The sequence below is a fragment of the Hermetia illucens genome, chromosome 3 (assembly GCF_905115235.1).
Source record: "Hermetia illucens chromosome 3, iHerIll2.2.curated.20191125, whole genome shotgun sequence".
NCBI classification, from domain to species: Eukaryota; Metazoa; Arthropoda; class Insecta; order Diptera; family Stratiomyidae; genus Hermetia; species Hermetia illucens.
The window spans coordinates 16,529,337-16,599,788 of record NC_051851.1 but is presented as its reverse complement, the minus strand read 5'-3'; the positions used below and the strand labels follow the sequence as shown (position 1 = coordinate 16,599,788).

The following is a 70,452-nucleotide window of genomic DNA, read 5'->3' as shown; positions in this document are numbered from 1 at the left end:
TCCTATTATTTTTTTCTTTACTTAGTACAGATTAAGACAATAGACACTAATTAGCCTATACATAATGTAATATCGCCAAGCATTAATTTCTTCCCTAAATTAAGGTCCCTCCTTCTACCAATTTAGCCCCACAATACATACCCCGCAATCCCACAGCCCTTTTCATCCCTCCCCCCTTGGGTCACTGTCCTCGCACAGGCCCAAAACGAGTAAAAAGTAGCCCTTCCTCAGAATACTAACACCATTGAGAAAGGACTACGCTTTACTCCAATTCCGTTAATCAATCATGTCCACTGGTGCCTAAAAACTCCCTTTCTCCCGTTTCCCAGTACGGAGTACTATTTTGTGTTATGTTTGTTTAGTTTGTTTAGTCGTAAGTTATAAATTATTACTAGATTTAAGCACATGCTATGTCAAATGAGCACTGACATGCACCACCTTCTCACTTTATAACATGTAACCGGCTAGGCCGGATATCTCCGTAGGTTAGCGTTACATACTTAATTAGTCACGCTTGAGCTTTTAAGTTATTATTCCTTTGTACAGCACATGTATTTCTTTTCTTTGCTCAATAAATAAATCTGAAATCTGAAATCTGAAGCCAGGATTTGGGGACTCTCAATCCCTTTGTCATTTCATTTAATTTGATATCCAACATGGCCATATTAGGCAAAAAAAATTGCACCCTTTTTCGCGTGTATGTGGAGCCCCTCTTTAAAGGGGATTCACAAGCTGCACTTTCTCAACAGATTTCGTGAAAATAGCTATTTCCGAGTAAATCGGGTGTAACGAACAGACAGACAGAAGCATGCTTGGTGGATGGGACTTTTCCTGAGATGTGGAAATGACAAAAGATTAGTGTTGCTTACTATTTTGTTTGTTTACTGTGCAGTATTGGGAAATTACTGGAGGAAATAATCTGTAACAGATTGTTCTCGGTTGTAGAGAGTCTGGGAGGCTTATCAGACCAACAATTCGGCTTCCGTACGGCCAAATTAATCGTCGACGCGGTTACTAGCTTAGCTGAAAATTTGGTGTTCCCAGATATTTAACTGCACTTATCGACAGCTATTTAATAGGTAAAAAGCTCTGGTATGACACAGATAATGGGTCTGAAAATGTATTATTCTCTACGGGTGTTCCACCGGGCTTTATGCTGGGGTCGCTATTGTGGCCCATTATTTATAGTGATATCTTCAACATCCCAGCTGCTACCGAGGCTGGACTTGTGGATTATCACATGCAATGCCCAAAAGATGAATTCGCTTTATAGAAAGACTCCTTTGAGAGTGCGCTGTTTTTTAGAACTATCTCAGATAAAGCGGTCTACGCGATAACCAAAAGGGTTGTTGGAAATACCCATTGAGGAGTAGATCATTTAATGATTTTCCATTAGTACTCTTTTGTGACGCATTGAACACTACGCGTAGTTTAACACATCGTTCAATAAGTCCCGGGACTAGCGTAGAAATGGCGCTAATAATGCCATTTATATACCAAGGTTCAGAAGTACCAACCTTCAGATAAGATGTGTCAAAATTTGATGTAATTCGAAACATAACCAAGAAAGCTATAGTGGTTAAACTGACGCTACCATTGCAATCGTGAAAAAATGGACCAAAACGAGTTTCGTGTGTTGATAAAACATTCGTTTTCTAATATGGAAAAAACACTGTTCAAGCTCAGCAATGGCTTGAAAAACGTTATCCGGACTCTACTCCGTCGAAAACAAACATTTGTCGGTGGTTTTCGACGTGAAACGCGGTCGTGCTGATACAAATGATGCGGAACGTTCGGGTCGGCCAAATGTGGGAGTAACTCCCGAAAACACCAAGCAAGTATTGAAAATCGTGATGGGTGACCGCAAAATGAAAGTGCGCGAGATAGCTAAGATGGTGAACATATCAACTGGTAGTGCATTTACTGTTTAGCACCAAAAAAAAAAATTGCCTATGGAACTCCGCCATGCTATTAACATAGTATGCTGGTCCCACGCCCAGGTAAAGGAGGAGGGTTTGAGGCAACGTACTTTGTACTATCCTCAGTAAAACAAAAATAAAATGCTGAGATCAGGGAAAAAGATAAATAGAGTATAGTTGGAGTTATTCTACTATGCTAAATCCTACCTGATCTCTCTTGATGACAGGCCCCGCGACAGGTCGACCAAGAAAATGCATAGAATGTCGTTACAAACATGATGATCGGATTGAGTCACAGGCCTCGGAGAAATGCTAGGGCGTCCACCTCAGTCGACGTGGCAGGACGGGCCCCGGTCCTGTCGAGAAATGGGCAAGGGTTCTTGACGCATGGATGGCGTCAGGACGTAAGCAAGTTAGTCCGCACACAACGAACAAAACAAATACGTGTCTGCACGCTAAATGTTGGTACCCTAACTGGAAAGACGGAGGAACTCGCAAGAGCCCTTCGGAAAAGGCGCATTGATATCTGCGCTTCTGCAAGAAACCCGATGGTCTGGTGCCAAAAGTTGCGACATTGAACGCGAACACGGTAAAAATGGCTACAAACTTCTCTATTTTGGTAACCCACACACTCAATATGGTGTTGGCATTGCCATCTCATAGGGTTTCCGTGATGCCATTAAAGAAGTCGAACGATTTGATGATCGGCTGATGAAGCTCACCATTATATCAGCTGATCGCACTATTCACTTCTTCACCGCGTATGCACCACAGACAGGTCGACCTGATGCCGAGAAAGATGCCTTCTGGCAACTTCTCGATGAAAAGACTTGTCACGTGCCTGCTGACGATTACATAATCATTGCCGGCGACCTTAATGGTCATGTGGGTGAAAAGGCAGACGATAACAAGTGCCATGGGTGAAAGGGGTTCGGAGCGCGCAATGAAGATGGCGAGCGTATAATCGATTTTGCGGACACCCATGACCTTGTACTTATGAATACATGGTTCATCAAACGATTGTCTCATCTTCCCACATTTTATAGTGGGAAAAATAAAACCCAAATCGACTATATTCTCATAAGACGTCAACATTTTACCACTGTCACTGATTGCAAAGTCGTTCCCTATGAGACCATCGCACCTCAACATCGGCCGTTGATTACCGTCCTGCGAATTAAGCCACCGATAAAACAGCGTGAGGAACGCACTGGCCCGCCGCGCATTAAATGGTGGCGATTTGGTGAGAAGGAAGAAGAAACGGTCTCACTCATACAATTGCCAACCATTACGACTGTGGAAGAATCATAGAACCAAATGAAAGGCGCGATCCACAAAGCGGGGTCTGCAACCCTCGGGGTCACCAAGCCGGGTAAGCGGTACATCAATGAAGGTCCGTGAAAAGAAACGCCTCTACCACAAATTTCTCGACGATAAAACACCTACTAATTGGCAAATTTATAAGAATGCCAACCGGGAAGCAAAGAAAGCGGTCGCTGTCACCCGAGCGAACCATTTCAAAAATCTTTACGATAAACTGGAAACTCGGGATGGCGAGAGAGATCTTTATCGACTTGCTAAAAGCCGTGATGAACGCACACAGGATATCGAACATTTCTGTTGTGTTAATGATAAGAACGGTACTTTGCTTACCAACCGTCGAGCCGCAACGGATAGATGGCGAGAATACTTCGAGCAGATTTCAACTGAAGAATTTGCTCATCCTCCACTTCCACAATCATTGCCGACATTTGGAGCAGTTCCACCAGTCAGCGGAACTGAAGTCGAGGAGGCAATAAAACAAATGAAATCGGGGAAAGCTACAGGACCTGACGACGTCGCATCTGAGCTCTGGAAAGCGAAGAGCTGGGACCCAACACTGTGGCTCAGTGAATTCTTTAACCGGGCTATTCAGGAAGGAAGAACACCATCTGACTGGCAAGAAAGTACCACTGTTCCAATATAGAAAAAGAAAGGTAGCCCAGCAGAATGTTCAAATTACCGTCCCATCCGGTTACTTTCCCATACCATGAAGATTTTTGAACGCATTCTTGACAACCGTATTCGCGAAATCGTTGAAATAACCGTGAATCAAGCTGGATTTGTCAAGAACTGCGGAACTACTGACGCAATACACGCTGCGCGGTTACTCATGGAGAAACACCGTGAGAAGCATCGCCCTCTTTACATTGCCTTTCTGGATCTAGAGAAAGCGTTTGACCGTGTACCACACGAACTCATCTGGTATGCTTTACGACAACACTTCGTGCCAGAAGAACTCGTGCGCTGGGTTCAATTGCTCTACCACGATCCGAAAAGTAAAGTTCGAAGTATGGCGGGTGTATCAAAACCGCTTCGTGTCTCTGTTGGTGTTCATCAAGGAAGTGCCCTCTCACCACTCCTCTTTGTCCTTGTTATGGATTTCGTCACACGGGATATCCAACGTCCAGCGCCCTACACACTGCTTTATGCAGATGATGTTTTCCTAGCATCTGATAGCAAAAATGATCTCGAGCAACTTGTTCAAAAATGGAATGATCGCCTCATGCAACACGGTCTCTGATTGAATTTAAACAAAACTGAATTTTTGACGACCGATCCCCATGAAACAGGCACAATCACTGTCAGCGGCAGTGATCTGCCCAGAACTGAGCGATTTAAATACCTCGGGTTAACGCAACCTGGATGAAGTGGCGTTCCACAACTGGTGTCCTTTGTGATCGACGTATCAACGAACGTCTCAAATCTAAAATTTACCGCAATGTCGTCCGTCCAGTCGCTCTCTATGGTTCTGAGTGTTGGCCGACCATAAAAGACAATGAACGGCGTCTTGCGGTAATGGAGACGAAGATGCTACGTTGGACTAGTGGCGTCACACGTTTAGATTACATCCGAAATGAGGATATCTGCGATCGTTATGGGGTTGCACCGATTGTGGAAAAGTTGCGAGAGAGGCGTCTTCGATGGTATGGTCACGCAATTCGTGCAAACGAGAATTCACTTGCCAAGATTGGTCTGAACATCGAAGTCGATGGTAAACGACCAAAAGGCAGACCTAAGCAACGGTGGCTTGATACGCTGGATGGCGATTTGAAAGCCTCGAAATTGCACCCAGATCAGGCATTCGATAGAGCCAAATGGCGAAGCCGATCACGACGAGCCGACCCCGCTTGTGAACGGGACAAAGGCTGAAGAAAAAGAAGACCAAAAATTGCCTATGGAAAAGGTTTTTTTCCAAATGGCTGCCGCGTTTGCTCACAATGGAACAAAAGCAACAACGTATCAATGATGAGCTGTTTGGCACTGTTTACTCGCAATAAACAGGATTTTTTGCGTCGATATGTGACAGTGGACGAAACATGGATTCATCATTTCACTCCGGAGTCAAGTCGGCAGTTAGCTGAATGGCGTACGACCGGTAAAAGCCGCCCGAAGCGTCCAAAAACACAACAGTCGGCCGGCAAAGTGATGGCGTCCGTATTCTGGGATGCGAATGGTATAATTTTCATTGACTACCTCGAAAAAGGAAAAATCATCAAAGCGACTACTACATGGTGTTATTGAATCGTTTGAAGGCCGAAATAGCGAAAAAAACGCCCACACATGAAGAAGAAGAAAATCATCTTTCATCAAGACAACGCACCGTGCCACAAGTCAATCAAAACGATGACCAAATTCAACGAATTAGGCTTCCAACTGCTTCCTCATCCTCCGTACTCGCCGGATCTGGCCCCCAGCGACTGCTGGCTCTTTGCGGATCTCAAAAAGATGCTCAAAGAGTGGTCAAAGGGTAGTATAGGTCCCGGGGCGAAACGTGGATTGGTACCCACGATGGAGCATAAAACCTGGGAAATGCCTGCTGAACCAACACCAACAGCTCTACTACCAAACCCTATCTCCACCTCCACGTGGTGACCGCTGGGAGCTCTTTCTTGACGAAAAGCTGCAGACGGAGAAGGATGAAGGCGAGTCTCCCGCGCCTAAAAATGGGACAAATTGTACCAACTGGTCCTCCAGGTTGGGGGTTGGGTAGGGCTGACAACCCTACACGGAAAACAACTTGTTACGAAACCACAACAGGAGCCTCGGACAGGACGAATTTTAAAACGACAGACCCGGCAACAACAACGGGACAACGATTTGCGCATTTTCTCATGGAACGTGCGCTCCCTGTACAGAGATGAAGCTGATGAGCAGCTAGCCGATACCCTGTCCCAATATAGGGCTGATATAACAGCGTTGCAAGAGATGCGATGGACAGGGACCGGTTTCCTGGAGAAGAGCCACTACACCATATACTATAGCGGTCATCCAGTAAACCATGTGCTCGGAGTAGGTTTCTTAGTCAGCCAAAAAATGAAACCTACTGATGTCGGCTTTGAAAACATAAGCGAACGGCTATGCACTCTGCGCTTGCAAGGCAAGTTTAGAAATATAAGCCTCATTAACGTTCACGCCCCTACAGAGGAGACTGCAGAGTCGGAGAAGGATACCTTCTACGAGGCAGTAGAACGAACCCTCCAAGCCTGTCCCAGATATGATATCAAAATCATACTTGGGGATTTTAACAGCCAAGTAGGGAAGGAGCCAGTATTCAGGCGATACGTTGGCTCCCATAGCTTACACGAAAAAACAAATGATAACGGACTGCGGACTATTCAATTAGCAGGGTCACACGAAATGGTTGTTGGAAGTACCTGGTTTGCGCGGAAAGCGGTCCACAAACATACGTGGGCTTCTCCAGACGGGACCACTTTCAACCAAATTGACCACGTGTTGATCGAACGCCGCCACCTCTCAGCCTTGATGAATGTCAGAACATATAGGGGGGCCAATATAGACTCGGATCACTATCTCGTTGGCACGGTGCTCCCAGCTCGAATAACATCACCACCTAGAATCCCCTCTGACAATCAGGTGACAATCACTGAAGCCATCCACAACACAACCCTCCGCGACACCTATAAGAGGGAAATGGATGCCGCAATAACCGCAGTCAACAGAGCAACAAATGATCTTCACAATCACCTGAAGAACGTTATCATGGATACGGCCACAAACATACTTGGCCCCAGCCGCAAAAGAAGTCGGAACGGCTGGTTTGACGATGAATGTAAGCTAGCAACGGAACGGAAGAATGCTGCATACCGAGTAATGTTGCATTCTCAAAGAACGCGGGCACGCGCAGAGACTTATCACGAACTCCGTCGAGCGGAGAAGCGACTTCACAGACGGAAAAAGGAAGCCTGGGAGAACCAACAAGTCTGTGAACTAGAAAAGTACAGGGAGCAACCGCACCAGGCGCGCAAGTTTTACCAACAAGTCAGCAGGATGAAGCCTTATACACCTCGATGCTCATCCTGCCGAGACAAAGAGGGAAATCTGATTTCCGACAGAATGGGCATATTAGAGCGATGGGTTGAGTACTTTGATGAGCTACTGAACAACCAGAACATCGGCGAGTTGGAGGTCCCGCCAACTAAAGACGACGGACAAATACTGCCACCACCAAGTTTAGGAGAAACAGTCCGTGCAATTCATCGGCTAAAAAATCATAAGTCGCCAGGAGCCGATGGAATTACAGCCGAATTGGTTAAATATGGAGGCGACCAGTTACACCAAGTGGTTCATCAACTTGTGCTCAAGGTATGGGACAGCGAATCAATGCCTGACGATTGGCAACGAGGCATTATCTGTCTCATACATAAAAAGGGAGATATCACACAGTGCAGCAATTATAGAGGTATCACGTTGCTGAGTACCATCTATAAGATATTCTCCACTATCTTGCTAGGCCGGATAGCCCCATACGCCCAGAACATCATTGGCCCATACCAAAGAGGCTTCACTTCAGGCAAATCAGCAACAGATCAGATTTTCTCTCTGCGGCAAGCGATGGAAAAACTGTTGGAATATGGGCAACAGTTGCACCATCTGTTCATCGACTTTAAAGCCGCCTATGATAGCATAGCCAGGGTAAAACTGTACACGGCCATGGGAGAATTCGATATCCCGACGAAATTAATAAGACTGACTAGGCTGACCCTGACCAATGTGCGAGGCCAGATAAAAGCAGCAGGATCACTCTCAAGACCATTCGACATCAACAACGGTCTACGACAAGGGGATGCCCTATCATGCGTCCTCTTTAACCTGGCCCTCGAGAAAGTGATCCGTGACGCTGAGGTAAATGCAAGAGGTACGACCCTCTTCAAGTCCACCCAACTACTGGCCTATGCTGACGATATTGACATCATGGGAAGAACCACCCGAGACGTACAAACTGCCTTCGTCCAGATCGAGCAGGCGGCGCGAGATCTTGGGCTACACATCAATGAAGGCAAGACAAAATATTATATATGGTGGCAACGTCAGCAACGAAGACGAACCAACCAACAACATCAAACCGCACTGGTCAAACAGGAAGAGTAAGGATAGGAGAATACAACTTTGAGACCGTTGACAATTTCTCCTATCTAGGGTCGAAAATCACAACCGATAACAACTACGATGATGAAATCCGCGCACGGTTGTTGTCAGCCAACAGAGCCTATTTCAGCTTACAAAGACTGTTCCGCTCGAAACGTCTTACCATAGGGTCAAAGCTCTTACTGTACAAGACTATGATCTTGCCAGTCCTCATGTATTCCTCGGAAACTTGGGTTCTTAGCAAGAAAAATTGCGAGCTCTTGGCCGCGTTCGAGAGAAGAATCCTCCGAAGAATTTTTGGCCCCCTACATGAGGATGGACGATTCCGTAGCCTACACAATGACGAAATCTATGAACGATACCATGACCGTCCGGTTGTGGATAAAATCCGGCTCAATAGGTTACGGTGGGCGGGTCACTTAATCCGTATGGATGAGGATGATCCCACCCGGAAAGTCTATAAGGGCAATATCTATGGTAGGAAAAGAAGACGAGGCAGACCCTGCCTAAGATGGAGCGATGGCGTGGGCCAGGACGCCAGACAGCTTTTAGGGATATCGAATTGGTGGACCTCGGCGCAAAACCGGGATGTCTGGAGTTCCTTATTAAGGCAGGCCTAGACCGGATACCGGTTGTTGCGCCGTTGATGATGAAAAAGATGCTCCAGGGAAAAGATTTGGCTCAAATGAGAAGGTGATCGCTGCTACTGAGGCTCATTTTGAGTCAAAAGACAAATCGTTCTACAAACATGGCATTGAAAAGTTAGAGAAGCGTTGGAATGATTGTATAACCCTTGAAGGAGATTATGTTGATGAATAATAAAGAATTTTGCCGATAAAATGTTGTTTTCATAGTTAGTCCCGGGACTTATTGAACGATGTGTTATTTGTAGAACTGCTTTCTTTTAGGATCGCATGATGCAGTAGATAAGAGGCTGGTTTTTTGTCAATATGACGTGTTGGCACTTTCTGCATGTGCTGACATATCCCTTGATGAAAGCTTCATATTGTTCATCAAGACCATCATTCGTCATCGAGTATTCGCCTGTTGAAAATCGATTTGTTGTCTGAATGTAAGAGGTTTCAGCTTCCTGGTCCTGAACTGTCCATGGACTAGTTGACGGTAGTTTTCAGTCTCCCAGAATTTCCATAATGTCTCTTGTAACTCTACGTATGACAGCATTAGCTAGATAGCCTGCCCATGAATTGATTTGTTGAATTGGCCCGAATAGCACCCAGCCGAGTTTGGTAGGCTATGCACATGGATTTCCAAGCTGAAATCCAAGTAGTAGCATTTCCCCATGTACATCTGCTCCGATCAAAATGTCTACTTTAGATGGTACACAATATCTAGGATCTGCTAGATCTGCTTTAGTGAGTCCATTTGATACTATCATCAGAGTGTACACCGATGGTAACGGTGTCGTAACAGACTTCAGAATTAGAGGATTGAAGGCCAATTGTTCAGTCTGTCAACTTTGATTTTTTACAATTGCCGTGCGAGCATGGTCAATGAGAACACTAGCCTCAACGCATTTCAAAAAATGCAGTATCTTCGGAACTCAGTGTGTGATGAAGCAGAGCAGCTTTTTAATCACCTTAGCATAACAGAGGCAAACTACAAGCCTGGAAGCTGCTTTGCGAGCGCTATGACGATCACCGCATAATCTCTCAGGAAAACTTACAGCGATTTTTTTCAGATTTTTCAGTTATGTAGTTCCTGTAGTCCTTAAAATAATTGTCCCTTTTCGGACCCCCGCGCTCCTCCCCTTTGCAACTATCGTCAGTTATCAATTGAAACCCGCTTAAAAATAATGTATAGCCTAGACGCTATCGCTCTCTTGCTACATTTCTAAATAGTAGTATCATCTAGAACCTCTCAACACGTCTCTCTAATTGATTGATAGCATTATACAACACCCTTGATAGTGGTGTTTCTAAACTGGCTTTAGGCACACTCCCTATCGAGTTAGGGTGATACCCAGTTCTTGGCAATCAAAACAAACCTTATCAAATGGCCAAGATAAGTCACGTATCTGATAAGTTTCAGTTGAAGTTCAGTTTTCAGCCAAATGTGAAAGATCTAAATCCAACGTAAAATGTTTTTATTTAAGTGCTTTTTTCCTGACTGGCTACTAATCCTTTTAGTTGTTTGTTACGGTCTATATTGGTGGGCAGTTGCCAAACATGATCACTTTCTCAAACTAGGGGTTGATCATGATAAGCCATTGGCGTTCTTTGGAACTTTTAAGAATGTATACTTCCGAACAGAAAGTCATTTCGGCGTTGTAATGAAGCAGTATGAAAAGTATAAACACAAAAGGTGATTGTGGTTAATTATCAGATATTAGATACTATGTGCTCTAATAGATGCAGTACGGTTAACTCAGTTTAATTCATTTTCGTAGTTATTTCGGAATATATGAGCATCGGAAGCCTGTACTGGTAGTAACTGACCCAGGACTTATTCGACAGATCACGGTCACAGACTTTGATCACTTCAAGGACCGTGGAGACATGTTCAATTGCACTAGACTCCAAGAACTAGCCTTCTGCATGTTCAAAAATAATAAATGGGAAAGCCTGAGGACTACGCTGTTGCCGTGCTTTCAGTCGGAGAATCTGCGGTTTGCCTTTTATTTGATCGAAGAGTGCTCCCTGTTAGCTATCCACAATCTGAAAAAGGAGTCAGGATTCAGTTCAACTATTGAAATCAATATCTTCACCTATTTTGCCCGATTCTTCATAGATGCACTAGCTACCACCACGTTTGGGATGAGACCGAATTCTGTTTCATTCAAGGAGAATATGTTTTTCAACCATATCCTTAGAGTAAAACATATAAACCCAATGCTTTACATTGTCCACTTTCTGCATGGGAATTTCCCAGGATGCCTGAAGGTAAATATGGAAAATCGTTGTCTCTTTTTGTGAATTTTATGAATTCTATATATTTTTAGCTCCTGACAGTACCCTTAATTGGCAATAGCGTCATCTGGTATTTCAAATCACTTGTCAAAGAAATCATAGAGTATCGACGCAAAAATAACATTAAACACTTTGATATTGTACATATGCTGATTGAGGGAGAAGACAAGGATAAACTAGCGGAAGACAAAAAACCAGAGCAAAATGATTCGTTGACCGATGATGAGATAGTAAGACAATGTCTGACAATCTTAATGGATGGTCTCTTCAAATCTTCCGTTATAGCGACTTGCGCTGTTCTCGAAATTGCAAATAATCCCCGAATTCAAGACAAATTACAGAAGGAAATTGATACAGTCAGTGGGAGAGTCAGAGACAAATCAATATCTTACGATACACTTAAGGAGATGGACTATCTAGATATGATCATCTATGAAACACTTCGAAAGTGGTCAGTAGAACACATTATCGACAGGGTATGTACGAAACCATACACCCTCTTCGATAAAACCACCGGGCATTCGGTGAACCTCGAACCAGGCGAAACAATATGCATACCCATTGCTGCCTTCCATAGGGATGCAAACTACTTCTCTGATCCGGAAAAATTCTATCCTGAGCGCTTCAGTGAAGACAAACGCGGTTTTATTCGACCTTATACCTTTCTGCCTTTTGGAATTGGGCCAAGGAATTGTATTGGTAAGTACCCTTAAAAGTGTCTTTTATGGAGAAGCTAATTGACAATAATAATTTGTTCATTTCTAGGTGCAAAGTTTGCCTTAATGCAAATCAAAGCAGCAATGGTTAGCCTTTTTTCAGAGTTCCATGTGGAATCTTTATCGCCGAAGGCTGTCGAACTAACTGCTGATAATAAAGCATTTTTTCTACTGCCCCAAAGTAATCCTACTGTCCGTCTACTGTGTAGAAAATCATCATAAAATAAAATATAATTTTACGTTAGTAAAGTTAATTTATTGAATTACGTCTGTACATATGGTCATTCTGAACCCTTACATAGAGTATGGCATGTCTGTCAAGCTTGCGTATCATCGTTGCTGTTTCTGCCAATAAGCTCCAACTCTCCCTTGAAATCTCCTAGAAACTTCAATACATTTACATACAAAGTGTTGGACTCCCGGTTCGGTTCGACGTCGGACTACCAACTAAACACCTCCCTATCGCCAGAGAGCTAGCCTGGTACCATTTGTCACATTACGGGCTAGTCTCCGAACTCTCCCGCCTTGCGGAGCCTTCAAATCAGGGAATTCCTTTCACTGACGGGAGGGGAGAAGAGGAAGAGAACTGTCAGCTCAAGGAACCCCCTGCCATCCGGCTCTTCTCACCTCACCGGTCGAGCACTATTTTCTTAGCAACGAGAAGGACCCGAACGTTGTCTTTTGTCTGGAGAGAGATCCCCTGTGCCTAAATAGAGCTGCTGACGAACTCTATCCCACCTTTCACAAGAAAAAAAAGTGTGGTGGACGTCGCCCACAACTCCATTGAAAAACACACAATCCGGAGATCGCGCCTTTCCAATCTTGTGCAGGTAACACTGAAAGTCTCCATGCCCACATTGGGTAAGGAAATAGTCAGTCTCACCATACTTCCGATTCAGCCACACACCTAAGTTGCCGATGAACCGCGCAGTCCATGTGCCTTCAGTTTCATTTTGCCAAGAGAGTGCGTTTCCGTTCTTCACGAGCAACCCCCTCCCTTGGCTCATCTCCCTTGTATATGGCTTGACACTCCTTAGCAAGAAGAGCAATGGGGATCACTCCCACGATCACCATCATGACCGGTTCAGACACAGTGCGGTACGCAGACGCCACCCGCAAAGTTCCCTATCTCTGTACTTCCGCGAGACGTCTACAATATACCTCCTTGCTAAGAGCGTCAGCTCATACCTCTGCGTTGAACCCATCAGGAAACGTCGCTTGCTAGACGTAGGACCCCCAATGTTTGCCATTAGCCTAGTTAACGCCGGAACTCCAGTTGCAGCCTTGTTCGCTGCTGCTTTGATTTGCTCAAAAAAGCTCATCTTTGACTCAAGAGTCAACCCCAGGTAATTTACCGCTGGTTTGGACTCGATTATCGACTCGCCGAACGATATGGGACGCAGGGTCGGAATTCTCTTTTTAGTCAGGATGACTATTTCGGTTTTTTCCATTGCAAGATAGAAACCATGAGTAGTCATCCATCCGCTTACGCGTCGCATCAATATGCCAAGTCTGTTTTGCACCTGTTCGACAGTGCGTCCAGCAACAAGTGCGGCGACGTCATCTACATAGCCGACCAGGCGCGACTCTTCTGGCATGTCGAGTTTAAGTAGACTATCATAGGTAGCGTTCCAGAGGTCCGGCCCTAGGATGGATCCCTGTGCTACCCCCGACGTTTATCCTGTCGAAAAGAAGGAAGACTTACAAGAGTATTGTGGGCATTCTGACAAACCATAATTCACTAGCTGGGCATATGTTCAAAATTGGAATTATTCAACATAATACGTGTCCCTCCTGTAATGAGGAAGCGGAATCCAAGGAGCATTTCCTATATGAATGTCCCGCCTATGGACACATCAGGCATCAGCTCTTTGGTTCCGATGTTCTCCAGCTGCGACGGGTAGCATCACATCCACTAACGGAAATCCTGCAATACGTTAACGAATCCGGAATATTCCGTTAAATGGGGTTGGCGAGTATAATGGGCCAACACGGCCTGAGTGCTGAGAAGCTGTAGCCTCTCCCCCACGACACACAGACAAACCATGGGAACTAACGTATCGCCTGAATACAGGGTCAGTCGCTACTTGGCTGTTAAAATCCCCAGGGACAGGCTTCGAGGGTTCGTTCTACTACTTCATAGAAGGTATCCTTCTTCGACTCTGCAGTCTCCTCGGCGTACACGTTAGTGAGGTTTATGTTTCTAAGTTTGCCTCACAAACGCAGAGTGCATAGCCATTCGCTTATGTTTTCAAAGCCGATAACAGCAGGTTTCATTTTTTGGCTGACTAAGAAACCTGCTCCGAGCAAATGATTTACAGGATGGCGGCTATAATATGTGGTGTAGCGACTCTTCTCCAGGAAACCGGCTCCTGTCCAACGCATCTCCTGCAACGCTGCTACATCAGCCCTATATTGAGACAGGGTATCGGCTGCTGGGCAGCTCCCTCTCTGTACAGGGAGCGCAAGTTCCATGAGAAAATGCGCAAATCGTTATTCCGTTTTCGTTGCCGGATTTGCCGTTGTGTTGTCAGTCCAGTCCGAGGCTCCTTTTGTGGCTTCGTAACAAGTCGTTTTCCATGTCGGGTTGTCAGCTATACTCAACCCTCAACTTGGAGGACCAGTTGATACAATTTGTCCCGTTTTTAGGCGCGGGAGATTCGCCTTCATCCTTCTCCGTCTGCAGCTTTTCATTCAAAAATAGCTCCCAGCAGTCACCACACGGAGGTGGAGATAGGGTTTAGTAGTAGAGCCGTTGCTGGTGGTTCAGCCAGCGTTTCCCAGATTTTATGCTCCATCGTGGATACCATATTAATGAAGGGCGACCAGTCCATTGCTGGCTTTACCATACACTATTATTATTATTCTGTTAAGGGAAAGTCGCACCGCGTCCTTGAAGAACTATTGTGCCCCTTTTACTGGTTATAGTGTACCTGTTGATCATAGTATGTTTCCCACTTCCAGATGTTTCAGCTTTGCATCTGGTATTAAGTGTTCTCCCAGATGTATCGACCTACTTTGCACAAGTGCCGGACACTGTCCCAGGACGTGCATAGAGGTTTCGTCCTCCTCCTCACAGAACCTGCAAGCAGTGTCCGTAGATATACCTAGCTTCCCTAGGTGATAGTTCAGCCAACAATGACCAGTGAGAATTCCCACTATGATTCGGAGGTTCTTTTTGGTGAGGTTTAAGCAATCCTTTGTGCGCATGGGTTCGTATCCGCCAATAAGCACCCTGGACTGCTCCATCCCTGGTAGGTCCGCCCAATATAGTTCCCTCAACCGTTTCTCTTCGTTTCTTAGATTCATAGCCATGAAACCGTTTCCGATTCCACAGAAGGGTTCTGGCCCGTGTAAAGGCATCCCTGCTCCCTTCTTGGCTAGTTCATCCGCTGCCTCATTGCCTTCCAACCCAGCATGGCCTGGATGGAACCCAAAGTATCCAGACCTTGTTGGACGAGCCGAGTGTATTCAGTCTCTCAAGGCATGCCCATACCAGTTTAGAGTTCACCTGGTTGGACCTAAGTGGCTTGATCGCTGCTTGGCTATCGGTGAGAATAGCTATGTTCTGCCCTCTGTAGTTCCTTTGCAGATTAAAGGAGGCACATTTGTCTATAGTGTAAATTTCCGCCTGGAATATGCTAGTGTACCTGCCCATTGGCTCAAAGTACATTTTCCTTGGACCATGACACCGGCACCCGCTCCCTCTGCTGTGAGGGATCCGTCAGTGTACCAAGTAATCAGTTGCTGGTTTAAGCCGTATGTTGCAGCCACGCTCTCCCAGTTTGCCTTGTTACTCCAACGTGTTTCAAACTTCTTATTGAAGTGAAACCTCGTTGTCATGTTGTCCCTCGGTATCAGTAATTCGGGATACCGCCTAGAAAGGATATCAATCTTCCTTCGATTTAGGCAGCTCCCCGCCTCACTCATACTACCGGCCATCCTGAATATTGATCTCCTTGCCTGCATCTGTATGTGCAGATGGAGAGGGGTTAATCCCAGAAGGACCTCCAGAGATGCCGTTGGGCATATCCTCATTGCCCCACTGATACACACGCAAGCCAGCCTTTGGAGCTTATGTGATTCCCTGGCTTGTGTGCTGAGTTGGGTTCTTTCTGCCCAGATTACCGCTCCATAGGTAGTCATTGGCCTTACTATTGCAGTATATATCCAAAGTAGTATCTTCGGGCTGTAACCCCATTTTTTTCCTGCTATGGATCTGCAAATCATCAGAGCCCTCGTGGCTTTTCGACAAGTGTTTCCGACATGTGTCTTCCAGAGTAATTTTTGGTCTAGCGTGATTCCCAAATATTTGACCTCTGTTTCTCGTTTCACCTCCATATCATGTACTGTTATGGCTTTCAGGTGATCCAGCTTACGCCTCCTAGTGAATGGTACTATGGTGGTTTTGGTTGGGTTGATCCGCAGTCCCACCTTCCTGCACCAGGCACTAGTAACCCTTAATCCAGTTTGTATTCTATCACATAGGGTATCTTCATATTTGCCCCTACAGATTAGAACAATGTCATCCGCGTAGCCCTGGACTTGTATTCCAGTATTAGTTAACACGTCCAGGAGTTCATCCACTACCATACTCCACATCAGCGGCGATAGTACTCCACCCTGTGGACAGCCTGGAGTGGTGTTCATGATAATAGAATTTGTACCTGTTTGTACCTCTATTTGTCTGCTTTCTAGCATTTTGCGCATCCAGAGTGCCAGGGTGTTTCCCACTCCTTTGCGGCTCAGGGCATCCTGTATCTCTGTGTGCGATGTGTTATCGAATGCTCCTTCGATATCCAAAAACGCGCACAGTGCAATTTCTTTTGTTTCTATGGCGTCCCGTAGTACCTCTGTCAGCTGATACAGAGCAGTTTCAGTTGACCGTCCTGCCCGGTAAGCATGTTGACAGTGATGTAGGGGATTACGCTTTAGAACGTTAGTTCTAATATAGTTGTCTATGACCTTCTCCACCGTTTTGAGTACGAACGATGTTAGGCAAATTGGTCTGAAAGATTTAGGGTGAAAAGGATCCTTTTTACCCGCTTTCGGAATAAAGACCACTTTTGCCCGTCTCCATGCCCTTGGTATGTAATCCAGTGCTATGCTCCCCCTTACCACCCTCAGAAGATACTCTAAGATAATTCTTAGGCCTCTCTGGATAAGTGCTGGGAAAATGCCATCTACTCCGGGAGATTTCATTGGTTGAAAAGTTCTCACTGCCCATCTTAGCCTAGCTTCTGAGCATACCTCTTTTGCTAGTTTCCAGCTCTCTTTCCTTCCCCTTTTATTCGTTGTTGAGGTGTCAGGTAGATTGTTGTCGCCTGCCGCCGAGAGGTAGGACCCCGCGAAATGAGTTCTGAGAAGCAGGTGTACCCTGTCCTCCTCATTCTCGGTGAATGTCCCATTTTCCTGTTTCAAGCAGACAGAAGATATTGCTTCTGTGATCTGTTCAATCCCAATCCCCAATCACAATGACGATTGTGTTGAGGTCTTCCACCACCGTTTCTAATTCCAATTCGCTCCTGATGTCACCGCCCCCTTGAAGGTGGGCAATGTTGTTGCTCAGGTGCGTTGTGTAGGATTCCCAATCCGTTCTCTTGGTATTCCTTATTATTCTTTTTATTTCGAAGTCACCCTCAATGTCGAATCTGACTATCCTGTGATCAAACATTGAGGGTTCATCCGACACCCTCCAATTCCTGACCATCCCGTTCATTAGGGTATTTCCTAGAGTTATATCTAGTACCTCTTGTCTGGTGCTGGTCACAAATGTTGGAGTGTTCTCTACGTTGTATATTTCTAACTTATTACTAAGAATAAATTCGAGAAGGTACTCACCTCTACGATTAGTGTCGCTGCTTCCCCACACTTCGTGGTGGGCGTTGGCATCGCAGCCGAGAAGAAGTGGTAACGCCCTCTCCTCGCAATACTCCGTCAGCTTTGCGACTTGTTCCGGTGGAGCCCGGCTCTCGTCTCCTGGGAAGTATCCCGATGCTACAACTGCCTCTCGAGTGCTCCTCCCGGCTTCCAATGAGACTTGGATAGCCACAAGGTCCCCGGTTAAGAACTCTGAAAGACATATGTATTTTAAATTACGTTTGGGAATTATGCAAGCTCTTGGTTTTTCACAAGAGGAGTCCCAAATTATCTGCACGTCTCCTCCTTGCAGACCGCGAATCTGCCCCCGGTACACCCAGGGCTCCTGAGCCAGCACTATTCCAATGTTCTACTTGGAATTTGCCTTTAACTAAAATAGTCCAATTCTTTGCAAACCACAATTTTTAAGTACACCGGAACATAGACTAGGTTTTTACAATCAATACTCGATAGATTTAATCATTAGACTTTATTAATTAATTTATTTTAAGAATCAGTAAGAATGAAGAAAGAGTGAAGTGACTATTTACACGTTAGAGGCAGAAGAGAATTATCTCGCTTCATGTGTTTCTTTTCTGCCCGTAACTCATGGCACACTTTTCTCGCTAGTCTTCCACTCCCGTGGCGAGCCCTACAAAGTGGATAGTTCCGCGCCATCTATTTGTTCGCATTCGCAACATTCGAAATAAATTTCGAATGCTGCGAATCCTGCCGCGCCACATGCCCTTGCAATCAATGCAGATGCAGCTCTCGCATGGTGGAGGTTTATCTGGGCTATCCTAGTGCTGGCCATTGGCTCCGTTATTGTTTGGAGCTCTTTTTCACTGTCGGAGTGTCACCCTCCTCCTCCGACATGGCGCTTTCCTGCGCGTCGCTGTCCACCCCGAGCCCTAGGAGTCCTAGGTCTAGGTCGTCCAGCTTCTTCTCTTCACTGGGCAGCAGGTCTATTTCCCTGGTTGATCCAGTTCTTTCCGCCTCTATGGCTTCCGCGACTTCTTCAGGGACCCGGGTAAGTTTTCCACCCGATGCCTCCTCTGAGGTCTCTTTCCTTGGCTTTTCCTTGTGCACATGCACGGGTATGTTGCCAAATCGGTAGTTGATATGACAACTCCGACGTTTAATTGCCTCCAGGGATCGGTCATCTACCCCGATCGTGAGGAGTTTACCCTTTCCCTCCACCTTGCTTCTGAAGACTCTCCATAGTCGAGTATGAAGGTCTTCATTCTGAGCAATTAGGAGTCTCAAAAGGTCTTCTGTTTCTATTGCCGCGGCCTTTGGCAGAAAAACTGTCACCATGTGGGCTCCTGGTATATTATCCCCAGCACATGTTGACAGTTCTACCCCTTCCCAGCCTGGCAATCTAGGAATTATGGTTCTAACCCATTCTGCGGTGCTTTCCGTCGCGCAGTCCACCAGTATAAGGCCTGGTCGAAAGCGTATCCCGGTGAACACCCGTTTCGACGTCCAACCCTTGATCATCTGCTTGACGACAAGTTCCTCAATGGTTTCCTGTTCCTCCCGAGTGAGTATTTGCTCGGGAAACCTTTTTGACAGTATGGCCAGTCGAAAGCCCTTGACCGCACTAGCATAGCTAATGCCGAGCTTCCTGGGTCCTGTCTTCACTCCTGACCTGCCCGGGTTTTCTCCTCCCGTGGGTTCAGGTCTGGATTTTTTGGGAGCATTCCCTTCATGCGGGCTGATCTCTGCTGCTCCCCGCTTTCTCGGCTCCGGTAGAGATGGCTTAGGTCTGTCCTGAGCCTTCTTAAGGGCCTCTTCTGGTTTCAGGCCTTCCTTCAGATAGCGCAGGTACCATTTAATCCCGGCGCCACTGAGACCTGTCTCCTTCCTGAAGTCTGTTATATTTATCTCAGACATGCTTTTGCTGGTCCCTGCTCTTTGAGCAGTGGTGTTCGTTGGCTGTAGTCCACGCAGTATACCAATGCTCACCTTGGATCCACTGCTTGACGTCCCAACTTCTCCCTTCTTGGGTGTAGTCACCTGGCTCTCAGTAATTCGGAGACGTGCCTCCGCCTGATTAACCAGTTTTGGTACGGTACGGGGCCCCGCTTTTTTGGTTTTTGTTTTCTTTTCTAGTTTTGTAGAGGAGAAGGTCTAAATGTGGCCCCCCCTTTTGTTTTTCGAGCATGAAAAGAAAAATGAAGATCGGCATGTCAAGTTTCATGTGCTATGCATTTCAATATTCTCCTGGTCATTGATTCGTAACGAAAAAACATGATAAAATTCCATATATTTTTAACAAAATCGTATATTTCGACGTATCCAAAATTTTGGTTTTGATGTAAAGTGTGGGTAATATGGCACCCAGGGGGCCATATTGGAAGTATGAAAAATTCTTTAAAAAATATTCTCCAAAACTACAATTAAGTAAAAAATAAACAATAAATTACCTTCTTTTCTTAAAATTAAGTAAATCCATTAATAAAAAAATAATAATGAACATAATAAAAACGAAATCAAGATAAAATACATATAAAATAAAGTTATCGGCAAAAATCGCAAATATAATAATCTCCTTCGTTTCCCGCACAAACGCAATGAGCCCATAAATTGCATCCCTGGCATTGAATCCTCTCCTCCCCTTGTTGGTCATTTGAATACCTTGCATCACAAAATAAGCATTCTGCATCTAAGCTCGTTGGTATTTTATCATTTGAAGGTCCTTCGTCGAAGCTGTCGGATTGTGTGTCTAAATGATTTTCATCTTGATGTACCTGCCAGGTGTGTTCTATATGCAGAAGAAGTGAGTACTTTTGGTGTGGTACGTTTTCGCCCTCGATTCGAAGTTTTATTTTTAGGTTTTGGTATTGGTTGAATAATTTCTGGTGAAACTATGATGTTTAACTGATGATGCAACAACTCATCTCTTTACGATGCAGTCAAATTTTCCTGTGTGTTGCTCCCTGGGCGGTTTTCGGAAGTGTTTTCATCGTTATAAACTTGAGCTTCTGCTAAAAAATCTGCGTCAGAAAAAATACGCGGATTAAAGGGGTAGATTCCGCTGACGCGAAATCCATTTGCAGCGATTTCTCCTGTTGAGCTTCGTAGATAGGCTCGACCAATCAATTCGGCGATATCGTAGGGTTTAAGCAACCGATCGGAATGTAACAAGAAATTTCGGATTTCTTCACTATAATAGGTTTTTAGTGCCCCCATAAAGGTTTTATCCGGGGCTGCAATTTATGCGTGGTGTGAGGTGGAAGAGTAACTATTGTTACATAGTTCTCATGAGCTAACTCCAGAAGTTCAATGTTACGAGTGTGGCTGTAATGCCCGTCGAGTATTAACAGTACAGGCGACTCCTTAGTTGGATTTGTTTTAGAAAGAAAATTACGAAACCAATCGGTGAATAAATTCGTTTGAATCCAGCCGGATGGGTGGACTTTGCCGATAGCACCATGCGGAGCTCCTTTCATAAGTATATCGGAATAATTTTTTCTGGGGAAAATCATCATGGGTGGTATAAAAAACCCGGAAACATTCATACAGCAAACCACGGTCATCAATGATCCTCGTTCCGCCGCAGTTAAAGCACCTATTTGTTTTTTGCCTTTCTTCCCAATTATTTGAGGAACTTTAGATTGAACTATTGTCAGCCCGGTCTCGTCAACGTTGAAAATGCGATCAGGAGGGTATCGAATTTTTTCCATTTCCGCCTTCAAAATCTCAAAAAATTCCTTTACTGCCTCACAGTTAAAGCCTTGAACGCGGGCAAAAGATTTCCTAATGGTTTCCTTAAAGAAAGTTCGTGTTTGTGTCTTCGTAGAAAAAGGTCTAACCACGAACGCCCTGCTATTTCCTTTGTAAAATTGTTGGGTATGTTATTTTTCAAAGCTAACTGATAGGCCATTCGCCGAACATCTATTCGTGTTAGACCATAGTATTTCGCTTCCATTAGAAGAATATACTCCACGAGTTTCTTTTCTATATTAGGTGGAAGTACAGTTTTCCTGCCTAGCGGTTTTTCAACAATTTTTTCAGACTCTCCTAGATCGTGCACCAACCTTCTTAATGTAGTCCTTGGTACGCCAAACATTTTTACGGCTTTTTTGTAACCCATCGTCTTACTCCTGACTGCATCTATAGCTTTTTTCATTTGTTTCGGGTCCCATGTTTTCCTCTTTTTGGCTACGGTTAACATAATGCTGTTCCGGGGCATTTATAGGAAACAATACAGCAATCTTTAATACTTTTGTGTTTCAAACATCGATTATGGCCCCCGGAGGCCATAATCGAAACCGAACGGGGGGCCATATTAGACTTATGCAATCACAGAAAAAAAAAAGCAAAAAATAAAACGAAAAGTAAGCCGTGCTTCAGCATTACCTTGATATGTAATACTGCTGAACCTGTAAAAACTTTTTAGCACAAAACACCATTTAAACATGCCACATTTACAGGAATACCGACAACAAATATCTTCTTGGAAGAAAGTTAGAAGAACACAAAGAACAGAAGCTAGAATTTGTCTCTACCATTTGTCATTTAAATGACATATGGATACATGAAAAAACAGCTGTTAAGATTGTGGTTGTTGCACAGTGGCGTTTTTATCTGTGGCTGTTTTGTGTCGCGTAGAATTGTAGGGGGCCAAAATACCAGCAGGGGCCAAATTTAGACCTTCTCCTCTACTCATTTGATTCCCACGAGTATGGGGGTTAAGAGGTCCGCCGTGCCATAGCCCCCCGTAGCACGGTAAGATCTAACTTACTCACTGAGGCGACCAGGTATCAGTGAGGCTCCGTTCGAATACAGTCAGTTACCCCCGACTGCAAACTATCCAATGGGCACGGTTCGTATGACACCCTGGATTGGGGGAGGTGTTTTTCGACTCCCCAAGATGCGTAGCGTTTTGTTAATAGTAGGGTCACCTCCTACAGGGTGTGGCTATCACCACTCACTAACGGTCTTGGTAGACAAGAAGCTTGGCCCCTGAAAAGGCACACACCGTCCCAGAGGAGAGACAACTCATCCTTAGAGAGAGATAGATTGGTCTCAGGGAGCTATGTTCCGCATCAGTCTATCCTGCAGTGCACTGCTTGACCCTTGCCATACACTAGAACCCACTATTGTAAGATGGACAACGAGTGAGTCGCCCCAGAAACACTAGGTGCAGAACACTGGTGGAAGAACGCAAGCTTCTCGGGAAGTCCTGAAGGGAGCTGGAGAACATTCCAGCAACGGTAGTACGTAGGGATAACTACGATATACTTTATTCATCGCAACCTTATATATGAAAACAAGCAAAACTCATGATCACTAATTTAGGGCGGGAAGGTAGCTCCAAGGTGGCATATAGGTTGATGGTCCCAAAATTCGAGCAGCTATATCAAAAATTGGAAAACCAATTGAAATAATCTAAACAACGATATCTCCGTTATTATGCAGAATTAAAGGCTGAGCGAAATTTTTAATCTGCGGCTCATACATAGTGCCAAAGCGAAAAAAGTGGAGAAGCAAGTGTCAATCTCTCGCTATATTTCTGAATGATATTGTTATCTAGAACTTCTCTCTTATTCATTGATAGTACAACACACTTGATAATGGCATTCCTCAATTGGCTTTCATTAAATTGGTGATCGTAACACGAATATATCCAGTCTTTAAAACCAAAACAAACCTTATCAAACAGAAAGATAAGTGACCAATCTGATAAGCTTCATTCGGCGTCCAGTTTTCAATCCTAAGATGCTTCATCGAGAAGCTAGATCTAACGCAAAATGTATTTATTTAAGTGGCTCGTTCTTGACTGTTTGGTAGTCCTTTTAGTTGCTTGTTACGGTCTGTATAGGTGGGCAGTCGCGAAACATGATCACTTTCTCAAACGAGGGGTTGATCATGATAAGCCATTGCCGTTCTTTGGAACTTTTAAGAATTTGTACTTGCGCACTGAAAGCCATTTCGGTGTTGTGATGAAACAGTATGAAAAGTATAAACATAAAAGGTGATTGTGATTAATTATCAGATATTAGATAGCGATTGTTCTAATGGATGTGGTATGTTTTACTCGATTTAATTTTTTTAGTTATTTCGGGATATATGAACATCGAAAGCCTGTACTAGTAGTAACCGACCCATCACTTATACGACAGATCACTGTCATAAACTTTGATCACTTCATGAACCATGGCGACATATTCAGCAGCACTACTATCATGAAACTAGGCTTCTGCATGCCCAAAGATAATAAATGGAAAAATCTAAGAGCTACGCTGCTACCGTGCTTTCAGTCAGAAAATTTACGTTTCATGTTTTATCTGATCGAGGAGTGCTCCCTGTTAGCTATTCACAATCTGAAAAAGGAGTCTGGATTCAGTTCAATCATTGAAATCAATATCTTCAAATATTTTGGGCGATTTTTCATAGATGCATTAGCAACCACCACATTTGGGATGCGACCAAATTCTGTTTCATTCAAAGAGAATACGTTTTTCAATAAAATCCGTAAAGCAATAGATATGAACCCTACGATTTATATTGTTCACTTTCTGTATGGAAATTTCCCAGAAATAATGAAGGTGAGTAAGAAAGATGCCTTTTTTTGAGAATATAATGGAATTTCTACTTTTAGTTCCTCAAAGTATCTTTACTCAGCAATGACTTCATCTCGTATTTCAAATCGCTTGTCAAAGAAATCATAGATTATCGTCGCAAAAATAATATTAGGCATTTTGATATTGTTCATATACTGATGGAGAGAGAGGATACAGATGAAACGATAGGAGGCGAAGCGTTAAAGCAAAGTGATCCTTTGACTGATGATGAAATAGTAGTACAATGCCTAACAATCTTAATGGATGGTCTCGTCAAATCTACTTATGTAGCGAGTTGCGCTGTGTACGAAATTGCAAATAATCCTGGAGTTCAAGCCAAACTACTGAAGGAAATCGATACAGTTAATGGGAAAGTTAGCAACAAGTCAATATCTTACGATACCCTTAAGGAAATGGACTATCTAGATATGATCATCTATGAAACACTTCGAAAGTGGTCAATAGAACACATTATCGACAGGGTATGTACGAAACCATACACCCTCTACGACATAACCACCGGGCACTCTGTAAACCTTGAACCAGGCGAAACAATTTGCATACCGATTGCAGCCTTCCATCGGGACCCAAACTACTTCCCTGGTCCCGAGAAATTCAACCCTGAACGTTTCAGTGAAGAAAAACGGGGTTTCATTCGTCCGTATACCTTCTTGCCTTTTGGAGTTGGACCCAGGAATTGCATTGGTAAATTTGATCAATTGTGCATTTTATGGGGAGCTAAGGTGATAATAACAATTTGTTCATTTTTAGGATCGAAACTTGCTCTAATGCAAATTAAAGCAGCAATGGTTAGCCTTTTTTCAGAGTTCTATGTGGAATCCTTATCACCGAAAACTGCCAAGCTCATGGCTAATAGCACGGCCTTTTTCTTGCGGCCCCAAAATAATCCTATTATCCATTTACACTCCAGGAGAACTGTGTAGAATTGAAGGGGATTTTGAGTTTTCAGAGAATCGGATGATGATATTGAAGCAAGATACGTTAACCCTTAAATTAAGGATGCTTACTATCTTTAAGCAAATATGATTATAAATAAAAATTACCAGAACATTTTCTCGTCATATTTTCACTGCGATGGTAAATCTTCTATTCTTTGCTCAAATTTAGGAAAGCTTTCGTTGCGTGTCCGGATAGCTCAGTGGTTAGAGCACAAGGCTGTCGTGCGGAAGGTCGCGGTTCAAATCTCACTGGTGACAGTGGAATTTGCATCGTGATTTGACGTCGGATACCAGTCGACTCAGCTGTGAATGAGTACCTGAGTCAAATCAGGGTAATAATCTCGGGCGAGCGCAATGCTGACCACATTGCCTCCTACAGTATACTGTAGTGTACCGTTACGGTCTTGAATGAAGTGCTCTAACACACTTCAAGGCCTAGATCCAATATGGATTGTTGCGCCAACGATTATTTCCGAGTTATCACAATCTCGGCAGATGCCGGATTTTACCTAATACTAGCACTAAGTGCCAAGCATTTAGGCTCGGACGATCCTGCCTACTTAAAAACTAAAAGGGGCACTGGTGGTGGTGGCCGGTGGTAGGTCAGTGGGAGAATCCGTCCAGTACTCCCCGCAACATCGAGCACGTATACAGAATGGTGTACTTCTGCATGGTTTGAACCAGACTGTGCGAAAGTCCCAGGACATCAAGGGAAGCCGTCAGGGATTTAGGTACAATACCTGTAGCTGACAATATTATGGGAACTACGACCACCCGCTCGAGACGCCAAATTTCTTTGATTTCACGAGTCAATGGCTCATAGTTCACCTTCTTCTCCACGTATTTCCGTTCAATGTTGCTATTATGGGGGATAGCAACATCAATAATATACGCGGAGCGACCTGTCTTGTCAACTAACAGTACGTCAGGCTTGTTGTGTGCGGTATGGCGATCAGTCAGAACTTGCCGGTCCCAATACATGCTGTAAGCAGAACTATCAAGTACTGCTTGCGGCTCGTATCGGTAAACCGGACATGTCCCCGTGATCAGCCCATGCTTGTATGCAAGGTTTTGATGGATAACCTTACATACAGCATTATGCCTGGTGATGTATTGCACCGGTGCCATAACAGTACAGCCAGAAATGAGATGGTCCAACGTCTCTAACGCCGAACCACACATTCTGCACTGGTCGTTCTCCACCCGTTCTTTCATGATGAGCTTTTTATAAGCTCGGGTGGCGACCACGCCATCCTGAATGGCACACATGAACCCCTCCGTCTCAGCAAAGAGCTCCCCAGCACACAGCCATCTGTTCGACAGATGCAAATCGACAAATGGCTGCCAAAGACAATTCACGTGTTTACCGTGCATTGCCTTCGACTTCCATTCCTCGATCCGCTCTTGGTCCGACTTCACCCCACTCAGAGGATTGAAAGATCGATCCTTCAAGTTAAGTGGAGTCAGTCCACAGTCTGCCTTACAGACAGCCGCATGCAAGGGACTCGCCTGCTCTTTGCTGTAAAAATAAGCGCGCAGCGAGTCGACTTGGCGATGATGTTGTGCCGCCACGTCAACCACGCCCCTACCTCCGATGTCACGAGGCAGGTTCATCCGCTCCACGGCAGACTTTGAGTGATGCATTCGGAATTTGGACATAGTTGTCCGTATCCGCCGCTGGACGTTTTCCAGGTCGGTCTTCGTCCACGGCAATATTCCGAATGCATAAGCCAGTGAAGGGATAGCGAATACATTCAACGCGCTTATTTTATTCTTCCCCGAGAGAGCTTCTTTCAGATCACCAACTCGAGCATGGGTTCCTTGCAGAATTCCTAGGTACTTGTAGAAGTCTGTCTCGGTCATAGCTTCGATGTGGAGGTCACCAATGCTATGTCCGGCATGTGGCTCGTGATGACCTTTGCGGATGGCTTGGATTCGACATTTGTCTAATCCAAACTCCATCCGAATATCACGGCTGAACATGTCTATTATTCGCAACAGACTTCTAAGATGGTCGTCAGTACCAGCATACAACTTGATGTCATCTAAGTACATCAAGTGTGTCAGTTCGCACTTAGCACGTAGGCCATACTTTATTGCAAAACCATGCCCTCTAGCATCATTCAGTAGCCATGAAAGGGGGTTCAGTGCCATACAAAACCAAAGGGGACTCAATGAATCCCCCTGGAAGATGCCCCGCCGTATACGGATGGGCTCTGAGGTATTAGCACCCTCAGATGTACGGACTGATAAGGTGGTATGCCACCCTTCCATGACTGTCGCCAAAAACTTTATTAGTTTCGGATCAATGCGATACAGATGTAGGATGTCGATTAGCCAGGTGTGCGGAACGCTATCAAAAGCCTTGGCATAATCGATATAGCAACTGAAGAGGTTTCTCTGGCCTCTAGTTGCTTGTCCTACAGCTACCGAGTCGATAATGAGTTGCTCTTTGCAACCCCTTGACCCAACTCGGCAGCCCTTCTGCTCCTCGGACAGAATGTTGTTGGTCTCGAGGTGCGCATTGATCCTTCCACTAATAATGGACGTGATGAATTTGTAGAGGGTTGGTAAGCAAGTGATCGGTCTTGTGTCTGCGGGGTCCTGCACCGTGTCCTTCTTAGGGATAAGGTAGGTAATCCCCGCAGTGAGGAAAGGTGGAAATTCCTCCGGCCGACTCATGACCTCATTTATACTGCGTGCCAACCGACTGTGTACGCTGGTAAATTTCTTATACCAGAAATTCTGCACCCGATCCAGACCTGGGCCCCTCCAGTTCTTCGAGCTGTTTATGGCTCGTCGAACTTCCTCTTCGGTAACATCCGCGAAATTCATGCCAGGTGTATTGGCATGGCGGGTGCCTTCGGCGGTGATCCACTCAGCATGCTCAGCATGCTGGGCAGGTAACCCCCAAAGTCCACCCCAATACTCTTTCGCTTCCGTCACCGAGAACTGTATTGTCTGGGCGCTCTGTTGGGATTCGTTGAGAGATCTGAAAAAGCTCCGCTGGTTCCTCGCGTATGTTGCATTCTGGACACGTCTGGAGTAACTTTCGCCATACCGTCGCAACCGACTGCATATGACAGAAAGTTTCTGTTTTAGTGTGTCCAGAATTTCAACTACGGGTGTCTCACAGGGGATGGCATAGTTCCGGTAAACCCTCTGCACTTTATTTCTCACCCGTCAGCTGGCATTGCCAGTGCTGATCTGAATCAGTCTAGCAATGTCCTGCCTTAGTGAGTCCCGCCGACGTTCCAGACGAATTTTCCATGGTGGATCTCTTTTGTCACTCAAACCAATAACGCGAAAGCGAATCTTCTGACCGTGCAATCTGATAGCCGCAACTGCACCACAATACACAAGTGATTGTAGTTGCAGCAGCGACATATCAGCACACAGTCGAGACGCAATCTCATCATTGATTTGAGATAGAATTCCCGGAGTTGCCGGAGATGCATAGAGCCTGGGAATACCTGGTCTATGCAAAGGATCCATATCCGAGAATTCTATACACGCTCTTTGGAATTCGTCCCGAACTTCAGCGGAAACCTCAGCTGGACGGTGGAGAAGAGTGCTTCGGCGAGTACTGAACCTGTTGCCTGCAGTGCGGCGTGGTGTTGTTGATGCCGCCGCCTCTGCCCCCATCGACTCTCGGTCACCAGTTTCCCCGATGACTTCAAGTCGAACACGTTCCCTGATGGTGGCCGGGATTGTGTCACTGCGAGTGATGAAGCGGTACTGGTCTGCGACTCACTGCACAGTCACATGCGCGAATTGCGGGAAACGCTCGACGAATCTCTGGTGCAACAAGGGGCGGTAAGATGTTGTACCCGCCCCCGCCGTTATTTCGTAGTAGGAGCGGATGATGAAGAGGTTCATTTCTTCAGTCCATTTCATCCGCTTCCTACGCGAACCTGCTGAAGTGGTCGCCACAGATTGTGGCGAAACAGCTGCAGCAGGCGGAGCTGTGCTCCTGGTCGTCGTGGCGCCTAGACGTCGAACCGCCCCACGACTAGCGGTTTCGACGCCGTGCTGTCCATTACGAGAGCCCGACCCAGTCACCAAGTCAGACGACTCCCGCCGGTTATCCGTACCGGACCTTAAATTTCTTCTTCTTCTCATTTTTTGGTGGTGCATTTTATCCCTAGCTGCCAGGTGTTTAGATAGCTTCCTTAGTGAGTAATCTGCAAGACTGCAAAGTTCCTGCACTTTCCTCACCTACCCCCTGAGACGCTGCGGTGGCGTACAGCCATTCAGACTGAAGCTATCCATCCCTCCTCCTTTCATAACCGGGCTTGGGACCGGCTTCGGCGGAGTTTTATTATTATTATTATTATTTCGTTGCGAATAACCAGTAGGTTAGTAAGTCCAGTAAGGAACAAAAACTTCAACGCAGTGAAATTCTACGTTGCTGAATGCAAAATATTGGCAACCTAACTGGAAAGATTCGCAAGAGCTCTTGGGAAAAAGTGCATTGATATCTGCGCTCTGCAAGAAACCTGATGGTCTGGTGACAAAAGCTGCGGCTTAGAACACGAACGCGATAAAAATGGCTACGAACTTCTCCATTTTAGTAGCCTGTTACGCCGTTTGTCCGTATGGCGCCCTGCTCTACTTTGTCGTGCCACATGGCTGAGGAATTGATTTTTTTGAAAGAAGGAAGAAGGAGAAGAAGAGAGCAAAAAGGTTTTCAAGTGTGGTGTATGCCGGCAGTTTTTTTTTACGTGGAAACTTGTAAAAGAAAGGGGAAGTGATTTTTCGCCCTGGAAAATGATTTAACCGTCGCAAAAAAAAATATTTAAATGTGTACGGAGGATCGCCGTTGTATTGGACATTCTCGGTTTTCCTATTGAATCCAAAAGCAACCGTCGTCATTTTCATACGTGTTTCACGATTATTTGTGATAAGTTGTGCTGCACTATCACTTTGAGAAGTGTCCAGTAATTTTCTATCTTAAGCTTATTTGAAAAACCGGTAATTTCAGCCCCAATGAGATCTAAATCCGGTCGTATCTAGCGCAGACGTCGATGTGTGCCCCAGTAGCGTCTTGACCTTGACCGCTTGTGGTGAAAAGTAAAGCGGCGGCAACCGCACAACATGAAAAGCCTGCAATGTCCGCGGTGGCAACATAGTCCACTGCGACTCTAACCATTGTCGAGAGGGAAAGCACCTTGTCGACGACAATATTAACCACATGAAGGATCATCTTGAGTCGGAAATTTTACACTAAATATAAGAGAAACAATTTAGCTCGTAATGGAGGGTTCCCCCCATTATGTTTAAAGGGGCAGCGGGCGAACGATTAGGTTGCCGCAGGGCGACAATATCATGACCTCCATGAAGAAGAAAGGAAGACGGTGCCGCTCGTCGGGTATATGTCCGGATCGGCGCGTTAGGTTTTTGTGAGTTAAGCCTCAGTGGTATTACTCCGCCTTGAGACTTCATGTCCCTACTAAAGCGGTTTACCCCGGATTGGTTTTGTCTTGTTAACTCCTGGGTCAAGGTACGTGACTAAATCTCTGCATCCTGACAGGGAGATAATATGTAAGAGCCAAGAACCACGGCCCACATCTCGCCGAACTGATAGCATTCGGGTTAGCCCCAGCACATGCCCTACATTATCCATACATTATCTCGCGCAATCGGTGTTCACGACTGGAAAACCTATCGGGGGAGTTTGATTGGTTGACAACCTTGGCGACTGCGTTGGTGCCAAGGTGATACAACGCCGGACCTCCATCATAACAGAGTTGGGGCCCAACGTAGGGCCACAGTTGTTGCATCCGTAACAACTGTAGTGAACTAATAGATGAATTACGATGGTCAAACTACCATCCTGAGTGACCAAAGACGACCTAGAGGGAAGACCTACCCCAAAAACCTAAAATGTTGGCGAAATTGACGGTGAAGGTGCCCCAAATACTGAAGCTTCATCTGAGTGCTCAGTCGACACATGCTTCCACGCCTCTGTGTTAGCCAGGCGAAGGGAGCGGGGGCCTTTGAGCGCTACGATTCCTCACGTATCATTATACAAAATTCAGATTTTGAAAATAATCGCACAAACATTGGAATTCGCGTAAGTCTAACGAGTTAAACCAAAACGCGAGCTGAAACCTGGAAAATGAAAATAAAAAAACAACGGCTTGACCGCGCGCGTGGAACCGTAAATCTCCGGACCCGAGTGCCGCGATCGAAGAGAGAAGATCCACGACTGATCACAGTTTCGATCCCTGTTTCTTCTCCCTCAGAAGTTTATTAAGGCGCGGCCTATGAGGTTCCCTCCCTTCCTTGACATCCTCCAGCCATAATTCTGGAGGATGTCCCTAATTGTGAGACGAGGAGGAGAGGAAAGGAAACCACAAATCAAAGAAGGTTAACTATGATTCATTAAACGAAATATATTCAAATGTAACGCGAAATGAAGTAGTCGTAACTAAAATTAACCATGACGAAAAACTAAAACCATTTCTAAAAAAAAGAATTAAAATAAAAAATGCTAAAGTAACTAAAAAATAATAAAATAATTGAACGTCTAGAACTTAGGCGGGACTCACTAAGGCAGGATATTGCTAAGCTGACTCAACTCAGCAGACGAGTGAAGAATAAAGTGCAGAGGGTTTAACGGAACTAGTGAAACACCCGTAGTTGAAATTCTGGACGCACTAAAGCCGAAACTTTCTGTCATATGCAGTCGGTTACGACGGTATGGCGAAAGTCATTCCAGATGTGTCCAGAATGCAACATATGCGAGGAACCAGCGGATCTTTTTCTGCTCGAAGAACTGGAGGGGCCAAGATCTGGATCGGGTGCAGAATTTCTGGTACAAGAAATTTACCAGCGTACACAGTCGGTTGGCCCACAACATCAATCAGGTCATGAGTCGGCCGGAGGAATTTCCTCCCTTCCTCACTGCATAGATTACCTACCTTATCCCTAAGAAGGACACGATGCAGGACCCCGCAGATTATTTGCGAGGGGTCAATGTGCAGAAGAACTGCTGAGTCTGGTCAAGGGTTCCCGTTCACAAGAGGGGTCGACTCGTCGTAATCGGTTTTGCAATCTTATTTTATCAAATATCTGATCTGGATATAATCGCGAGGTTTTTAAATCGCCATCCAGGGTATCAAGCCACCGTTATTTTGGCCAGCCTTTTGGTCGCTTACCATCCACTTCGATGTTCAGACCAATCTTGACAAGTGAATTCTCGTTAGCGCGAATTACGTGACCATATCATCGAAGACACTGCTCTCGCAGTTTTTCCATGATCGGTGCAACTCCATGTAAATTGCGGATATCTTCATTTCGGATATGATCAAAACGTGTCACGCCACTAATCCAACGCAGCATCTTCGTCTCCCATACCGCAAGACGCCGTTCATTGTCTTCTATAGCCGGCCAAAACTCAGAACCATAAAGAGTGGCAGGACGGACGACATTGCGGTAAATGTTAGATTTGAGACATTCGTTGATATGTCGATCACAAAGAACACCAGTTGTGGAACGCCACTTCATCCAGGTTGCGTTAATGCGTGAAGCAATTTCATCACGCAGTTATCCATTACCTGATTGCATTAACCCGAGATATTTAAATCGCTTAGTTCAGGTCACTGCCACTGACAGTGATTGTGCCTGTTTCATGGGGATCGGTCGTCAAAAACTCAGTTTTATTCAGACAATTTTGCATGAGGCGATCATTCCCTTTTTGGACAAGTTACTTGAGATCATTTTTTCTATTAGATGCTAGGAAAACATCATCTGCATAGAGCAGTATATGGGGCGCTGGACGTTGGATGTCCCGTGTGACAGTGTCCATAACAAGAACAAAGAGGAGTGGTGAGAGGGCGCTTCCTTGATGAACACACAACAGAGACACAAAGCGGTTTTGATGCACCCGCCATACTTCGAATTTTACTCTTAGGATCATGATAGAGCAATTGAATCCAGCGCACGAGTTCTTCTGACACTAAGTATTGTCGTAGAAAGTACCAGATGAGTTCTTATGGCACACGGTCAAACGCTTTCTCTAAATCCAGAAATGCAATGTAAAGAGAGCGACGTTTCTCACGGTGTTTCTCCATGAGTAACCGCGCAACATGTATTGCGTCAGTAATTCTGCAGTTTTTGACAAATCCGGCTTAATTCACGGTTATTTTAACGATTTCGCGAATACGGTTGTCAAGAATGCGTTCAAAAATCTTCATGGTATGGGAAAGTAACTGGATCGGATGGTAATTTGAACATTCTGCTGGACTACCTTTCTTTTTCGATATTGGAACAGTGATACTTTCTTGCCAGTCAGATTGTGTTCTTCCGTCCTGATTAACCCGATTAAAGAATTAACTGAGCCACAGTGTTGGGTCCCAACTCTTCAATTTCCAGGGCTCAGATGCGATGTCGTCAGGTCTTGTGGCTTTCCCCGATTTCATTCGTTTTATTGGCTCCTCGACTTCAGTTATGCTGACAGTTAAATCCTTGAGGGTTTTACGTGAGCACCTGTCTGGAAGAATTAATCCCACGGTCTTCTTAGGACACGGATTGATTTTGTGACCACAATCAGAGCCCCGCTGTGACAAGCAACAACGGTACCAGTCTATAACAAGTGGCTTAGCATTCATACTGGTGGATGCAAGACCTACATGAATATCTACCGAACTAAGGAGTACGGCACCCGTGTTGAACCGCAACACCACACCGAGGCCCGAAGGTCTCTTCTCGCTTGAGCATCACCATAACCCCCATGAAACTCCCACTAGGGGGCCAACCGCAAACAACCGAGCTGTACTCACATACAACGGGAGTTCAGTCGTAGTATGAGAGTCCAGGGGCTATCCCGGTTCCCATTGTACCTGGTAAGGTTTCGCGACCAAATTGCCACTTCAGATGAGTCCCCGCGCAGACTCGGGTCTGATCGCCCTGATTAGACAGCATTCGCCTACCGCATCACAGCCGGCAAGCCAAAGTGAATACAGCGTCTGCCGGTGCCACCACTATGGAGACTTTCCTCGACCACTTGGTTTCGGTATGGCCGACAGGGATGCCGCCCGTCTTCCTCACCGCCACCTCTGAGCACCAGTTGCACTGACAGGTGGAACTGGTCCAAATGTCGGCAATGGTTCTGGAAGTGGAAGATGAGCAAATCCTTCAATTGAAATCTACTCGAAATATTCTCGCCATCCATCCGTTGCGGCTCGATGGTTTGTAAGCAAAATACCGTTCTTGTCATTAACGCAACTGTGATGTGCCACCTTATGTGGTTGTTGCCAGTCCACTTGCCAATCCCTTACTCTTCTTTCTTTGTAAATTAGTTTATGGTTAGTCGGAGCAGCTAAATGCCAAAACTCCAGACTAACCAGCTATGGGAGCAGCAATTGCCTGAACTCCACAATGATCTAGTCAAGCAGTGTAAATTTTGGGAGCAGCAAATTGCCTGGACTCCACAGAATAAAACACGTTAGGCTTGTGTTCGATAGTTCCAACGAACTATGTATTTTTAATTCATATTTCCTATTTTATACAATTTTTGCCTATACTTAGTAGGCCGGTACATATGAATTTACAGTATTTTAGAGAAAATATTACATAGTAGGCAATGATAATGTGGATAAGTTTACAGTATTTTACACAACGGAAGGTCATGGGTGTCCGTAAAATCGTTTATAAGCTCGCCACCCTCTGCCTTTTCACCCACATGACCATTAAGATCGTTGGCAATGATAATATAATCGTGAGCAGGCACGTGACAAATCTTTTCATCGAAAAGTTACCAGAAAGCATGTTTCTCGGCATCAGGCCGACCTGTCTGTGGTGCGCGGTGAAAAAATGAGTAGTGCGATCAGCTGATATAATGGTGAGCTTCATCAGCCGATCATCAAATCGTTCGATTTCTTTAATGGCATCACGAAAACCCTCTGAGATGGCAATGCCAACACCATATTGAGTGTGTGGGTTACCAAAATAAAGAAGTTTATAGCCATTTTTACCGCGTTCGCGTTCAATGTCGCCACTTTTGGCACCAGACCATCGGGTTTCTTGCAACATTTAACGTGCAGACGCGTATTTGTTTTGTTCGTTTTGTTCGGACTAACTTGCTTACGTCCTGACGCCGTCCATGCGTCAAGAGCCCTTGTCCATTTCTCGACAAGACCGGGGCCCGTCCTGCCGAGACTTGCGACTCAATCCGATCACCATGTTTGTAACGAAATTGTATGCATTTTCTTGGTCGATCTGTCGCGGAACCTGTCACCAAGAGAGATCAGGTAGGATTTAGCATAGTGGAATAACTCCAACTATACTTTATTTATCTCTTTCCTGATCTCAGCATTTGATTTTTGTTTTACTGAGGATAGTACAGAGTACATTGCTTCAAACCCACCCCCTTTACCTGTTCGTACGATGTTGGTCAGTTGAAAGCCAACCGAGCTTATAACAAACTCTGTGTTCGTACAATGTACCACCAATGATGAGACGGTGGAAGGTACCCCCCCCCCCCCCTACATTCATCGTCGTACCAGCCGTTCCGACTGCGGCTGGGGCCAAGTATTTATGTTAAAGTTCTTCAGGTGATTGTGAAGATCATTTGTTGATGCTTCATCTCCAGGATCTCTGTTGACTGCGGTTATTTCGGCATCGATTTCCCTCTTATAGGTGTTGCGGAGGGCTGTGTTGTGGATGGCTTCAGTGTTAACTATCACCTGATTGTCAGAGGGGATTCTGGATGGTATTGTTATTCGAGCTCGGAACACCATGTCAACGAAGATGTGATCCGAGTGTATATTGGCCCCCCTATATGTTCTGACATTCATCAAGGCTGAGTGGTGACGATGTTCGATCAGCACGTGGTCAATTTCGTTGAAAGTGGTCCCTTCTGGAGAGGCTCACGTATGTTTGTGGACCGCTTTCCGCGCAAACCAGATACTTCTAACAACCATTTCGTGTGACCCTGCTAATTGAATAATCCGCAGTCCGTTATCATTTGTATTTTAGTGTAAGCTATGGGAGCCAACGTATCGCCTGAATACGGGCTCCTCCACTCAGTCCTGCGAAGCCTCGATTTCTGTTTCGTATACTTGGATGATGTTTTGGTCGCTTCTTCCACTGAGGCTGAGCACTTAGCCCATCTCGAGTGCATTTTTCAACGTCTCCTTGAGGCCGGTTTAGTCCTAAACGTTGAGAAATGCAAGTTCCTTCAAAAACAGGCGAGATTCCTCGACCACTACATTTCCCCTGAAGGAATACAGCCCGACCCAGACAAGGTGCAAGCGATTACAAATTTCCCGCGTCCGAAGACAGTGAAGGAGTTGAGGAGGTCCTTGGGCATGCTAAACTTCTACCGTCGTTTCCTGCCCAAGGCCGCCCAACACCAGACCGTTTTGAACGCGTACTTGTCTGGCCCCGAAACTAAGGACACACGAGAGATCGTGTGGTCTGAAGAGGCTATCCGCGCGTTTGACAAATCCCGTCAACAACTGGCCGACGCTACACTCTTGGCATTCCCTCTACAAGATGCACCCCTAGCCGTTTTTGTTAATGTCTCTGACATCGCAGTAGGTGCTGCTCTTCACCAAAAGGTGGATCAAGTCAGGCAGCCGTTGAGCTTCTTCTCTAAGCAGTTGAACCCCGCTCAACGGAACTACAGTACCTACGATCGCGAACTGCTCGCCTAGTACTTGAGCATCAAATACTTCCGTTTCTCCCTAGAAGGCAGACTGTTCACAGTGTTCACGAACCATAAGCCTCTCACGTATGCTTTGAAACAAAAGCCCCACAAAGCGTCCCCTCGTCAGCTTCGACACCTGAGCTTTATAAGCCAGTTTACGTCAGACATCCAGCACGTGTCCGGCAAGAACAACATAGTTGCTGAGGCTTTGTCTCGTGTCTCCGAGGTTAACATCCCCGCCTCACTCGATTTCTCGGCTATTGCCAAGGCACAGGAGGATGACGAAGCACTTCAGAGCCTCAAATCCAACCCCAAATACAAATTTCGGGAGTTGCCCATCTTCGGCTCAAACCTCTCTCTCTGCTGCGAAGACTCGGAAAAGGGACCTCGGCCATACATTCCGGCCACCTTTCGCAAGGAAGTGTTCCACGCAGTTCACGACTTAGCGCATCCCGGCATCAGGACAACAAATCGGCTAGTCACCGAGAAATACTTCTGGCCCTCCATGAACAAGGATATCAATTCCTGGGCCAGAGAGTGCATCGCATGCCAGAAGTGTAAAGTTTCCAGGCATGTAAGGAAAGAAGTGGGCTCATTCCCCCGGACTACCAAGCGGTTCCATACGATACACCTCGACATAGTAAGGCCTTTGCGAGACTCGCACGGTTACAAGTATTGCCTCACAATCATCGACAGGTTCACGCGGTGGCCTAAGGCAGACATTACGGCGCAATATTGCGCCGAAGCCCTCTGTCGAGAGTGGATACCTCGCTTTGGCGTCCCTGCAGTGGTCATCATCGAGCAGGGAATGCAATTTGAGTCCACCCTTTTCTCGGAGTTAGGCAAACTCCTGGGTTTTAAACGCCAGCGGACTACTGCAGACCACGCACAATCCAATGGGATGCTAGAACATTGGCACCGGACGCTGAAAGCCGCCATTATGGCACGCGACGACCCGTCCTCGACTCAAGTCTTGCCTCTCGTCCTACTCGGCCTACGTACAACCCGCCGAGAGGAATTTGCTGCCAGTTCCGCGGAGCTGGTATACGGGAAGAACCCAAGCCTCCCAAGCGATCCGGTCTTCGACAAGAGATCGGGTCTCACAGAGTCGGGGTTGGCGCGTCTGCTGAGGGACAATCTCCAACGCATCAAAGCCACATCACCCACCCGACACTCGTCCGCCTGTGCGCCAAGGAGCTGGACACGTGCACGCACGTCCTGGTCAGTACGGATGCCGTCCGGAAGCCGCTGCAGCCTCCATATGAAGGCACGTACCGCGTTCTCGAGCGGGGTGAACATTTCTTCCAGCTCGAGATCGAGGGACGCAAAAGGCGGTCTCTCTGTCCAGGCTGAAACCCGTATGCGCCCCGAAGCAACGTCGCGTTCGCTTCGCGGACTGATGGAGAACGCAGTCCCGGGTTCAGTCGCTGTAACCCCCTAGGTTTCATCTGGGGGCGGAGTGATGTGGCGCAGCGGATTACTATAAAAGAACACATTTTTTTTACCAAACAAAATCATTTTCACATTTTATTTTTCCCCAATGTTTTCTCGAATAAATTACACATAACGCGTACAAATATTTCCACAAAACAAGATCTAATACTATTTATTCCCTTATCGCCTATCCCTAATAAACGTGAACCATCCCATAAAGGAATGTCCAGAATAAAACGTACGTGCATAGCCCCCCTAGGAATCCATTTGTGAGTAGACTTTGCCGACTAATGAAATACTTCTGCCAATTCGATCCCGACTTCATCAGGAGCATACACCACAGCCCTAGTACCGCAACTATGTAGAAGAGGAAGCCCAAGGCCCCAGTAAGTCCTAGAATTCCTGTTTCAATGAAAATATTGAGTGAACACGAGAAGGTTAGTGGGAAACAATCTTGGAAGCGACTGGGCTCTAACCTGCTGTGCACCCCGACAGCGCCGCCATCGATGTTCTGCAATATTCCACAGCAGCTGCATTGTTTCGTATCGCCGCCTCGCTGTAAGCCACGACTTCTCCTGTTTTTAATTCACGAGTTTTCACACGATTCGTCGCCATCCTTATTGGTAAGTTGGTGGAGGCTTATCATTCACTAATTGACAATTGCCTGACGTGTATGACAGCAGATGAGAGTGCGCTACAACATTCGACGGGCGTTTGCGACCAGCTGAGCAGTCTCGAATGACAGCCAAGCAAGAAAGTCTTTGACAGTTTGAAAGTTGGTTCCTAGCAACTCTGGATTCTGTTTCCGTGTAAAATTCTAAAAGGATTTTCCTTGATTCTCGCAAATGGCACACGTCCAATATGTTGACGGTTTGGTCCGTGAGTACATGTTATTTCGCGGCTTCACCAATGCCCTCAAAGTCTTCGACAACGAACTGAAAAACGACAGAGACAAAGGATTTCGTGCGGATAAGATTATCGATCAGATCACATCCTCGATTGCGACGCAGGATTTGCAGGCTCTCCGGGATATTTGGACCAATTTAGATGGCCACCTGTTTAATAAGTTGGAACATTCTTTGACTTCTGGTAAATAAGACGAGCTGACAAAGGGGCGGACTGAACAGTTTTCTATTTACTTGCAGCCGTGCGGAAACTCGAGCATGGAGTTCTCAAACTTTATCTGGTGACTGCACACTCCGCTGGGAAAACAGATAAAATCACAGAATTTTTTATGAAACTATCTGCCGAGCTGCAGTCGCAACCTGAGTGGAAGGAGTGGTTCTGTAAGTATTTATCTGTTTTTAATATTAAAGCAATTTTGTGGGAATCTAAATTATTGATTACACATTCTCTTCCTTTTTCAGATTTCCCATTCTGCAAAAACCCCGAAGAGCACCCCAGCTTCGTTATATACTTCACGAAACATTGGCAGGACACCCTTTTGCTGTCCCTGCACAACTTCCTGGCAACGATTTTCCAATGCATTCCTCAGCCAACGTTATCGCGGATCGACACTGAAATAAACTTAATCAAAAAGCTTCAAGACGAAAATACAGCCTTACGCAATCGCATTCAAAATATGGCCGCTACCCCGAATCCACCAACAGCATCTACTTCAGGAGCTACCCTCGCCCCGAGTGGAAGCTCAAGCAACGTTGCGGCTGCCGTAGGTGCAAGCGAACCTCATCGCCGCAGTCGAGCGGGAAAAGTTCATTCCGGCAACTATCAAAGCTTGAATGATATCATTCCTTTCGATATTCCGCCACCATCTCATATTGTCGACGACTTTTACATTATCGCTGCCGAAACGGCGAATATCAGCCAAATGACCGATTCTCAGTCGCGAGGGCTTCGGTCGTTGATTAGGAATATTAGCTCAGGCAGCAGCCCGGTGATGGGCCGGAAGGAATCGGCGGATCGGAGCAAACGAAGATCAGGAAGCGTTGGTAGAAACTGGGTTTGAAAAGATTATGTTTTTTTTAAATTGGAACCCAACTACCTGATGGGCAGCTCGGTTAGACTGAAGCGCCCACTTCTCCACATGAATCTCAAATAAATCCCCTCTTGCATTTTAATTAGAGCTTACTCTACCCATCACCCATTGGCCGTTATATTTACCAAGCAATTAATCACTCCCATCTTTTACATTTTAATAAACGAATATTGCCAGATAATTTTGTAGATTAGTTTTATTAATAGAAATCATAGTAAGCGAACTCTCCACGCAATTCGCTTAGGTTAGTTTCAACAGCGTAGAAGGCGCCGGAGATTGTCCACTTTTCAGAAATGAAAGAGCTGGAAAAGGCCACTCTCTCTATGAAAAATAGACGGTGCCCCGGTAAATAAACTATAGACCGAATGAATTCAGGCATCCACGTACAGTCAGCCCGCCATCCACGTCAGTTACGTCTGAATAGTCCGCATTTGACCGTCTGCCGTGACGTAAATGGGATGCAATTTTCTATCAGTTGTGACTGTTCTGGCGGCCGTTGATCGAATGAAAATTCCCCCAACCAGCCCGATAAATGCTCAACACGAAAATATCTAAAATTCTCGTCTCTTGGGCATCTTCAGTTTCAAATAAGAAGCTGGTGGCCGGGCTAGCAATATTCTTCCCGGATTACTCGTGGGACCAAGACATGGAATCAATTATCAAACAAAAACCGTCGAAAGAAGAAGAGGTGGTGATGCCAGGCGCATCATCCGAGGACAAGCTGCTGAGGTCCATCCAGGAAACAGCAGCCGTCGAGAGTAATACAATCGGTGCCAGCCGTAGCACTGCTGTACTGAAACCAACCACAGAAATCTCCCGGATCGAGGTGGTAGACGGACTAGTGGTTTCCAGCCTGGTATCCACTGCCGTCAAGCTGAGTGCAGCGAGTACTAAACATAGTACTCCTAACCCGAGACCCTCGAAGTCGGGGGACCCCTCAAAAGCAAAGACCACAAGAACGTCGGTCACCGGAAACCGACTAAGAAGTATAGGTCCACTGGTATCCAGCACAAGAGCCAGTATCGGTAGGCCATGCATATTCTCAGCTAGATTACTAAGAATAAGGAGATCGGTACTGTCGACGAGCGAGATAAAAACGCCTAGCAGACGAGCAGAAGGTGAAGCCCACCGCTCTTAAACGCAATCTATCTCAAGGCGAGGTCATGGACACAAGCGAAGAAGAGTGGGTAAGAGCACGGGCGCTAAGCAACCTCTGGAGAAAAGTAAACAGCAACAGCCAGCCAACGAGCCACGTATTTGGAAACCCTTCAGCGTCATGGCCAGAGCGACTTATCTTATGACAAAAAAATAACCGGACTTTGTAATTTTGAAAGGCATCACTTTACGAAACGGCAACACTGATTCCAACATTCTGTCAAAGTTTGACGTCAATCGGATCATCAGTTTTTGTTTTGCGTCTGTTTTAGTAAGTCGAAAACGAAACGATTCGAAAAATTCATGTGCGACGATTTTTACTACAGAAGAAAAATAGGAACAACGCGCGTGCCTCAAATTTTGTCTTAAAAATAAAGTATCATGTTCCGAATCGCTTAAAATATTGCAAGTGGCCTTCGGTATACAGAAAACACAGACATAGGAATGGTATAAAAGATTCAAAAACGACCGAAAGCCTGAATGATGATGAACGGCTTGGGCGCTCCACAATATCAGTTACCGAAGAAAATATCGATTCCGCGAAGCAAATTTTGTTGGAAAATGGTTCTATATCAATCCGAGAGCTTGCTGTGTTATTGAGCATCTCATATGGATCGGCTGAACACATTGTGGTGGATGTTTTGGGTATGAAATGTATCGCTTCTCGTCTCGTACCAAAAACACTGAATTTTGTTCAAAAAGAGCGTCGAGTTGGTGTGGCTAAAGAGATAATTCCCAATGCAGTTAGCGACTAATGTCATTAACCATGCACCGTATTCTCCAGTTATGGCTCCGTGTGACTTTTCCCTGTTCCCCAGACTCGAGTTGCCATTAAGAGGAACGAGATTTGCGACGATTGAGGCCATAAGAGAAAATCCGCTGCGAGAGCTGAAAGCCATACCTAAACAGGCTTACGAAAAGTGTATGGAAAATTAGATTTTGCGTTTAGTCTCAGAAGGGGATAATAAAGAAATTCATTAAAATTTTAAATTTTGCGTTTTTTTAAATTCTGGTTATTTTTTGCACATAAAGTATGTGTGACGCTGGCGGATAGCAATTCCGCTAGTGGCGAACTAACACCGGAGGTGAGGACCAGTGTTGAGACCAGGCTGTCAGAGATGGTCATTGAACATCTCCTGGACGCCAAAGATGAACACACGAGATCCATCCTCTGCTTTGATTCGTCTCAGGTGGTCCGTTGGTTCCACGTTATAGCTTGCGAGGGCAAATTCTCCAGCAACTTTCTCGGTTCGTGCGTCACTAAGATCAGCGACGCCTGGAATGGCGTAAAGCTCTAAGTCATACCCTACGACTAGATTCCCATTGCCGAAAATCCGCACGGATAACGACAAACTCGTCCAAGCAGATCATCCTGAGGGTAACACAAGCCAGCCTGCAGCACTCGAAGTTCACCTCGGCTAATCTGCTTCCTCTAAGAGAAAGACATTGATATCGCACTAATATAGGAGCCTTGGGTGGCTCCAAAGCAAATAATAATAATAATCGTTGGCGCAACAATCCATATTAGATCAGGGTCTTGAAGTGTGTTAGAGCACTTCATTCAATACCGTAACGGTACACTATAGTACACTGTAGGAGGCAATGTGGTGAGCCTTGCCCTCGCCCGAGATTTTTCCCCTAATTCGACTCAGGTACTCGTTCACAGCTGAGTCGACTAGTATCCGACATCCAGTCACGATAACAACGCGACCTTTTGCTACAACAGCCCAGCGCTCTAACCACTTGAGCCATTAAGACACTCATCTCATCTGCATTGTATATTATAGTGATCTCCACCCTCCCTGCTGGTACCACAGCAAACATGGCACCATGGTTGTACGCTGCAGGAAACCCTGCAGTTTTCCTGTTCAAAACTCTCCCTGTTCTTCGCCTGTTGCACGCTGCGACCATCGCCGGCGAGAAATGGCTCTACGTCTCCGACCACAGCACGAAGATACGTTTCTTAGTAGATTCAAGCTCTGCCCTCTCCATCGTCCCGAACCAGTATGCAGCTAAACCCCTTTAGAAGCATGACGTCAACGGGAAACTCATTTAAACCTTCGGCACCCAGCAGCTCATCCTCGATCTCGAGCTACGCCGGCCCTTCCACTGGCCGTTCACCATCGCGGATGTGCAGGCGGCCATTTTGGGCGATGATGCTCTCTGTCATCGCGGGCTTCTCATCGACCTGCGCCAGGGACGTCTCCTGGACAAATTTCGACGTCCTGCTTGAGAGCGGCGTCATCCAACCATCGTCAAGCCCATGGGCTAGCCCCCTTCACCTAGAATTCAAGGGCGCTGACAACTGTAGGATCACAGGCAACTTAAGACGCATACTCGACCAGATCTTTATCCGCTGTCCATCATCAAAGACCTCCTGGAGGATGTCGGTGGTTCGGTTTTCACGGTTATCGATCAGATCCCTATGGGCCTGAACGACATCTGCAAAACCGCGATAACTACGCCATGCAAACTATGAAGCGTACCATGAATCACCCCCTCAAAAAGCTCCCTTTCGTTCGAGCCTATCAAGACGACATCTTAGTGCTCCGTCACTCATTGGGTGATTTGGATCTCTGGCCGTATTATTCAGGGATATATTGGGCTTGAGCTCAAAAGCTTCGCCAATCACCCAACATTCTGCGAGAACTCTTGTTTTGAGCTTGATTTCCATGCAGATTGTCTGTAGTCATTGTGAGTATAGTTGCACCTACATGCCAATGACTAGACTGGTAAAGGCGCCACTTACGTATGTTAGGTGCAGGCCCTCATTGATCAGTTCGATGTCTAGCTTCGATTTGTTAAAGTCGCCACTGCCGCCTGGAAGTGGTTGAAGTTGATTTGTATCAACCCCATTTGCGATTTGGGATGAGAGCTCTCCTATATTGCGGGCACCGAAACCGACAGATAACCCACCCTATTCTGGCTCTCTCTGCTGCCAACACTTTGAGTGCTGCCTGCACTGATAGACTGATGATGGGGGTTTTGCCGCTGAGTATTGTAGTCCGAAAAGGTCGAACCGCTTTTCCAAGACCTCGCAAACCTCCTCTTTCGTGGTGATCTACAACCTTGTAGATTATAGTGATCGGTTTTCTGTCCTAAGGACTTTCCAATTTAACTCAAAAATTGGTGCGTGGTTAAATTCTTGGATTTTCTGAGCTCCAGCATAAGGTCTTCTTTTTGCGATGATCTAACGCGGCTAATATTATTTCCCAAATATGCTAATTCGGGGTTTACCTTCACTCTCCAGAGAATTTCATCGTATAACCCTTCACCACCTTTCGAAGTGATGATAGCCTCCGGTCTTATCTTCCTCCGATCTCTCCGTTTCCAAAGGCAGACCTTTTCCAAGGGTTCCACATCCTACTTGTGAGATAGACTCCCTATTTCTGTCCTCCTAGCCTGAGAGTGGAGACCATTTTTCTTTTCGGAGTTTGCTGTCCTATTGATTCATTTAAGCGTTCACCCAGCCTCTTCTCCAGTTTTTCCTCTGTCGTATTTCGCATGGTCGCCACTTATGTCTCCTGCTCACTTTTTTATCCGACGCATTCATTCCTTTTTCATCCTGGGCTTTACCATACGTCAACCAGATGCCTCTTATTATAACCCTTGAGTCATGGTGAATATTACGGCGTTCCTTGATGAATTCGAAGAGCTCCATAATTTTGTTACCAAGTACGTTAAAGGCAGCTTCTGATTGGTTGCTGCATCTTACATCGGTCAGGTACGTGCCTTCCCGCTACACACTCCCCACTTAGGATAACGGTTCGCGAGATGTGTGCCTATGTGGGTAGGGATTTGTGATTAATCAAGCTTCTTCTGAGCGGGTCCGTTTCCACCAATTCTTGTTAAGTCTGTTGGCTTGTAATATTAGATACCAAGGTTACTGAGTAGGTAATGAGGCACTGCGTTCGTTGAATATCAATGGCCGGGAGGCCGCTTGCTTACTCTCTGCAGTTTTATTTCCGAGTATCTTTCCTTTCCTTTTCGTGCATTCCACCGGATTAAAAACCATAAGTCGCCAGGAGCCGATGGAATTACAGCCGAATTGGAATTGGAATATAGAGGCGACCAATTACACCAAGGGGTTCATCAGTTGATGCTCAAGGTATGGAACAGCGAATCAATACCTGACGGCTGGCAACGGGACATTATCTGTCCCATACGCCTTCAGTGATGCGGTTGCTCGCTTTACTTCTCGAGTTTACAGACCGCTTGATTTTGGTAAGTTTGATTTCTCTGAATAGACGGTCCATGCCCAGGGCAAAGACAATTCATTCAATGCTGTCTCATCTCACCCTTAGACCGCTCCAACGGCCTATGTCAAACGCAATATCATTCTTTTAATGAATGCTCTTCCTCTTCAGAGCTAGTTTCAAATGAGAACATTACTGAAGTTCTCATTTCTTCCAATGACCAATAATTCGAGTAAAAAATTTAAAATAGTTAAGTCCACTTTTTATTTAACTTTTCTTTCATAATTTGATGGTTGGACTTTAGTAAATCTCTTCCAAACAGTTACCTTATCTCCTATTTGATACTAAATTTGCCTTGAAGCTCACCGTCACGTCGTCTAATCACATGAATTACGATATGCCGAAAATAAGTAAAAAAAAAAATTGCAAGTCCTTGAACTTTCCCCATGTTTAACAAATAAAAAAAATAAACAACGTTCAGCTTCTCGTGTTCCGGTCTTTTCAATATGAGTGCTTCGAACATTGCTTCTGCAGAAATCATAGCCGTAGCAGACATGTAGTTATTATTATTAGTAACACGAGACGTTATTGTTTGCTTTATTGGTGAATGGAGTCTAAATTTCTCCATCCAAGTGTACTGATAACAACTCGTTTTTATTCCTCTTTTCGCGCTACGAATGCTCTTGAATATTTATCGCAGTGCTGAATTACTCACTTGTGAACACCTGTTCCTACTTATCTAGAAATCAAACGAAGGCGAAATGATATAGTTGGGTTTTTAGTAGATAACGTCCTTATCTTAATCCAGTTGAGCTGGAAAGTATCAAATGAGCTATTCTTAGTATGTAGCCAGTGCAGCATGAAGCAAAAAGCTGAATCTAGGAGTGATACACTCGTAATGGAGCGTCTTCGATGCAAAATAGAAAATTAACTCGACAAATTTGAAGGATTTTATGAAAAGATAAATGAGCTTTCCTTGGCCTTTCTCGTGCTTAGAACTGAAGATATAAAAATATTCAAAATCTACAGTGGCTCATAAAACTCCTTACATCTTACTCTAACCGCAAGCGCGGCACTGGCAGCCCCAACCTGTTATGTTGACAAGAATGTCTGACGTCTGTCATCGTCTAATTCCTGACAAAGTCCACCACGTCCAATTGGCCAGCAAGATAGGAGTGAGAATTACGATTGATTTCGGCTGATAATCAAAATATACCTCGGGAAAGGTGGCAACTTTCATGCTATCGTGCGTCGTCGAATCAGTGCGAATTTCGTGCGCAACTGGCGATCAGTTCGTCCGCAGAAGTGCTTTACGTTCAGAGACGGGCGCGCATTTTAGACCTTCAATTTGTGACTCATTCGCCTCAGCGAGAAATAATTGTTAATAACAAATCGGGAGTATCGCAGGGTGCAATCGGTCCTAGTGCGTCTAAGTGGTGAGAGTTACTGCGCGGTAAAATGCTGTGAAAAGTGCGTGTCCATTCCGCAGCCAGGAATCCCTCGCTGGAGTGGAATGACCGCGAATATTTTGCGTAGAGACGAGGCCGGTGGGAACGTAATATCCTAATTTTCAGAGGCAATAGATAGCCAGCCACCTGCGTCTCACGTGAACACTATTATGTGAAGATTATGCGACAATGCCGCCGTCAAAGAAGTGTTGTATGGTCTGCGGCGACAAGGCGCTTGGCTACAACTTCAATGCCATCACCTGCGAGAGCTGCAAAGCATTCTTTCGGCGGAACGCCCTGCTCAGCAAAGAGTTCACCTGTCCGTTCAGCCAGAATTGCGAGATAACAGTGATAACGCGTCGATTTTGTCAACGTTGTCGATTGGAAAAATGTTTTCGTATTGGAATGAAGAAGGAACACATCATGTCCGAGGAGGACAAGATCCAGAAGCGGAAGAAGATTGAAATGAACCGCGCCAAACGCAAGATGCTGGAGAAGCGTGACACCGACCCCGCTTTCCACATGTTGTCGAAGATCAAGCGGGAGGAAGGTTCGGAAGTGGAGGAGTGGCTGGACCGGGACAAAGCTATGTCGCCGAGCGAATACAGCAACTCGAGCATGTCAAGTAGCAGCCGATTCGACAAGCCGGAAGAGTCCAACTTCGCGTCGCCCGTTGCCGTGACTTCAACATCGGAAGGCACGCCGTTGCCCTCACGCGACTCATCCGCGGAAGTTCTCGTCGATAGCATCGTGGCGTCGCCCGAAACTGCAGGTCGCGTCATCGGTCACTTGATGCGAACACCGAAAGACGCGGTGGAGGTAATGACCAAAATCATCAGCTCGCCGACGGAGGCAATGAAGCTCATAAGCCATCTTATCAGCTACCCGGGCGATGCCTTGAAAATAATCAGCAAAATCATGAACTCACCGTTCGATGCCCTCACCGTGTTCACGAAATTCATGAGTTCGCCTACGGATGCGCTGGAAATAATCTCGAAAATCGCCAACTCTCCGGGCGACGTGCTCCAGTTTATGCAGCAGCTAATGAGCTCGCCTGAGGACGCGCTCGATATCATGAACAAGTTCATGAATTCTCCCGCGGAAGCTTTGCGAATGATCAACAAAATGGTCAATTACAAAGTCGATTCGACGACGGAGACGTGTGAGTCAAATCGGCAAGCGTTCGCAAACACCAGTGGCTACACGATGATCAACTCAGTGCTGAACAGTGTGCAGAGTCCATCCTCCACGGCGACACTCTCACCTGATAACGCCGCCACACCGGCAGGACCGAGTCGTGCCGTGCATGAAGCCACAATCCAATCGCCAAGCAATATTTACTCCGAGCCGAGTGAGACCAAGACAACCAGTCAAGTACAAACAGAAGCAACAGATGAGGCTGTAGCGGGTAGTTCGACGAGCGGGCCGGGCATGGTCTATGGCCAGGCCGGCTGCAGCAAGGAGGAGGGGACCAAGAACATTTTGGAAGACGTTGAGAACAGACCAATTCAACCGAACTCGATCGAGTCGGCGCTATGCGAAGCAATAAAGCTTGAATATGAAACGTTCAGTTCAATACCGCAGAATTATACAGAGAATCGGGAGCTGAATGACACCGAACAGACGAAACTGAGTGAGTTGATTGTTGCGAGTCGGGCGCTCTACTATCCACTGGACGATGATATGGCGAGTATGGCCAATGAGGAAGTAAAGGTAAAGGTAAGAAGTTTGTTTTAGGTCATGTAAAAGCCTAGTTCCTTCCCCCATAATAAGCTGTCTGAAGAAAGTCTCATTGCAAAAGGAAATATAAAAAAGAAGAGACTGTGAGACTCCACCGAACATAGTGGACGCCCTACACTATGCTCGGTGAAGTGAATAGAGGCAGCCAGCCTATCCACTGCATTTTAGAAGCATCATTGCTCCTTGAACTTACAAACGAGATGACCTCATGATCTTACTAAAGCGGGCAAAAAGTACTCTCAGGGCATTGGCAAATCATTTTAATCAATTACTGCTGATCCAGACTCATTTCCATGATTTGTGACTAAGACCTCAAGAAATCGGGTGCTTCCTGCTCTTCCAAATGTCGACGAATTGCTTGTTTTTCTATCATACCTATCTTTTTGGGAGTAGGGTAGGTGAATGCGTTGACGCATAGAGTGTTGGACTCCCGCAACAGTACGCTGTCGGACTACCAACTAAACATCTCCCTGTCATCAGAGAACTAGCCTGGAACCGTTTACTTTGGGCTAGCTCTCCCGACTTTGGGATCCTTCAAGTCAGGGAATTCCTTTCACAAACAGGAGGGGAGGGGAGGAAGGGAGTTGTCAGTTCAGGAAACCCCTTATCGTCCAATCCCTCCGCCGGCCAAGTTCAATCTTCTTCGCAATGAGAAGAGCCCGAACATAATGCGCAATACGATTCCAGCTACCAGCGCCCTTCAGCATTTCTCTGACAAAGTTGTCTGGAGAGAGCTTCCTTGCGTCTGCATAGAGCTGCTAACGAAAGCACAACATTCACCATTAGCCGACTCAAGGCCGCGACTCCAGCTGCAGCCCTGTCCGCTGCTGCTTTAATTTGCTCCAAGGAGCTCATCTTCGAGTCGAGCATTAAACCAAGGTATTTAATCGCTGGTTTTGACTCTATAGTCAACTCGCCGATCGATATGGGACTTAGGGTCGGGATTCTCTTTCTGGTCAAGATTCCATGAGCAGTTATGTATTCGCTTACCCGTCGCAGCAATATGCCAAGTCTGCTTTGCGCATATTCAACAGTGCGTCCGGCAACAAGTGCCGCAACGTCGTCTGCATAACCGACCAGGCGCGACTCTTCGGGCATATCGAGTCCCAGCAGACTATCATAGGAAGCGTTCCAGAGGTCCGGCCTTAGGATCCATGTGCTACTCTCGGCGTGATTCCCATTTGGCCCTCTAGCGTCTCATAGAGCAGGCAGCAGTCTTTCAGATAATCCTTCAATATCCGTAAGAGATAGCTTGGCACGTGAAATGAGTTTTCTAAAGTTCCTACCATATCTGTCCATCTTACGGAATTGAAGGCATTTCTGACATCAAGCGTTATGGGGAGCACTATCCGTCGAGATCGGCGGCTGTGTGCCTTGGCTCGATGAACCGATGTGGATCTCCCTGTTCTAAACCCGAACTGCCTTGGGGACAAGTCCCCGGAAGCGCGGGTCGCTTCAGCGAGTCTATTCCCGATGAGCTTCTCGAGCACTTTCTCGGCCGTGTCAAACATACGCAGCGGTCGGTATGCAGACGGGAAGTCGGGGTCTCCTTTACCCTACCTGATCAGCGCGGTCTGGCCACTTTCTAGCGACAAGGAAAAATCTCCTCCTTCAAGCAAGTGTTGGACGCCTCAAGCAGCAATTCTGGCCGTTGACGGAACAACAGTTTGTAAACTTCCGTCGGGATGCAATCAGGAGAAGGCGCAAATTTTTGTTTTTCATACTGAGAACCGCTTCTTCGAGCTCTCTCATTGTGAAAAGGGGCTAATCCTCGACGCTTTCCGCGCTATTGACATCAACCCGTACAGGATGTCTGGGGAACAATAACCGCACAATGCAGTCCATCTGGTCGGTACTTAGTATGCAGGGCCGATTTTCCGGGTGACAAGCTTATAGCTAAGTCCCCACGGGTCCTCATTCACCTCGTTGACAAGGTTCTGCCAGCTGGGACTTTCATTTATAGCGCTGCAAAGTCATCTTTTTGCTGATCTATACTGTGCCTTCATGGCGCATGCTTCCTCGTTGGCGTGCAAACGTTGTGCCAAACGGCGGAGCTTACGATACTCCCTCCGTAAGTCGACAATTTCTGCCGCTCACCAGTACATAGAAGGCTTGTCGCGCCTGGGGCCCCTCCGGGGCGTGGAAGCCTTACACCCCGTCGTTATCAGATTCATCACTGAATTTGCGACGGTGTCAGCTGTGACATTACCACCCGCGGAGCGCCCTCCAGCGGGGCCCTGTCTGCTCCAAGAGCTTCGACGAATTACCCGATGCTCACCTTTGCGATATTCCACAGGCAAGGGGAGTGTCCGATTAGTGCTCGCTCGCCGGCAAGTTGTATTAACCACTTCGAACGCGATGTACTGGTGATCATTTGCCGAGAAGCCTTCTAGGACTCGCCACTCGTCCACCGATGATGCCAAAGATTCTAACACAAAAGTGATGTCAAGAGTGCTTCCGTCACAGCCTGGGCGCCGAAACGTTGGCGTGAATCCGGTGTTTAAATCAACAATCCCGGTTTTCGCCGCCATTTCCAGAATCCGTTTCCCTCTGGAGTCTGACAGGGGCTTGGCCCATTCAAGGTTCCTGGCATTAAAATCACCGCCTACCAGGATTCGTCGCTCCGTGCTCGAAACGGTGTCCTCCAGAGCATCAAGTCGGCGCCAAAAGTCCGGCATCGTCTCGTTCGGCGTCAGGTAAACGCTAAAAAACGTTATCCCTAAACACCGAATCCAGACAAACCCGTTCCTCCGGCCTTCGGCAAGAACACGAAGTCGAACGTCGTCCCGAACCCAGATGGCAGCGGTGCCAGATAAGTCGAGATGCCATGAGGACGGGTCCGTGTTTCGGTATTGTTCGCTAATTAGCACTAGATCAGCATGTACTTCCGCAACGAACTGTGCTAGCAACTGGTGAGCGGTTGCACTCCCGTGCATGTTGATTTATACAACGGGGATCTTGCCGTTCGCACCCTAACCCTTTCCAATTCCGTCCTGAAGATTGGACACCGTCCCGAGCCCGCAGTGTGTGCGACGCTCTCACCAGACGCACCACGATCCCTGCAGAGAACCCAACTCTCGCTTTCATTGCAGGTCTTCGCTTGATGACCCACTTGGCCGCATCTCCGGCTTGCTGTCTTCCTGTCCGGTCCCTTGCAAACTGCTGACGTGTGTCCATAGACACCTGTAGCACTTGGTGGGGAGTATCCGGATTCGCACCCTGCATACTATCCATCCAATTTTGATTCTCCCGTTGCTAAGGCGCTTCCTCGCACATTGCTCGGGGACTTCCACAACCGCGAGCTTTTGGCTTCGAGCATTTATAGAGGTGATACCTACCCGGGCATTGGTTACCTCTGGACATTCACGTTTTATCGCCTCCTCCACTTCGACCTTTTCTGTGAGGCAGTCAAGATCCTAGGTTTCTAGAGAGCACATGGGCTCTATGCTGGAAACAAGAGCCTTCTCCCCCAATAACCCCTTGACCGCTTCGCAGAACGAACTCTTTTTAGTTGTCTTTGGGCCCAGTTCGACGAGAACTCCGCCACTCCTCGTTTTCCGTATGGAAGACACCTCTGCTCCGTTGTCTTCGGGTTTCATCCTGTAGCGGATTTCATTAAGGGCTTCCGCGAATGTCTTGCCATCCGTCGGCCTAATGAGCCGACGATCTCCTGGCTTTTGGTTGGCAGCCTCCTTGTCTTTGGACAGGCGTGTGTCTAGCGGCGTAGTCGGTTGTTTCCTTTTTTCCTTCTTCACCTTCTTTTTTTTTGGGCCCTGGAGACTACTTCGATAAAGTCTTCTTCAGGCATCTCGTCCTCTTTTCGTTTTTTTTGCCCAGTTCGTTTTGCAGTGGGCTCTCTGCGGTCCGTTTGACGCAAGCAGCATTCTCAATGTGGAGTGTGGCTGTTTCTGCTCTTCAATCGTCTTCCACTACTTTCCACTTTCGCCTGTAAAAGGAGATGCGGTCCAATAGTTCCTCCAGTTCCATCAGCCCGTTTTTGACGCTTTTGCTGACGTTCCTATGGAGGAATCCCTCCTTAACGCATTTGATAAATTTCCGTTGCATTCTTTCTAAGTCGCACATAAAACTTGATCGCGTACCGCTGTTTCAGTGAGCGCTCCATTATACAGTGACACAATCGAAAAAGAGACCAATTTGATAGTCTTGTTCCGCTGGGGTGATTTCAAACCCTCTAAGCAAGGCTCTGACTCACAGTCCTCCTCGCTGACGGGGAACTACGTCTGGGCCGGCAGCTCCAAGGTCTCACCAGAAGATTTCATCCAGGAGCCTTGCGACTTTTTAAGAAAGGATGGGCTCCTATGTTCCTTGGACAGAATCTTATTGAGTCTTGCGAATTCGCTGGTGCTTTCAGTGTCCTGATAATAGTCCAACCAAGACCGCCTCTTGGCAATCTTGATGGCCAGCTTGTACTTTCTCAGGCAGTCCTTGTAGGTTCGCCATTATTTATGGCTGTAGCAGGTATTGAAGACCTCTCTGGTCAGCTTTCTTCATTCCAACACGGTGGCATTGTCTTCTTGTTGTATTTAGCAGGGCAAGAGTTTAAAGGCGGTATCGAATGCGTTTTTCAGAGCCCCGACCTTCGACTCCAGTTTGTCTGTCGTGTTAACTTGACCAAATTTCCTCCGGTGGATCCTCCTGGGGTCCCTCAAAGGTTTGGCAACCTCTGCAGCGAGATCGAAGCTGAAAAACTATGATCTGGGAAAGGTCTCTGGTTAGAAAATCTGGAGTGATATCAAGGACCTCCTCTCAACCGTTACAGTTCTCCGAGCTGGAGAAATGGAAGGTTGGTGTACTGCGCCTGTTACACATCGATAGATTTATATTAATAATAAAATCAAAGAATGACTCACTTCTCTTGTTGATTTCCGAGCTGCCCCACAGCGTATGCCTTGCATTGTCGTCGCTGCCTATTCACAGATACTTCAGCCTTCTTTGTTATCATGGTGGTTATCAAATGTTGTAGTTCTTCTGGCGGAGCTGATCGGTCGTGAGCCATGTAAGCCGTCGTTGGAAATCAGGTCTGGACACAGAAAAGCCTCGCAAGGATACATGCTCTAGGTTTGTCCTGATCAGCGTCTCCTGTGCTGTGGAATAAATTATAATACTTGTTTTGGCGCCCTTTGATGGTTCGGTCGCCTCCGATCAAGAGCTTCTGTACTAGCGCGATGTCGATGTCTTCCTCTAGGTGGAAGATAAGCAATTAGCTGAGGCGCAATTCGAGTGCTGCAGATGTATCTGCGTTACCCTCAGCATGATTTGCTATGCGTTCGGGAGCTCGTTAGTCCCAGTCGAACCGTCGATCCTCATCTCCTCCAACAATTCGTTGGCGGCCTCGATGGGATCCAGGTTGTCGTCCGGTTTTGCATAGCGCAACACTTTCACCTTGGCGTTCCTGACTTCGAACCGCACTTTATAGTTTACTTTTCTGGTGTCTCCGGGCACTCTCTTTTTATACGGAGCAGCAAAGGTTGGCTGTTAGTCTGGGGTTCCTTCTCCTTGATAACTACCCAATCTCCATGGGAATTCTTGCGTTTTGAAGGCGCAGAGATTGGACGAACTTGTCCTTGTTCAACCAGATCCAAGCGCCCGGGTTTATGGGAATCTCGTAGTAGGAGATGACTTTGAACTTTATGCCGCCCTCACAGGTTTCGCTGATCTTAAAGATGCACGAATTGAGAAAGTCCATAGAGAATTGGTCCCCGCAAGCTTTAATGTGTAACTCATGTAACTCACGGACCACTTGAGAGGTATCAAAGCAGGGGATGGATCCCGTGTGTTCGCCTTTAGGTCCAGAAGATGCTCAATGACTATCTCCGAGAGCCTGGCCTTGACACTGGTCCACCCCTCCGGCACTAGTTTGCCGGAGTGACACGTTAGATGCTCCTGGCCACGTCGTTGAATGTGTTCGCAGTTCATGGCTCGTCGGCTAGATGATGATGCTTACTTTTCTCTTATCCACTCTGCTTCGCTTGTGTTTTTGTTCGGACTCGTCTTGAGATCGATTGCGTTTGAGAGCGGTAGGCTTCGGTGTCTGTTCGTCTGCCAGTCATTTGCTGTTATATTACTCAACAATCACTTGGTATTTAAAAAGACCTTTTCAGGCTGGAAACCACTAGTCCGTTTCGCTGCGGAAGATCCCTGCGATTGGCTGAATGCCACCAGCTCGTCCTCCGATGATGCGCCTGGCATAATCACCTCTTCTTCACTCGTTGGCTTGTAATTTTGTTTTTTATTAATTGAGTTCACGGCTTGGTCCCACGAGCAGTCTGGGTAGAAGCTAGGGGAAGGCTAGTCCGGCCAGAGTTCGCATACTAAAGACTAAGCTCCCCATTGGTCACGTAGCACTTGGCGTATGCTGTTCGACTTTGGCTTGGGGTCCTATTAGCACCTTCTGCATTGAGGACGATTCCCGAGCCTTTGCTTCGACTCATCCCCCCGCAAGAGCCACTTATTCGTAACAAATAACCACCAGGCAGAGGGAGTTGATCACAAATGGTCTATGCAAAGGGGACATTCTGGAGAAACAATTTAGCTATTTTCAGGGCGACTATGACGGTGCAAAATTGCATGTGTCGCATCGAGGTAGAATTTCGGAGGAAAGTCCAAAGTGGAGTCCTCCAGAGCTGTATTCTGTCGCGGATATTATTCTTTCTCGTCATCGGTGACGTCTTTCATGTGGTCTTGCCCGGGACGAATAAATATTGATAGCACATGGAGGAAGGCTCCAATTACAAGTTTTGCGTTGATTTTTAATAAACTTTCTAAATAGAAGGAGGAGTTTGATAACAGCTTTAAATATTCTTAGAAACTTTCTTTCAATAACGTTTTACATTGCGTCTATTTGACGCCATACGAATAAGCAAGTCATTATACCAACATATTACTATATTTCTTATCATTTTCCCCCCTCTAGAGCGATAACAACTCTCAGAGCCCCGAATTGCTTAAACTGATCAATTTAACGGCGATTGCAATTCGACGCCTAATTAAGATGTCGAAGAAAATTAGCGCTTTTCGCAATATGTGCCAAGAAGATCAGATTGCGCTGCTGAAGGGAGGCTGCACGGAGATGATGATAATGCGATCTGTGATGTCGTACGATTGTGCGAAGGCTTCTTGGAAGGTAATGGATCACACAATGCAACAAGTTAACGACTCTAAACACTGACGAGAAAATGTGAATTATATTTCTAGATTCCGCACAGCCAAGAAGACATGTCGAATATCAAAGCTGATATTTTGAAGCTGGCAAAGAACAACATCTACGAGGAACACGATCGATTCAATCGTTCGTTCGATCCCAAGTGGCGCTCGGATGAAAATATCATTTTATTGATGTGCGCAATTTTACTATTTTCCCCGAATCGGCCGCGTGTTATTCATTCGGATGTGATCAAGCTAGAGCAGGTTTGTACAGAATCTCCAGCTAATTAAAATTCCAATTAACCGTTCTGACATAATCATGCTTTGCCCCTCCCGCAGAACTCCTACTACTACCTTCTGAGAAGGTATCTGGAGAGCGTCTATCCCGGATGTGAGGCGAAATCAACGTTCATCAAATTAATACAGAAGATCAATGAAGTTCAAAGGTTAAACGAGATAGTTATTGGTGTCTATCTCAATGTCAGCCCATCACAAGTGGAGCCGCTGCTCAGAGAATTGTTCGATCTGAAGAACCATTAGATGGGGAGAAACTGGAGCATTTTCGTACGTTAGCATTAATGATTAGCTGTTTCCAACACTGAAGACCTTTCCTTGTTGATTTCACACTAGTTCAATTGTTTCAGTAATTCACCACTCACGAGCAAGACATGGAACTTGTATTTTTAGCTAATACGCTTTGATGTGTCCACGGACATGATTTGTATGTAAGAATCAAAGCATTTAGGGAGAACTATTTAAGTAGCAAATTAGTGATAACTTAGATACTAGACTAAACAGTAACAAAAAAAGGCGACGAACCTGTAAACCAAAAGTAGAAAAACACTTTGTGATCTATGAAACGAATGAAGAGCAAACAAGTGACTGGTGGAGCTACGGATGGAGTTTATAACAAAAGTATGAATGTAATGAATCAAGCTTTAATATAATAAGACAACAGAGATAATATTTTAATATACAGTTCCCTTTAAGTAGTCGTTAGTTCTGAAGAGATAATATTTTTAAAAATATTTTTAACGTTACAAATAAAACACTTTTCAATGTTGTGTTAAGAATTGGAGTTTCAGTAACAATTGGATATTTACGTATGTCAAAGCTTCAACTAGCTTATTTCAGTACCAGCCGCCCAACTTTTGGGGGGAGACAAGTTGCCAAAGGAATTTAAATGCAGTAACTATTATACATTAGGCAGTTTGGAAGTTTTCGCATCCGTAATAGTGGCCTCAGAGGCTTATATTTCATGCTATTATGCTAAATCCTATCTGACCTTTTTTGGTGCCAGGTCGACCAAGAAAACGCATTGAAAAAATAATAAGAATCGTTGCTGCGACAATTTAATTAGATCGGGGATTACAGTACTCTGTAGCAGGCAATATCTTCAGTATTTTACGCGCTCGTAATTATCACCCTGATTGGACTCACGTACTCATTCACAACTGAATCGATTGCGACATATCCGACATCCACTCACGATCCGAATCCCTCTGCCACGAGTGAGATTCGAAACACGACCTTATGCTATAGCAGTCTAGCAGTCTAGCACTCTAATCACTGACCCACCCGGACAATAGGTCCTGGGGTTTAAAGTGAGTATCTACCGTGTGCGCATAATACCACGGTCTTGTCTGGACAACAATCAGAGCGGGGCACTGTGACTGACGCAGCTGTACTGGTTTACATTGACTGCAGGCTCAACATTGATACCAGCGGATGCGAGGCTTTCCAACATCTCTGATGCAACTAAAAGGCATGGCACCCGAGTTGTACATCGTAACTCCACGCTTGGGTCCATAAGGAACTCCGCCCGCGATATGGGCACAACCACCATGCAACTCCGACAAGGGGACCAACTGCAAATAACCAGACTGAGAACACATTTCCCAGGAGTTCTTCTGGGTCAAATGCTCTCAAAAGGCCATCCCCGTTCCATGGTACCAGATGAGTAGTGTGAGGCTTCATGGGAAGAACCACTTCAGATGAGTCCCTTGCAGACTTGACCTTAGAGCATTCGCCTACTGAATCCATCGCCAGCAAGTCGATGTGAATACAGCTTTCCCTGGTCCCACAACTTGGAGTTTCTTTTTTGGCCGTTTGGTGTTGACCCAGCGGGCAGGAATGCTGCTCTGTCTGCCCTTTCCGCCATTTAAAAGGCCTTAGAAAAATAAGGTCCTCTTAGAAATCAGCAAGGATTCTTGACACGTCTCTCGAACTCGATGGTACGGTGCCAGGAACTACAACGTAGAACGCGAATGCAATAAAAATGGCTATAAACTTCTCTATTTTAATAGCCCACGCACTCAACGTGGTGACAGCATGGCCATCTCTGAGGGTTTCCATTAAACAAGTGGAGGAGGGTTTGATAGCTGGCAGCTGAAGTTTTTTTTCACCACATAAGCGGATCACAGACAAGTGGACCCGATGATGAAAAAACGCGCTCTGGTAAATATGCACTTGACAAAACGATCTGTAAGGTGCCTGGTGATGATTGCATCGATATTGCGGGGGATCTAAATGGCCACGTAGACGAAAGGCAGACCTCAATGGATTCTGTGGAAATAAAAGCTTTGGTAGTGGCGATTTCAGGAGAAAAGAGAAGAAATGATCTTAAGTGAATGCGGACTATTATGGGTGTTGAAGAAACGTGAAATCAGTTTAAAAATATTACGCGCCATGCGGCCTATGCAAATTTCGCGGTCACCTAAATTGGTAAGCGATCTATCAACCGAGGCGCTTGGCTTTGGGATGATGATGTTCGAATGACACAATAGTAGAATTGACAACCTAGACGCTTTGGGCAAGGTGAGAGCTATATCGATCAGCGCACAAAGGAACACTACTGTGGTGTTAATAGCAAGGGCGGTACATTGATTATTGACGGACGAGTCGTAACGGGAATATTTCGAGTGGATTTCAAAGCAAAATTTGTCTCGTCCACCTGCAAGCGCTGCTGATGCTTGGAGCAACCCCAACGAAGTTGAACAGAGAGAGTGAGAGTAATTCCATCTGTCAGAGCCACTGAATTCAAGGAAGCAATCAAACGATTGAAATCGGAGAAAGTAACATTACCTGACGAAATCACAGCTGAACTCTGAGAAGCGAAGAGCTGGAACCCAATAGTCCCAATAGCCCAGTGAGTTTCTCAATCGCGTTATCAAGGAGGTTGGAACGCCATCTGCCTGAGAGAAAGAATGACTGTTCCAATATGGAAAAGAAGGCAGTCCAGCAGAATGTTCAAATTACCGTCCTGCATTTTTGACAACTTTATTCATGACATCGTCCAAATAATCGTGAATCAAGCCGAGTTCGTCAAGAACTGCAGAACTACTGAGGCAATGCGGAGCTACCCATGGAGAAATACCGTCAAAAGCATCACCCCCCATTTCTGGGTGTAGAAAAGGCGATTAACCGCGTGCGACACAAACTTGTCTGGTTGTGGTCTGGAGCAACACCTCGTGCCACAGGAATTTGTACGCTGGGTTAAATGACTGTACCACAATCCCAAGTTCGAAGTATGGCAGGTTAGCAAAATCGATCGGTACCCCTGTCGACGTTCATAAGAGAGCGGCATCTCGCCACTTCTCTTTGTTTTTTCATAAACGTTCGTACGTGGGGCACCAGCTGTAAGGTACTATCACTATCAATGACGGCTTAATAATAATAATAATTGTTGGCGCAACAATGCATGCTGGATCAGGGGCTTGAAGTGTGTTAGAGCACTTCATTCAAGACCGTAACGGTACACTACAGTAGTATAATGTAGGAGGCAATGTGGTCAGCATTGCGCTCGCCCAAGATTATTACCCTGATTTGACTCAGGTACTCATTCACAGCTGAGTCGACTGGTATCCGACGTCAAATCACAGTGCAAATCCCATTGCCACCAGTGAGTTTTGAACCGCGACCTTTCGTACGACAGCCTTGTGCTCTAACCACTCAGCTATCCGGACACCATCACGGCTTGCTGCCGAGAATTGAAGGATTTAAGTATCTCGTATCAATGCTAGTAGCCAATTATTATTATGGCTGCCGTTGTGATTGAGGTATGAACGAACGTTTTAAATACAAAATTTACCATAGTGTCATCCGCTGTGTTGCCCTCTATGGTTTTGAATGCTGGCCGGCTATAAAAGATAGTGAACTGCGTCTCAGGGCAAACGAAACGAAAATGTTGCGTCGGATCGGTGACTTAATACGCTATGATTACGTCCGAAATAGGGACTTCCACAACAGTTTGATACGCTGGATGGTGATTTGAGCTGAAGCCTATGACCGAGAGAAATAACGCACCCGACACATAAAGCTTCGTTTGAAATTTCCCAATATGCCCGAACATCTCCCATAGTTCCTCCTTAGTAACCACAGTAACTGAAACGATATTCTGTTGAAATGTTAGCTGATATCCATTTTCCTTCTGCGGAAAAAGAGCCGTGATTTGTTTTACTCGAGGTAATTTTTAGCCACCTATCTAGTTCTTTATAACTTTGCAGATAGTATCCCAAGAGTTTATATTAGACTCAAGGCACAACTGAATGTAGCATTCTTAGAGGGGTCCGCCTCACCAGTCATGTTCATTCCCCTGCTCCTACGACAGAGAACTTAGAGACGGGCGAGTTTGGGCATATCTGACTTTTCATCGGCGAGTTGAAGCTCCCGCCAACTGAAGACGACGGACAGATACTGCCACCACCAAATGTAGAAGAAACAGTCCGTGCAATTCATCGACTCAAAAATCATAAGTCGCCAGGAGCCGATGGAATTACAGTCGAATTGGTTAAATATGGAGGCGACCAATTACATCAAGTGGTTCATCAAATTGTGCTCAAGGTGTGGAACAGCGAATTAATGCCTTACGACGGGCAACGAGGTATTATCTGTCTCATACGTAAAAAATAGGATATCACTCAGTACAGTAATTATAGAGGTATCACGTTGCTGAGTACCATCTATAAGATATTCTCCGCTATCTTGCTAGGCCGGATAGCCCAATATGCCCAGAACATAATCGGTTCGTACTAAAGAGGCTTCACTCCAGGCAAATCAGCAACGGATCAGATTTTCTCTCTTCGCCAAGCGATGGAAAAACTGTTGGAATATGGACATTAGTTGCACCATCTCTTTATCGCCTTTAAAACCGGTAAAACTGTACATGGCCATGAGAAAATTCGGTATCCCAACGAAATTGATAAGAGTGACTAGGCTGACCCTGACCAATATACGAGGCTAGATAAAAGCAGCAGAATCACTCTCAAGACCATTCGACATCAACAACGGTCTACGATAAGGCCCTATCATGTGTCCTCTTTAACTTGGTCCTGATCCGTGATGCTGAGGTAAATGCAAGGGGTACGCTCCTCTTTAAGTCCACCCAACTAATGGGCTATGCTGACGATATCGACATCGACCCGAGACGTACAAACTGTCTTCATCCAGATCGAGCAGGCGGCGCGACATCTTGGGCTGCACATCAATGAAAGCAAGAAAAAATATATGGTGGCAACGTCAGCACAAAAAACCAACCAACCAACAACATCAAATCGCACTGGTCAAACAGGAAGAATAAAAATAGGAGACTGCAATTTTGAGCCCGTTGACAATTTCTCTTATTAGGGTCGAAAATCACAACCGATAACAGCTACAACGATGAAATCCGTGCACGGCTGTTGGCTACCAACAGAGCCTATTTCAGCTTACAAAGACTGTTCCGCTCGAAACGTCTCACCATAGGGTCAAAGCTCTTACTGTACAGGACAATGATTTTGCCAGTCCTCATGTATTCCTCGGAGACTTGGGTTCTTAGCAAGAAAAATTGCGAACTCTTGGCCGCGTTTGCGAGAAGAATCTTCCGAATAATTTTTGGTCCCCTACATGAGGATGGACGATTCCGTAGCCTACACAATGACGAAATCTATGAGCGATACCACGGCTGTCTGGTTGTGGATAAAATCCGGATCAACAGGTTGCGGTGGGCGGGTCACCTAATCCATGATGAGGATGATCTAGCCCAGAAAGTCAGGACGCCAGAGATCTTTTAAGGATATCGAATTGGTGGACTTTGGCGCAAAACCACGGTGTCTGGAGTTCTTTATTAAGGCAGGCCTAGATGGAATACCGGTTGTTGCGCCGTTAATGATGATGATTCTTCCAAATTAATCGTTCGATTCTTTGGTAGGAATTAAAAAAACAGCAGCCCCTTCTACTCCCACCACATTGAGGGACTTTCTTTTGATGAAGTTATTTTGAAACCGTTTGAGGGGCATCCTCATGTCGGCCCAATAGCATTTGCGTTGTACAATTTGTAAATGATCCACTTCCAATTACCAGTTATCCTTTTCAAAACAGGATTTATTTCTTAACGTTTCAGTAGCATATTGCAAATGTCAATTCGCACCGTCAAATGAACTTCTTCGAACAATACACAGAAAATGAAATTTCGAATTACATATTGCCTTCAGAGGTAGGAGCAAATAAGTGGTTTAACTTACGCTTAAAACTAAGGAAGGAGACAGAACCAAAGCACATGAGCTGTAGGGCGTTGTTGGACTGGCATGACCACGGGATCGGGGAGGGAAAGCATATGTCGAGCTCTGCGAAAGCGACTTCAAAAATGTCTGTACTGCGGGTACTACGGGATGCGATGCGAAATATACTATAGAGTTAGCAGAGAGTTTGAAAAATATATACATATTCGGGAAGGTGCGGAGTTGTTGCAGGTGGATGCTTAGTTACTCATTTACCCCTCTTGAGAGAGCTACGGAAAATTTTCTAACGCCGATTTTCCCGATGTTTCACTCGGTAGGTATTTACCGGACGGAGCCGTTTGTCACTTCAAACCGTATAAAGACTCATCTACTTTGTGCTGCGAAACCTCCCCTTTTGGTTCATATATTTGGATGATGTTCTGGTCGCCTCTTCCTTTGAATCAGAGCACTAAAAGCACTTCGAGTGCATTTTTAACGACTGCTCGAGACCGGTCTAATACTTAACGCTGAGAAATGCAAATTCTTGCAATCGCAGGTGAGATTCCTCCTGAAGGCATTCAACCGGCCCCAATCAAGCAATTTCGAACTTTCCGCTTCCAAAAATTGTTAAGGATCTGAAAAGGTTTTTTGGCATGTTAAACTTCTATCATCGCTTCTTGCCCAAGGTCGCCCACCATCAGACGATCCTTAACGACTTCTTCTCTGGGCCGAAGACCAAAGACTCTCGCCTGATTGTGTGGCTCTTAGAGGCTGTCCAGGCATTTGAGACAGCCAAGCAATAGCTGGTGGATGCTACACTTCTGGCATTTCCGCAGCAGCCCTTCCCCTAATCGTATTCGTCGATGCCTCAGACATTGCCGTATGTGCTGCTCTTCACCAAAAAGTGAAACAAATCTGGCAGCCGTTGAGCTTCTTCTCCAAACAACTGAATTCCGCTTTGAAACAAAAGCCCGACAAAGCGTTCCCTCGCCAACTTTGGCACTTGAGCTTTATCAGCCAGTTCACTTCCAACATTCAACACGTGTCTAGAAAAGATAATGTAGTTGCTGAGGCTTTGTCACGTGTGGCAGAGGTCGGCGCATTTCTTCAGAACTTGAGGACTAACTCCAAATACACATTTAAGGAGTTTCCTATCTTCATCTCAACATCCAGTATATACTGCGAGACCTCAGACAAAGGGACTAAGGCCATATATTTAGGCCGATTTTCGAAAGGAAGTATTTTACGCCATTCACGATCTGGCGGACCTATGTATTCGGACAACGAATCGCCGCAAAGTATTTTCCGGCCGTTCATAAACAAGAATATTAATTCTTAGGCCAGAAAGTGCATCGCATGCCAGAAGTGCAAGACTACAAAGCATGTGAAGGGAACGTAGGAGTGATCTCCCGGTCCACCGAGCGTTTCTATACAATCCACCTCGACATCATTAGCCCTTTGCGCGACTCGCACGGTCTCGCGGTGGCTTGAGGCGGTAGCTCAGAAAGACATTACTGAACAATCTTGTACTCATGCTCTCTGTTTGAGTCGTCCGTTTACTCAGAATTAGTCAAACTCCTTAGCATCAAACGCCACCGAACAATCGCATACCACCCGTAGTTCAATGGAATGCTCAAAAGGTAGCATAGGACACTGAAGGCCGCTATAATGGCCCAAAACAACACTTCGTGGTCGCAGATCCTGCCAGTCGTTCTATTTGACCTCCGGACAGCCAATTGAGAAGAATTTGCTGCATGTTCCGCGGAGCTGGTATATGGAAAGAACCTGAGACTCCCCAGCGACCCTGTTCTCGACATCAGGTCGGGACTCAACGTAACCGGTCTGCTACGTCTGCTCGAAAGCATGGTCAAGAGCATCTTCTTAGCTTCACTAAGGCCTTTTGACGTGCGGCAGCCGAATTGAGGTAGCCATACGTCTGGGCCCTCGCTGAAATCCCCTTTGGGGTGAGCTGGGAGTGGAGTGCTGTGGCGGAGCGAGCAACTTGCCTGCGTCAGAGACGTAGAGTTAGATAATATGTGGTCCCAGTTGATTGAACCTAAGGCTGAGTTGAGACCTTTAAAGTTGGCATTGCGGAAGTTGAACTCAACAGATTCACGCGCAGTTTTGGAGTCTGAGCAGGGGACCTCCGCTTCAAATTCAAGTGAGAGGTAGTATGCGTCAATTTTGACATATGGGGATGGGCGAGGTAATGGAGGTGTTGAAATTTAGGGCGCAACAAGTGTTCATAAAGGAAAAAAGTAGAAAGGAAGAGTGGAAGAGGTTGTTGGAAGGAATTGGAAGGCTAACTCGAATGAAATCGATTTACGGCCTGATGAATTGGAGGTTTTGCATCACTTTATAATATTAGACGAAGCAGGGTCGGTTATAGTAAGCATGAAATAATACGTGCAGAACAAAGGTTTCCGACTAGGACTGGTTCTTTCAAGCACTGGCGGTGTAGATGGGATGTTGTTACATTTTTCCAGAATCGAGGATTAAGGGAAGAGAGCTGAACGACACCTTGAAGATCAACATATGCACGTCACTAGTTAGCACACTTTCATTTTCATTTCACCTGGAAAAAGTTCTTCTCGGTTAGAGACAATAATTTTCAGCAAATATGGAGGTTCTGCAGGATGCAACCAAAGAGAATTTAACACATTAACCTGAATATCCACCTAGACCGCTGCCTCAACATTACTGTTTGACGTTAAATTTTACAAGTGAACCGAATTCTATTGACCAACACAATCCAGTTCAATCCATGTGGCTCAATATAAATACGTAGTAGGTGAGTAACCTTTGACCCTTATCGATAACCAGTTCAATACCTACTCCATCGATAAAAAATCAATAAACATTGTAGCTTTGTAGCATGGGAATGCCATTACATAATGAGCAAGACTTTGGACTGTAGACCTCCGTCATGACAAAAACGAAGTCTGCTTGATTAATTTATTATTTTCAAGCCATGCATTATATTTCTGCTAAATGTGCTTAAACTGCATTAAGCGTCCAAAACAGTAGTTTTCGCATTGATCTTGGCGACACTATGAAGTTCTGCAGAAGGTCAGACCGTCTTGAAAGTGACCATCTCCCAGCATTCGAGTTCGAGACCTTCCAGAAAATTGCTCCATTTGCAGCACTTTTCCGTGTTTTCGTGTCGATATTTTGCATATCTTTAATAAAATGACCCAATTGCCGTAAAATGCAAGCCCATGCATATTTTCCTCAATTCCAGATTGCAACACCATTTAAAGGTCTGAGCGAATACGAGGTGACATTATTACCGAAAGACACCAGGTTGGAAGCAGTATTCGTCTCAGATCTGTTCTAGACAGACCAGTATCTATCCAGTTCATCTAATATCTGTGTTTGGCGTGAATCCTTTTCGATGAGAAAATGGGACCCTTCAAAGCTGTTAACAGTTTCTTGCTGGTGTTCTCAGCGATAGTTCATAGTGGTTGCAGTGATGAAGTATTCATTCAAGTTAATTTGAAACGTCCCGTGAACTACGTTAGTGACAAGTATGTGAGCTTTTCGATTGACCCAGAAGTGCTACTGGAAAATATCAACGCTACGGACAGGTGACTAGATCTTTAGAGACAAAAGATATTACAGACTCTCTGAACAGATACTTTCTCCTTCTAGTGATGTATCAGACTTCATGGCAAAGCAGTTGAAGCCCTCTTACTTGAAAATCGCAGGAAATTCGTTCTTCAAATTGCTTTCAGCATTATCGAATGGCGAACAAGTCGAGGAGCTTCAGGATAATGTGCCACAGATAGTTTGGATGAACTTCAATCAATGGATACGATCCGTAGACTGGTTGCCCATAGTGCCGTTGCCTTACAATCCAAAGAAATGGGATTCCATTCATGCTCTGAAGGTTTTGAACATCTCGAATTCATTAGGGGTGAAAGACTGCATCTGGCAGCTAGGAATAGGTAAGTCTAGGCTAGAATCTCTTATCTACCCCCATTACTTGCATTCCTAGCCATACATTTACCACAATTTATGTATGAGAACTACACGAAAACTAGAAAACATTCATAAAAAAACTACGAGAAATCTTTAAACACCACAAAGAGATACAAAGCATTAATCTTTATCCGATAGATTTCGACCCCACCGATGCTCCCCGCTACGTCGATGACCTCACAACATTGAAAAATGTGGTTGGTGCGTTTGATGATGTTCCAAATCATTGGGGTGTTGTCGGAGCTGATATATCCTCTGGAAGCAACCACGATGAGACTAGACTATACATAGATCTCGCACAGGATGTCGTTGAAGCAATAGGTTGGATTCAGTAAGTACGACTGCATTTCCGCCTCCCCTAAATTTCCTAATCTGAGTATTTTATTCCAGGCCGTCAGAATACCTGACCTTCGAACGCCAAAACCACATGATTGACGATCGTGATCTTGCACTACGAGCCATATTGAGCCGGAACCTTCCAGCTTGGTTGAGTGTTCCACCAAAAATGCTGAAAAATACGAAGAATGCACAAAACTGTTCCGCCCTCTGTATCACCGAAGGACTTCAATGGGCTCAAACTTTGGGAGATGCTGCTCGCACTGGATTTAGTGTCGTATTCAAACCTTTGGATAAGTCGGATATAATTGAACCAGGTTTCAGCTTCTACATTAGTTGGTTGTTCAAGAAGACAATGGGAGAGGAGGTTTTCGATACCCGCATGATCAGTGGTGATCGATATATTTCCCATTTCTACTCGCACTGCACGAAGGACGTTTCAGGAGCTGTTACGATCATGGGCATCAACATGGGCGACGTATCCTCCAAAATTACTGCCAAACTTACTTACAGATACTCTGGACCGGAGCTATGGCAATATGTGCTGACTGTCACCGATGGGGTTGTAAAACTTAACGGGGAAAGAGTAAGCATCAATGCTACATTTGAACCATTAGTGAAAGTTAAACACCCTTCCAAGCCCATGACATTGGTTTTACCCCCGTTGTCTATTGGATTTTGGATATTACCATCAGCTAACGTCAGAGAGTGTCTCAGAGAAGACCTACCAGAACTACGATTGCGCTTGTTTGCCGGCGAAGAGGAGAGATCTGAACGACTTATGACTTCTTCCGATCGGCTTTTACAGCAGTTGATTAAGGAAAACATCGCCGCCACTAGTAGTCCTCCCTCAAATAGACTGAAACGACATATTGTCGTCAAAAAAGATTCAAACTACTTGAACCAATTGACAAAAGATGTGGACCGACGTACATACGATCAATATGCCAAGCCTTCAGAGTTAATTCGTCAAAAAAGATTTATTCTCCAAAATAAGAACCGTCCACGTCTTTTCCAACACATTTTTGACCGTGCAGGACTAGGGGCTGCCAATGAAGTCAATAGCTTAGGAGGATTTGGCTTAAGACATCCTTTGGCCGCACCTTTATCACCACCACCAACTCCTCCGCCACCGCCACCACCACCACCAGTTGAAACTCCAGTAGATGATAATCGACGTTTCAAGAGAGTCTTTCCAAGATTACCATTTATGAAGCTCGAACAATTATTCAACCCTCGAAAAATCAGGCGTGCAAGGCGACAAGCCATCAACTTTTTCAAACTAGGTCCTTTCGCTGCAGGAAGAAATGAGAACAAACCTAAGCTATTCCCGGGACTACGTAAAATAGTTGGTCCACAAATTCCAGGAGCACTAGAATCCTCTCAACCAAATGAAGAAGCTCTTTTAGCTCCACGAAAGGATATTCACTTCCCTGAAGGAGACGTCCACGTGAACATCACAAAAATACCGGATGCCGACTATGATTATGTGGAATTCGATACTGGAAGCAATAGTGAAAGAAAAAGAAAACCTGCTGTTGCGCAGGATAATGGAGCATTTAAACGGATATCCAATCAAGAAACCTACACCTTGACAGATATAGTACCTCGCGTTGAAAAACCGTTCATACCTCCACCTCGACAAATGGACGATCAAGACCCTGAAGCCAGCATTGATAACATGCAGCTCCAAAAGGCACGAGAACAATTGGAAACTTACTATATGCCATCGGAACCTTCAGGTGAAAGCATGCCTACCAAAGTAAAGCTAAAATCCGGTTCAGAGGAGGAAACGGAAGCAGTAGTTCAAACGAGAAAGCGAAGGAATGCTTTTCTCAGATCACTATCGTACGCATTGAGCCAGGGCGACCAACATCTTACCAACTTGATTGAACGAGAAAACTCAGACCCGTCTAACTCTATTCCAGTTTTCAACCGCGTTGTACCGTACCTACGCCTGCAGGAGTATGATAGATCAGCGAAACCACTAAGTCTTGAGGAAATTCAAAATGAAGCCACCGAAAGAATGGAGAATGCAGTTTTGGAGGAAGAAGAAGTCACGACAACTCCTTATGATCCTGAAGCCGGTGATGGTGAGTCGGATGTAGCGAGAATACGGATTATTGCTGAAGGTCCTGCATCAAACCCCCATACTCCCAAGTTCATGCAGTATTTAACCACGAAGTTGAATAGTTTTATGGACATGATCAACAACCATGTCTCTGGTTGGTGGAGTACTTGGGTTTAGAGTTGTTGTGTATTTAGATTTGTTTTAAGTTTTCGTCACTAAGTCCATAGTTTAAGGTGTTTTGTATCTTTGTTTGTTTGTCTACTGATAGTGTTTAGATAGGTAAATGTCTACTGAATAAAGATTGTTTTCATCTTGAAAAAATCAATCATTGCACTGACGAGGGTTTACTTTGAGTTGCCTCGGAGAAATTATATAATTTCTTTCGAGGCAGGCCTTTGCATCCTTTTGAGATTGGTAAGCCCTCAACTGGTTAAAATATGTAAGGGAAGTAATTACAGGAAAGGACAATAGGAATTGTTTTACAAGGGAAGATTCACGATAATGCGCAATCATAGGGAGACTATAGGAAGGGAAATATTATCTCCCCATTAAAGAAATACTCGACAGTCAGCATTCACATCAATTCCTTCAATTGAATCAAGTCATAAGGCCCGATTCCCGCCAGGACAGCCTCTATGGTGTTCGAAAACTTTGAATATTCTTACCCAACTTAAAAGCCATAAACGGACAAACAAGGGGCATCAGGCGAAACCATATCTCCATATCTCTCTCACAACATTCTTAACCAGAAACCTAGGCCATGGAGAGGGAAGGCTAAAAAGTGAGGCAGCGGCACCAAACTCAACATTTGCCAGCTGACGAAAACCAGCGATTTGCAGTTGATATAGTTGACGTTAGAAAGAAAGCTGGTCCTAGAGCGTAGCAGCCAAATGCCTGGAACCAGGAGAAGCCCTAAATAAGGCTCAAGAGAATCTATATCCTTCACCGGTAGATCCGAAGAAAGAACGAGCAGCGTACCCTCCAAAGGGCGTTACTCTCATGAAACCCAAGGTTAAATCCAATAGAGTGGTAACTATGCTAGCATTAGACTGACGTTCAGAGCTACATACTACTCATTCGTGAGGAGGAAGGGAAAATCGTGGGCCTCATCGTCGAGCATATGCTCTCGAGCTAGCTCAATGCTGGATAAAAAGGAGGGTAGGGTTCTCAGGAAGAAGAGAGCTAAAGCACATTTCGTCGACTAACAACGCCTAGGCGTGATGAACGCGCTATCCTCCATCTATAATACTGGTTGGACGATGCAATGGAAGATAAGCTAGAGTGGCTGAACGTCATAGTCTCTAAATTACGAGGCTCTGAGGGAGCGAAACTACTGACAAGTGCTGGGTATGATATACGAGCGCAGCTCCAAGCACTCAGACCTTTGTGAAGCCCATTGTCCTATCCCTGCAGATAGC

At 45.7% G+C, this 70,452-nt stretch overlaps 5 protein-coding genes across 6 annotated transcripts; 4 read left to right on the top strand and 1 right to left on the bottom strand.

The window, feature by feature from the left end:
* Positions 1 to 10,325: 10,325 nt before the first annotated feature.
* LOC119651517 (probable cytochrome P450 9f2) lies at positions 10,326 to 12,225 on the top strand. The gene is made up of 4 exons (XM_038055147.1): positions 10,326 to 10,670; positions 10,756 to 11,248; positions 11,308 to 11,974; positions 12,041 to 12,225. Exons 1-4 carry the CDS (start codon positions 10,447 to 10,449, stop codon positions 12,211 to 12,213), a joined length of 1,557 nt encoding a protein of 518 aa, XP_037911075.1. The 5' UTR covers positions 10,326 to 10,446; the 3' UTR covers positions 12,214 to 12,225.
* Positions 12,226 to 23,547: 11,322 nt separating this feature from the next.
* Positions 23,548 to 25,484, top strand: LOC119653126 (probable cytochrome P450 9f2). Its single transcript, XM_038057653.1, has 4 exons — positions 23,548 to 23,833; positions 23,915 to 24,407; positions 24,461 to 25,127; positions 25,194 to 25,484. Exons 1-4 carry the CDS (start codon positions 23,610 to 23,612, stop codon positions 25,364 to 25,366), a joined length of 1,557 nt encoding a protein of 518 aa, XP_037913581.1. The 5' UTR covers positions 23,548 to 23,609; the 3' UTR covers positions 25,367 to 25,484.
* A 13,066-nt stretch (positions 25,485 to 38,550) lies between these two features.
* Positions 38,551 to 39,163, bottom strand: LOC119652574 (ER membrane protein complex subunit 6). The gene is made up of 2 exons (XM_038056788.1): positions 38,948 to 39,163; positions 38,551 to 38,873 (listed from the first exon to the last, which is right to left on the bottom strand). The coding sequence occupies exons 1-2, from the start codon at positions 39,084 to 39,086 to the stop codon at positions 38,665 to 38,667; spliced, it is 348 nt and encodes a 115-aa protein (XP_037912716.1). The 5' UTR covers positions 39,087 to 39,163; the 3' UTR covers positions 38,551 to 38,664.
* A 44-nt stretch (positions 39,164 to 39,207) lies between these two features.
* Positions 39,208 to 40,639, top strand: LOC119652573 (WD repeat-containing protein 91). The gene is made up of 3 exons (XM_038056787.1): positions 39,208 to 39,560; positions 39,617 to 39,757; positions 39,839 to 40,639. The coding sequence occupies exons 1-3, from the start codon at positions 39,317 to 39,319 to the stop codon at positions 40,435 to 40,437; spliced, it is 984 nt and encodes a 327-aa protein (XP_037912715.1). The 5' UTR covers positions 39,208 to 39,316; the 3' UTR covers positions 40,438 to 40,639.
* Positions 40,640 to 46,825: 6,186 nt separating this feature from the next.
* LOC119651218 (nuclear hormone receptor HR96) lies at positions 46,826 to 57,237 on the top strand. Of its 2 annotated transcripts, none has more exons than XM_038054673.1 (4): positions 46,826 to 48,979; positions 55,941 to 56,150; positions 56,222 to 56,434; positions 56,510 to 57,237. In XM_038054673.1, exons 1-4 carry the CDS (start codon positions 47,456 to 47,458, stop codon positions 56,708 to 56,710), a joined length of 2,148 nt encoding a protein of 715 aa, XP_037910601.1. In that variant the 5' UTR covers positions 46,826 to 47,455; the 3' UTR covers positions 56,711 to 57,237. The 2 variants fall into 2 exon arrangements, with proteins under 2 accessions (XP_037910601.1, XP_037910600.1); XM_038054672.1 differs by having other exon boundaries at positions 46,826 to 48,985.
* The last annotated feature ends 13,215 nt before the right edge of the window (positions 57,238 to 70,452 follow it).

What these genes read in the sequence shown, in the direction of transcription:
- LOC119651517 (XM_038055147.1), top strand. Translation starts at nt 10,447, where the DNA reads ATGTTTTTATTTAAGTGCTTTTTTCCTGACTGGCTACTAATCCTTTTA. An exon ending in ATTTCCCAGGATGCCTGAAG is followed by an intron (nt 11,249 to 11,307) that starts GTAAATATGGAA and finishes ATATATTTTTAG; the next exon opens with CTCCTGACAGTACCCTTAAT. An exon ending in TGGGCCAAGGAATTGTATTG is followed by an intron (nt 11,975 to 12,040) that starts GTAAGTACCCTT and finishes GTTCATTTCTAG; the next exon opens with GTGCAAAGTTTGCCTTAATG.
- LOC119653126 (XM_038057653.1), top strand. Translation starts at nt 23,610, where the DNA reads ATGTATTTATTTAAGTGGCTCGTTCTTGACTGTTTGGTAGTCCTTTTA. An exon ending in GAAAAGTATAAACATAAAAG is followed by an intron (nt 23,834 to 23,914) that starts GTGATTGTGATT and finishes TAATTTTTTTAG; the next exon opens with TTATTTCGGGATATATGAAC. An exon ending in ATTTCCCAGAAATAATGAAG is followed by an intron (nt 24,408 to 24,460) that starts GTGAGTAAGAAA and finishes TTCTACTTTTAG; the next exon opens with TTCCTCAAAGTATCTTTACT.
- LOC119652574 (XM_038056788.1), bottom strand. Translation starts at nt 39,086, where the DNA reads ATGGCGACGAATCGTGTGAAAACTCGTGAATTAAAAACAGGAGAAGTC. An exon ending in GCTGTCGGGGTGCACAGCAG is followed by an intron (nt 38,874 to 38,947) that starts GTTAGAGCCCAG and finishes TCATTGAAACAG; the next exon opens with GAATTCTAGGACTTACTGGG.
- LOC119652573 (XM_038056787.1), top strand. Translation starts at nt 39,317, where the DNA reads ATGGCACACGTCCAATATGTTGACGGTTTGGTCCGTGAGTACATGTTA. An exon ending in GGAACATTCTTTGACTTCTG is followed by an intron (nt 39,561 to 39,616) that starts GTAAATAAGACG and finishes ATTTACTTGCAG; the next exon opens with CCGTGCGGAAACTCGAGCAT. An exon ending in TGAGTGGAAGGAGTGGTTCT is followed by an intron (nt 39,758 to 39,838) that starts GTAAGTATTTAT and finishes TTCCTTTTTCAG; the next exon opens with ATTTCCCATTCTGCAAAAAC.
- LOC119651218 (XM_038054672.1), top strand. Translation starts at nt 47,456, where the DNA reads ATGCCGCCGTCAAAGAAGTGTTGTATGGTCTGCGGCGACAAGGCGCTT. An exon ending in GTGCGAAGGCTTCTTGGAAG is followed by an intron (nt 56,151 to 56,221) that starts GTAATGGATCAC and finishes TTATATTTCTAG; the next exon opens with ATTCCGCACAGCCAAGAAGA. An exon ending in ATGTGATCAAGCTAGAGCAG is followed by an intron (nt 56,435 to 56,509) that starts GTTTGTACAGAA and finishes CCCCTCCCGCAG; the next exon opens with AACTCCTACTACTACCTTCT.